The following is a 54,276-nucleotide window of genomic DNA, read 5'->3' as shown; positions in this document are numbered from 1 at the left end:
TATATAGTCCAATAAGATAATTTTAATAAATACTGTTACAACAGGTTTATAACCATTGGAAGCATCATCCATCATTTTATTTTCTCATTCTCTGTAAACCCATTTGTGATATAATTCAGGAACGAGGTTCAATTGCAAAATTTGAGTTTAGCTCTTTTTTACATTTTATAGGTCCAGATTCAGAGCTTGTAATGGTATATTTATACAATACTGTTTGATAAAATTATGGGAATGAAATGCTGCTTTAAAAGTAGATAATCTTCTCTGGGTGAACTGTGCTTTGTTTATGCCAATTCATCGTAAATACACACCCTCTTAGGCCATATCCCCACCCAGCTATTAAGTATTTAAAGGGGGACACTCTGACCTTGTGCTAAACTGGTCTGGTTGGTCTTTAATAAACATATTCTATATCAAACCAAATAAAATGAAATTCAAGTTTTTTTCACATGCATTTGATACACCAAGTTTGAACAGTACAGTGAAAGGTAAAGTAGCTTAGCAGCAGGATTCAATTAATAAATAATAGCAGCAATGTAAGTGCAGATAATTTGTGTGCAGGTGGATAGCCACTGTTCTGTTTAGCACTGAACTGATGGACTGGGTTGTCCACACATCAGAATCAGAAAGAGTTTTGTTGCCAGGTAAATTTCACAACAAACGACAGTGACTTGCTCACTTTTGTGAAGACAAGGTAAACATTATAGCAAGGCATAATCACACACACCTGGATGAATGGCCGGTAAGTTAGGCAGCTCATTTTTAAACAAAGTTACCTGCTCACTTTTGTGAAGAAAATGTAAACATATTAGCTAGTCACAATTACACACACCTGGATGAATGACCGGTCAATCAGGTAGCTTATTATCAAACTTGTTCACTTTTGTGAAGAAAAGCTTGCTACCCAATGAACAGGACCAGGAAATGTTAGCTAACTGGTAAGTTAGTATCGTTACCTAGCTAGCTAACGTTAACAGTCACGTCAGTAGCTATAGCTAAATATAGCTAAGGAAAAGGACATTGACAACTTTCTGAAACTAAATTATCTGAAACTAGTAAGCAAACGTTAGACTTACCCATGTACAAGTAAATGTTTCACGGCAGACGGAATATCTCTGATTACATACAAAATCCTCTGTCTTTTGCATTTGGTCTTTTGACTTTGTTTAATACGCCGTGTGTTTTTGCTACCGTTCACACTCAAGCGATTTTCATTACAAGAATCTGTGAATTTCTCATTGTTTCAATCATAGATTCCATGGTTGTCCTTTGCTAGCGAGCCAGTGTTTTCCTTTTGACCAGTGGCATTGCAATAAAATGCCAAAATGTTGCCTGAAATGTTCTAATAGTATCCAAGTCAGGGATTTCTTTATCATCAACTGATTCATCTTCTGAGTCATGTCATCATTGTATCATCAGCTAAATTCAGGGCAGAGATGTGGCTCACAACTGAATTGACGCCATTGCAGTTTTCCGCTTTTGAAAAACCCCAGGTAACAATTCTACTGAGCAACTATGGGTGTAATGACAGAAACCAGTGATTCGGTAGACTTATCAGAACTCAGGATGTCAGCAATTCCAGCCCCTTCATTATCTCAGCCAATCATGTCTAGCAGGAAAAGTCCTGTATTTTCCTAGTTAAACAAGGGTTTGCGTTTTAAATTTTATTCGCATTTACACTTCGCATATTAGTGTTTTATTGTCACATTAAAGTTCACATCTTCAAGAAGGCATTTCTGCAAAAAATATTAAATGTCCCAGAACATTTTCTTCTTACAAATGGTTCTCCTGAAAAGTAGTGAAATGCGACATAAGCCAAGTTTCCTGAATTCTGTCACAATTTAGCATCTGAATAGATTATAAAGGTATGCATAGGACATTTACATTGATATTTTTCAGCAGACACTACAGATGTCACTATGTTTTTGGCCTCAACTTGGTTGTGTGTGTTAGACTCATAGAGCAGGGCAGTACTACAGAACAAAACGTGTTGAAATGTGTGGAGAACAGGGGTGAAACTTAGTTCATGAAGTCACTACAGAAAGAAAAATGGTAAATATTCCTAAATATTCACTACAACATTAAAGTGTAACACCTGACAGGTTCGTAGTGGTCTGGAGTGTTCCTGGGTGGGAAGGCCTCTAGGCTGTAGTATAAAACACATTTATAAACTTTCTGTAGTCTGAAAATATTCTGTAAACAATATTACCAGTCAGTAACTAATTAAACTCTTTCTTTGTAAATGTCTGATGATAAAATGCTCTTTAAGGCTGCAGTGCACAAGTTCACATGTCTGTAAAAGTGTTGCTTATTGTTGTGGCTGTGAACAACAATGAAAGCTTGAGACACAACAGACTGACACCAAAGAGACATCCTGCTGTAAACCACAACAGGACTGAAAGGCCAACATGGCCAGTCCTAAGGGTTGATGACAACGTCTTGTTCTCACAGTAGACCAAAGTGAACAGGTGCCAGTGAACAGTTTACAGTATATGTGGGTGGGTTTAACATGAAACAGTATTTACTAAAAATCATAATTGTTAAAAATCAGTGACTGAAAAGAATATTGCATATTACACAATAACACACAATAACATTGCAAACATGTTAAGATCACAAGAACACAGTGCTCACTGCGACTTAGTTCAGATTAACAGAGTCTCTTTGATGGACTGACTCATACTCACAGTATCTCCAAGACAAGCACACTGAAGGACTTGGATAACCAATGTCACTGCTGTGCGTCTTAACTGGAATGAAGCAAGAAAAAGCTGTCTCAGTCACATCATCCATCCTTGGTAATCATAGTAGTAGTGTATTTAGAGTCTCAACAGTAAAGAAAATGAACTTCCAGGATTTAGAGAGGACAACCAAGACTACACACAATCCAAACCTTTTTTCAAATTCTGTGTGAAATACTATGCGTTGGTATTGCTGGCTGTACAATGCTGGCCCCAATCCTCTGTAAAAAGAATGTAATCACTCCAGGTTCCAGTTTAGATGATTGAATGGTTTACAACTTATACATAAGAGTTAGTATTAAGAAGGATTAAGGGTGTGTGGTCTGAAATAATGGGAAAAACAAATCTAATGTTATTACAGTAGGCCAATGTTCAGATTTGACTATACATGTACATCTATTGGAATGGCATTACAACCTTACATAAACCACTAGAGTTTACAGAGACAGGAGACGTGCACACGATCCGGTTTCCCCACACATAACTAACTCCTACAACGGATTTGTAATAACGGAATATAACAACGATAACAACTGAAATTATATATTCGTTAGACTGAGCTGATGGTGACTTAAACACTTTCCACGGACTAACCCGTGCATACCTAGCACGTTAATCACGTATTTGTCTGGTGACTTGAAGCTAGCAAAGCTAGTGTCACTTAACCTTAGTAAACCGAAAATGGCTGTAGCTCATTCAAACAACCAAGTGAAGATATTTACTCTGGTTTACACAGATGTGGTAAGTATGTAATAAAGAAACAATGGTGCTTTTCTCTCTAAAATATATATCTAAAATTCTTGCTATTTAATTTAACATTGTGTAAAGTTTGAGTGTTGCTTGTTTTGTTAATTTAGGTCATGTCATGGTTATGGGGCAGGACACAAGGTGTAGAGATGTAGGAAGTCAAAATTCCTTTTATTTGTTCTTGAAAATCAACAAAAGGAAGCCATGCAGCACAAACAATGATCCCTACCAAGTGTGGACATACTTGAACTTAAATAGGATCCCCAGTTAGAGGCAAAGATAGGCATCTTCCTCTAATTGGAGACAAACAAAACCAGAACGTAGAAATGCTTACAGGCATCCCTTCTGTCAGACCCTGACTATCATACCTAGACCAATATAGAGATGGCTGGAGGCATCCCTTCTGTCAAGCCCTGACTATCATACCTAGACCAACATAGAGATGGCTAGAGGCATCCCTTCTATCAGACCCTGACTATCATCCCTACACCAATATTGAGATGACAATTGGCATCCCTTCTGTCAGGCTCTGACTGTCACCCCTAGACCAACATAAAGATGGCTGGAGGCATCTCTTCTGTCAGGCCCTGACTATCATCCCTACACCAACATAGAGATGCTAGAGGCATCCCTGTAGGCTGGACCTGACAGGTCAGTGGCTGAGACTTGACACAAATACTCTCTCTGACATACACAAATGGTTAACTATATATAGTGTGATGGAACGTCACTGGCAGGTACGGAACCAGCGGGGGTCCAACCAAAGGAAAAACAAAAGGGGCACCAGTCAGGAACAGGAATAGTTTCCAACTCTAGTTTCATAACCCTCCAGCACAGACCACGGCTGGCAAGCACTTACGAGCAAACACACCTGCAGCGGATTGAGGCTTGTTAGCCATGCTGTAAAAGAGGTGAGGAGAGAACAGTTAGGGGCTGGTAACCCTGGGGGTAATGTTTGTTGTTTCTTGTCCATTCTGCTAGATTTGACCGAGGAGACCGGTGTTACCAGCCCCAAACAACCTTCCGGGGAAAATCCAAAGACAGACTTGTGTCTCCTTTCTTCTCAGTTTTTTATTATGTCCGTAGATTTTGTTTCAAGCTTTCTGAAGAATGTTAAAGGGGCAACAGGCAGCCTAGTCGTTAAAGTATCTGACCAGTAACTGAAAGATTGAATCCCAGAGCAGGCAAGTTGAAAAATTATAATATAAAATATTTGAAAACAGCGTGTCCCAGAACAAGGCAGTTAACCCTACTGGCTTCCTGTTATGGTTCTGAATGAGAAAGTGTTATTTGTCAATTTAACTCAAAAAATCATTTTATAATAATAAAAAAGTTATTATGTAATAATGCAATTAAATTTTTTTTTATATTTTGTGTTTTTCTATATAAATGTTGATTATGGAACCAAAATATTGGAAATATGCAGTTAAAATGTGTAGAGGCATTACTATTTTTATTATAAAACCATTTCTTCAAAAAGGAACATAGACTGAGACCAGAATCCCTTTTAAAGAATATACGCTTACACATACCGTTTTGGTTGAGTAATTAAAAAGTATTTTCTAAACAAATGCCACACACTAGTCTTCGCACAGTGCAAAAAGTATACGGAAAAAACATGTATCTCTCCCACAGACAGACGTGACACCTCTGAACAGACTAATTATGTAATACTCTTGAGGTTTACATACAAGTCATGTACCACTATCAGAGCATGCCTGGCATACCACTCTGGACCATTACATACATCAGATACCCTGTTTTGAAAAAGTCACACTGTTTATCCCACAAATATGTGTATGTGGGTATAACAAAATGTACACCCTAATAATTGCATGTTACGTTTGCGCGGGTAAAACCAATTTATTTGCGGGTGTTCACTTTTGCAAACGTGCAATCATGTGCCTGGGGTTTCTGCAATGTCTTGACAATGTTGGTGGTTGTGGAACAAAACCAAAACTACTGCAGATTTAGTGTACACATGAAAAGCTACGGATATCTTCTTTTTTATATAGGCTACAACAATGTCAATACTCTTTTAGAAAAATATCTATTTATTTTTTAACAATGATTTTAAGCAATTAAAACAAGAACAAAACACAAATAACAGAATAGGTTAACACATGAATAAAAAGCCAGATTCTGGAAGATCTAGGGCTATTGGATTAATTGTAATGGCTTAATATCTGACAGACCTTTAGCATGTAATGCAGAGATGTGCCCCACTCTTATTGAATTAGAAAGCAATGGTTTAGAATCCTTCTCCAAAGGCCCTGTACATTACACATAACGTAAAATGCTAATTCTGTGACAACTGCGACCTCTGCTGGTTCACCTCCCCCTGCAGTGGGCGGGCCCCAGCGGTCGACGTCACCGGCCTTCTGACACCACCGTCTCATCATACATTTCACCTGTGTCTCGTTTAGTGCACCTGTTCCTCATCATCGCTGTTTCCCCCGGTATATATGTTCCCTCTGCTCCCCCTGTCTTTGTGTGTGATTGTCTCTACCTACTAAAGAGCTGTACGACGCTTCGTCACCTGTATATACTTATTTTGCATTGGTTCGTGAGGATACCATTAAAAAGATCCTTCCACCACGCCTTCTCCTGCTCCTCCTTGTCCAAACCCCGAAGCCGTGACAGAATCACACACCAAGACGACAAACAAGGATATGGAGCAACAAGGAGCCACAGGCGAGGCCGGTGTTGCGGAGGTGGTAAAAGTACATTCAACCTTGCTGGCCAGCCTAGGCGCCGCGATGGACACTGTGTTGAAAGCGGTGCAGCGCCTAGAGCTGAGCCAGTGGAACCCCGCAGCACCGGCCGTCTCTCCACCTCCCCAAGCCGCATCGCCCAGCATGGGAGCGATGCCCATTCCGCTGCCCAGGGCCTACGACGGGGCGGCGGACCGCTGCCAGGGTTTCCTGCTACAACTGGACATCGCGCTCCAGGCGATGCATCCTGCGCCGACCGAAGCCCAGAAGATCTCTTCACTCGTCTCCTGCCTGTCTGGGAAAGCCCTGGAGTGGGCCACCGCCGTTTGGAACATCGAGCAGCCCACCCAGGGCAGCTACGCCGAGTTCACCCGCCGCTTCCGAGTCGTGTTTGACCATCCTCACGAAGGGAGAGAGGCGGGTGAACGACTGTTCCACTTACGGCAGGAGACGAGATCGGCGCAGGAGTTCGCTCTGGAGTTCCGGACCCTGGCAGCGGGATCGGGGTGGAACGAGCGGGCTCAGATCGACCACTACCGGTGTAGCCTTCGCGAGGACGTCCGGAGGGAGCTGGCTTGTCGAGACGTGTCCCTCTCCTTTGACCAACTGGCGGACATGTCCATCCGTCTCGACAACCTGCTAGCTGCCCGAGGACGTCCCGGAAGAGGCCCGCCCGTTCCACCCTGCCAACCAGACGCCGCCGTCCCCATGGACCTGGGGACGGCTGCGCTGTCGGGCAGGTGTAGGGGAGGAGAGGTGCGGAGTGCCTCCAAGAGGAAACAAGGCCGTACAACCACGCCGCACCGCACCTCCCTCCCCGAGTCAAGAGGTGACAGGCAGGGCACTTCCGCATCACCCCAGGTAGCACATGCACATTCACCACTAACCTCTTCCCTCTCTATGTGCACTGTCCCTGTTAGGTTCCCCGGCTTTCCGCGGCTCTCCCGGTGTAAGGCGCTGGTAGACTCAGGCGCAGCCGGAAATTTCATGGATAAGTCTTTTGCCCTGCGGTCACGCATACCCCTCCAGGCCCTCGACACCCCCCTGCCCGTGAGAGCTCTAGACAGCCGGCCACTAGGGTCAGGTCTGGTCACGAGTTGCACTGTTCCCCTCCTCCTGGTTACCGACAACCGACACAGTGAAACCATATCCTTTCACATAATCGACTCACCCACATTCCCAATAGTTTTAGGTTTCCCCTGGTTATCCCTACACGACCCCGTCATCTCCTGGTCTAGTCGACGTCTGTCGGGGTGGTCGCGGAAGTGCCAGGGTAGGTGTTTGGGTGTTTCCGTTGGCTCGACCTCGGTGGAGAGTCCAGACAGTGCGCCCGCCGTGCCCATTCCCCCCGAATACAGGGACTTGGCTACGGTTTTCTCCAAAGCCAAGGCTGCTGTGTTGCCACCACACCGGCTGGGGGATTGTGCGATAGACCTCGTTGACGGAGCCGCACTCCCGAAGGGTCACGTGTATCCACTGTCTCGCACCGAAACGGAGACTATGAACGCCTACGTTACGGAAGCGTTGGAACAGGGATACATTAGGCCCTCCAAGTCACAGGTCTCCTCGAGTTTCTTTTTTGTGAAAAAGAAGGACGGTGGTTTGCGCCCGTGCATCGATTACCGGGCGCTGAACAAGATCACCATTCCGTTCCGCTACCCTCTCCCTTTGATCTCTGCGGAGGTGGAGAGGATGCACGGGGCCCGCTTTTTCACTAAATTAGACCTCAGGAGTGCCTATAACCTGGTGCGTATCCGGGAAGGAGACGAGTGGAAAACCGCTTTTAGTACCACATCTGGCCATTACGAGTATTTAGTGATGCCGTACGGGTTGATGAATGCTCCTTCAGTCTTCCAGTCCTTCGTCAACGACGTATTCCGGGACTTGTTGTGCGAAGGAGTGGTAGTGTATATTGATGACATCTTGATATTCACTGCCACCCGCGCCAAACATGTCTCGTTAGTGCGCAGAGTGCTGGCTCGACTGCTGGAGCATGACCTGTACGTGAAAGCCGAGAAGTGTCTGTTTTTCCAGTCGTCTGTGTCCTTCCTGGGATATCGCTTTTCCAGCACAGGTGTGGCTATGGAGGAGCCTCACATTGACGCCGTGCGTAATTGGCCGACCCCAACCACGGTCAAGGACGTGCAACGTTTCTTAGGCTTCTCTAATTACTACAGGAGGTTTATCCGGGGCTTTAGCCAGGTCGCGGCTCCGATCACCTCCCTTCTGAAGGGGGGGGCGACCCGGTTGAGGTGGACCGTGGACGCGGAGCGGGCGTTTGTGGAACTGAAACACCGTTTCACCACCGCTCCGGTCCTGGCCCATCCCGACCCGTCGCTCCAGTTCATCGTGGAGGTGGACGCGTCCGATTGTGGGCTCGGTGCCATCCTCTCCCAGCGGACGGGGTGTCGTAACACGCTCCGTCCCTGTGCCTTCTTCTCCCAGAAGCTCAGTGCGGCGGAGCGGAACTACGACATCGGTGATCGTGAGCTGCTGGCCGTGGTTCGAGCTCTGTCGGCGTGGAGGCACTGGTTAGAGGGGGCTAAACACCCTTTCCTCGTCTGGACTGACCACCGGAACCTGGAGTACATGCGGGCAGCGAGGAGGCTGACCCCTCGCCAGGCAAGGTGGGCTATGTTCTTCACCCGGTTTGTGTTTACTCTCACTTACAGGCCGGGGAGTAAGAACGTCGGGGCTGACGCGCTGTCCCGCCAGCATGACACGGAGGAGAGGCCTGTGGATGATGCTCCCGTGCTCCCGGAGTCATGCATCGTGGCACCGGTGGTATGGGAACTGGACGCGGACATCGCCCGAGCGCAGCGCGACGAGCCCTCTCCGCCCACATGCCCTGAGGGCCGTACGTATGTGCCGGCGTCTGTCCGCGACCGCCTCATCTACTGGGCGCATACATCTCCCTCCTCCGGTCATCCTGGCATCGGGCCAACAGTGCGCGCCCTGGCCGGTAAGTACTGGTGGCCCACTTTAGCCAAGGACGCGAGGGTATACGTCTCTTCCTGCTCGGTGTGCGCCCAGAGTAAGGCACCCCGGCACCTACCGGTGGGCAAGTTGCACCCCTTGCCCATTCCACAATGACCATGGTCCCACCTTTCTGTTGATTTTTTGACTGATCTCCCCCCTTCCCAGGGCCATACCACCATCCTGGTCGTTGTGGATCGGTTCTCGAAGTCCTGCCGCCTCTTGCCCCTGCCCGGCCTTCCTACTGCCCTACAGACCGCGGAGGCCCTGTTTACACACGTCTTCCGGCACTATGGGGTGCCCGAGGACATCGTGTCTGACCGGGGTCCCCAATTCACGTCTAGGGTGTGGAAGGCATTTATGCAGCACCTGGGGATCTCGGTCAGCCTGACCTCGGGCTACCATCCCCAGTCCAACGGGCAGGTGGAACGGGTCAACCAAGAAGTGGGTAGGTTCCTCCGGTCCTACTGCCAGGACCGGCCGGGGGAGTGGGCAGAGTTTCTGCCGTGGGCGGAATACGCACTGAATTCTCTGCACCACTCCTCCACGGGAGTGACGCCTTTCCAGTGCGTCCTGGGCTACCAGCCGGTCCTGGCGCCGTGGACGCCGAGCCAGACCGGTACCCCTGCGGTGGACGACTGGTTCCGGCGGGCAGCGGGCACATGGGAGGCAGTGCAATCCCGCCTCCGGCTCGCTGTCCGCCGTCAAAAGACCTCCGCAGACCGCCACCGCGGGGAGGCCCCGGTGTATCGGCCGGGCGACCGGGTCTGGCTCTCGTCCAGGGACCTGCCCCTCCGCCTGCCCTGCCGGAAGCTGGCCCCGCGGTTTGTGGGGCCTTTTAAAGTCCTGAGGAGAGTCAACGAGGTAACATATCGGTTACGCCTTCCCCCCGACTACCGTATTAACCCCTCGTTTCATGTGTCTCTCCTCAGGCCGGTGGTGGATGGTCCCCTCCAGGGGTGTGAGGTGCGGGAGGTGCCCCCTCCCCCTCTGGACATCGAGGGGGCCCCGGCGTACTCTGTCCGCTCCATCGTCGACTCGAGGCGCCGGGCGGGGGGCCTCCAGTACCTCGTGGAGTGGGAGGGGTACGGCCCGGAGGAGCGGAGCTGGGTTCCGGTGAAGGACGTCCTGGCTCCCGTCCTTGTCCGCGACTTCCATCAGCGTCGGCCGGACCGCCCTGCTCCGCGCCCCCCGGGTCGGCCCCGAGGCCGGCGTCGTCGCGCGGCTGGGGCCGCGCGTCAGGGGGGGGGTACTGTGACAACTGCGACCTCTGCTGGTTCACCTCCCCCTGCAGTGGGCGGGCCCCAGCGGTCGACGTCACCGGCCTTCTGACACCACCGTCTCATCATACATTTCACCTGTGTCTCGTTTAGTGCACCTGTTCCTCATCATCGCTGTTTCCCCCGGTATATATGTTCCCTCTGCTCCCCCTGTCTTTGTGTGTGATTGTCTCTACCTACTAAAGAGCTGTACGACGCTTCGTCACCTGTATATACTTATTTTGCATTGGTTCGTGAGGATACCATTAAAAAGATCCTTCCACCACGCCTTCTCCTGCTCCTCCTTGTCCAAACCCCGAAGCCGTGACAAATTCAGTTTTTGGCCAGCTATGTAAACTCTAACATTGATTGATTCCGCAAAGGTGTTTTTTCAAAAAACTGGTTATAGGCTATTCCTATTTGTTTTCTAATGCCTCAAAATATGAAAGTAATCCGATTATGTTACTGAGTTTGAGTAATCAAAAAGTTACGTTACTGATTACAAATGTGGACAGGGAAATGGTACAGTGGGGTATTTGATACAGTGCCGATTTTGCAGGTTTTCCTACTTACAAAGCATGTAGAGGTCTGTAATATTTATCATAGGTACACTTCAACTGTAAGAGACGGAATCTAAAACAAAAATCCAGAAAATCACAGACCTCTTTGACCTCTATGATCTTTAAATAATTACATTGCATTTTTGCATTACATAAGTATTTGATCACCTACCAACCAGTAAGAATTCCGGCTCTCACAGACCTGTTAGTTTTTCATTAAGAAGCCCTCCTGTTCTCCACTCATTACCTGTATTAACTACACCTGTTTGAACTCGTTACCTGTATAAAAGACACCTGTCCACAGCTGTGTATGGACATCAGGGATAAAATTGTAGACCTGCACACGGCTGGGATGGGCTACAGGACAATAGGTAAGAAACTTGGTGAGAAGGCAACAACAGTTGGCGCAATTATTAGAAAATGGAAGAAGTTCAAAATGACGGTCATTCTCCCTCGGTCTGGGGCTCCATGCAAGATCTCACCTCGTGGGGCATCAATGACAATGAGGAAGGTGAGGGATCAGCCCAGAACTACACAGCAGGACCTGGTCAATGACCTGATGAGAGCTGGTCTCAAAGAAAACCATTAGTAACACACTACGCCGTCATGGATTAAAATCCTGCTGCGCATGCAAGGTCCCCCTGCTCAAGCCAGCACATGTCCAGGCCCGTCTGAAGTTTGCCAATGACCATCTGGATGATCCAGAGGAGGAATGGGAGAAGGTCATGTGGTCTGATGAGACAAAAATATAGCTTTTTGGTCAAAACTCCACTTGCAGTGTTTGGAAGAAGAAGAAGGATGAGTACAACCCCTAGAACACCATCCCAACCATGAAGCATTGAGGGGGAAACATCATTCTTTGGGGATGCTTTTCTGCAAAGGGTACAGGACGACTGCACCGTATTGAGGGGAGGATGGATGCGGGCATGTATCGCGAGATCTTGGCCAACAACCTCCTTCCCTCAGTAAGAGCATTGAAGATGGGTCGTGGCTGGGTCTTCCAGCCTGACAATGACCCGAAACACACAGCCAGGGCAACTAAAGAGTGGCTCCGTAAGAAGCATCTCATGGTCCTGGAGTGGCCTAGCCAGTCTCCAGATCTGAACCCAATAGAAAATCTTTGGAGGGAGCTGAAAGTCTGTATTGCCCAGCAACAGCCCTGAAACCTGAAGGATCTTGAGAAGGTCTGTATGGAGGAGTGGGGTCAAAATCCCTGCTGCAGTGCGTGCAAACCTGGTCAAGATCTACAGGAAACATATGATCTCTGTAATTGCAAACAAAGGTTTCTGTACCATATATTAAGTTCTGCTTTTTTGATGTATCAAATGCTTATGTCATGCAATAAAATGAAAATTAATTACTTAAAAATCATACAATGTGATTTTCTGGATTTTTGTTTTAGATTCTGTCACTCACAGTTGAAGTGTACCTATGATAAATATGTGTTCTACATGCTTTGTAAGTAGGAAAACCTGCAAAATTGGCATGTACAAATACTTCTCCCCACTGTATATGACAGCCGGCATCACATAAAAATCACCATGTCATTGTTTTCATCTACAAAGAGCACCAAGTCAATATGTTTTAGTTTACAAATAGTACAATGTCATTATGTTTTCGTTTACAAAAGCACCATGTCAATATGTTTTAGTTTACGAAAAGCACCATGTCATTATGTTTTCATCTACAGAAAGCACCATTTCATTTCATTATGTTTTCATCTACACAAAGCACCATGTCAATATGTTTTCGTTTACAAATAGCACAATGTCATTGTGTTCATTTACAGAAAGCACCATTTCATTATGTTTTCGTTTACAAAAGCACAATGTCATTATGTTTTCGTTTACAGAAAGCACCATGCCAATATGTTTTTGTTTACAAATAGTACGATGTCATTATGTGTTCGTTAACAGAAAGCACCATTTCATTATGTTTTCATTTACAAAAGCACCATGTCAATATGTTTTCGTTTTCAAATAGTACGATGTCATTATGTGTTCGTTTACAGAAAGCACCATTTCATTATCTTTTTGTCTACAGAAAGCACCATGTCAATATGTTTTCGTTTACAAAAAGCACCATGTCAATATGTTTTCGCTTACAGAAAGCACCATAGATGGTCAAGAAAATGTACACAATACATTTTATTACCCAGAAAATTGGGTTCATCTTAATTTGAAAAATGTATGTTTTTGTGGATGATTTAGATTGCTTGCAGTAATTAAAACAATAGATTTTCATTATAGCCTTCTAATTACAAACTCATTTATACCAGGGAAAGCATGTAAATGTAACTCACTACCAGTTAGAATGAAAGCGGACACACTGCGAACCCGGCTTGATTTTGAGAACCGCTGGTCTAATGGTCCAGTACTTGACGTCTCCTGTAGGACACCCAGGATGATTACAAAATAAAGTCTGGTGAAAATTACAATGAAGAAATGATGGGAACCTGTCCGAGAACAGTCTGAGTCAAGTGAAAAAGGACATGTTTGGCCACCTCTCTGTCCCCTTGTGACTTGTCCATATTCAAGCTTAACATTGTTGTCATCCATCGTCCACCAAGTGCCTTTGGAGACCTCAGCAATGATCTTAATGCCTTGATAGGCTCATTTCCTGAAGATGGTTCAGCACTCACATTACTGCTTCATCACAAACTCCCAACTTTTGTTTTCTACAAATGTATTTCTATAGTACCTCTTTCTTTCCACTCCTTTCCTATATTGACCTCATACTTTCCTGGACTTTTACTGTCATGACTAAAACCCTCTGTCAACTAACATTACTGTGGTGGAACTGAATTTGTATCCGTTTTAAAGATGATTCCAAGGTGTCAAATTAATGTAACGGATGAATGGATGAAAGATGCATGTAGAGAGGCTGGGAAAAGCAAGAGATTGTTTCCAAAACCCAGTCTTAGTTTATATCCTCAAAATAAAGTCCTGGGTGTTGAATAGCCTAAGATAGAATCACAGGACTAGTCTAGAAGATTTGTCCCCCGTATCAACTAGCGACACATTTTAATCTATGCTTGCTGGTGCCATATTATAAAAAGTAGCCTAATTAATGGGTCAAGTTAGGATCATTTAGGCATGACCTTTGGTCCTGAATCAAGACCAAAAGAGACACTTCTGTAACCATTTAACATACCCACGATACAGCATCCCATAATACATTGATTATAAATATCAATGACTCTACAAAGTAATGAAGTATAATTTAACATAAATATAGATTTAAAATGTTTCAGTTCCTTCCAACGCAACATCATTCTTTGTCTCCTGCTACCACCTCTTAGACCCTGCTAATGTTGCTTTCACATCCCATCACTCTCACTGTTCCCTCTCCTGGTATAAAAACAAGGATGACCTCTATTTTTGGCCTAGAGGACGATACTTCATATCATAGTTGAAACGTGAGGTCAAGTTAACTAATAGTTTGTTTTCAGTTTTTCCTTCCTTTTATCCAAATATGCCAACATATGCTTCTTCATATAAAGAGTGATTTACTACTTATAAAATGGGAATTGTGAAAAACATGTCAAAGAAATTCTTGACACCATTGAAACACCTTGCTAAAAGAGGCCAAAATCAGTTCCTGTAACATGAGGCATGTGAAAACCTCACATCACATGAATGAGATAACATTAAACTCCACAACATTATCAATGTGTTTGGAGGACAAAGAAGAGAACAGGTCAGTCTAGAAATGGTATATGACAAACCACCACTTCCTCCATGTTGGTTCTGTGTTCCAGACCTGTTCTCACTGTTCAGATTCAGAGCAACACAAGAGACTGTCTGAATCATGGCCCTGTGAATAATTGACGAACATTGTTGATTTAGTCTCAAAATTACTGATTTAGCCTCAAAATTACCAAAATGAACTACATTAAATCAACTTTTATACTCCTTCATATTTAAAGGAAATTATTTCCGTTACATCATTTCTATCATGCTACTTATTTCCATTTACTAGATGACTCCTGTGAAAGCAACAGGATGTGGTCTTTAAAAATGTGGTTTGAGTGGTTGGGGTTCAGAAGGAGGGTTTGGTGGTGGGGTTTGAAATCTTGTTCCTACACATTCCATAAAACGTGCATTACTTGTAACATAGACCCATAGGCCCTGGTCAGTAATAGTGGACTCTACATCTTGTGATATGGAGCCTGTTTACTAAGTGTGATGGATGCTCTGGAGAGATGCTTCACTCTGCAGTAAACCAGTCCCAGATTACTTTTATATTCTGCATAATATCTTATGTCTGACTATTTCAAATTAGGTAGCTCAACCCACTAGTCTGTTGTAGCTAATGCTTAAATGATATGGTTGTTTTCCAAAACAGTAGTATTCCACCCTGTATCAACCTGCAGCCTTTATATCTGGAGCTTAATATTGTGGGTCCAGGTGGGTTACTGCATAGAAGAGCAGATGCTGCTGTTGTGGGGTCAGATGTCCAGTAGATGAGTAACCACAGAGTCAGGACAATAATGTCCAGTAGATAAGTAACCATAGAGTCAGGACAAGAGGGCATCACTGCATGAAAAGGCTTTGATCTTTAGACCAGCAACATATTCAGATATACCAAAACTCTGTCAACAAAAAAACATGCACAGGCCTTAGGAAAACAAGTAACTACTGAACGCAAAAAATCAAACTGTCAAGGTGACAAACTAAACCGATACACATTTCAGGAAATATGATGTGTCGACTCAGAAATATGTTTAGTTATTGTAGTGATGTAATGCCAGCTTGATTTGGTGTTCAGTGGAAACCTCTAAACACACCTCGTTGTGTGACGTGTGTTTTCTCAGGTACTCTTCTCAACACCAAGCTGAAATGATGTATCAGATGAGGGCAAACGTAGACAGCTGCACCATACAACCGTAGTCTGCACACTTAAAAGAGCAGTTGGGCAAATATGTTAATTCCCCTTTCATGAAAACACATCAATGCACTATTGAAGTACTTTTGCACTTAACTGTTCATGTGGATTCAAACACAGTCCTATGATTAGTCATCAGTACAGTGTGGATATTAACAGCAGATAGTGGTGGACACGTCCTAGAAGACCATCGAGTCCTAGACGTACATCACTGCACATTACGCATTTAAAGAAATTATAAACCTGTCGGTTAAGACAACAACAGTACAAAACTATGGGAAATCATCTGACTCCTCCCACATTGTGCACAGTTCAACTCTCTGAAGCCTGTGGTAATCTGGTGTTGGTTAATGTCTGGTATTTATAAAATGAAGGTGAGGATGAAAGGAGATGTGAAACTTGATTGGTTTGAAGAGGTGTGGTTTACACACACGGTGAGAGACAAACGTATAAGATAGACAACATACAAACCATGTCCTTTTATTGCATTGTACTGTAAATTTGTTCCAAAAGTTTGTTGCATTTTGCATTCAAAATCATATGTAATGTCATTTACAAAAATGTTGTAGGCATTGTTGTTTAATTTCTTATTTGAATTCAGAAGGTAATAACATACTGATGGTCACCTCAGCAGGCCATATATGTCATGTAGTTATATATGAAGAAAATGTGGCCAATGTGGCTTAGAAGTTCCAAGAGTGCCCCTTATTTGTTTGATGAGTAATAAAAAATGAGGACAGAACCCAGCAACATCAATAATCAATGTCAACATAAAAACATTTTACATTATCTAGTGGAAGTGTAAACAACATCAGAATACATATCCATCATGTTCAGCTGACTTTTTTTATTTCTTGGCGTCTTCTGACTAAAATTCTTTGCTGCATAGTTAAGATCTTTGTCCTCATCCACATCCTGTAGTGTAGAAATAACATCACAAAAACACAAACTTAATAAGGCTATCAAAGTATTGTTATCTGAAGTGTCCACGACCTGTTAAATGTGTCAGTCTCTATTACCTTGATATTTTGGCTCTGCAGAATCTCATTATCTAAATAGGAATATAATTATTTAGATCAGTACACAAACGGCTCAAATTCAAACATGTATTATTATTGTTATTTTTTGCAATGCCCCTAAGTGTGTGTGTTTCCTCTCTATTTGAACAAAAATTAGATACATCTTACTTAATTATGGAGCTTGCCTACGGAGTAGCAATGGAAACTGCTACTTCTTACCTTCTGGCTATTTAAACCATACATCCCCACTGATTTCTCTTAACTCTACAACCTCTGGCCTCTTTGTCATCCAACCCCTAACAAAGGGCAACTCCTGACCAGCCTAGTCAAACCTCTTCCTCGTCCTGCACCCCATGGGGAAACCAGCATTCTGTTGAAGCAACTTCAGAAACCCAAACTTTTTAAAGACTATCTAACTGGGTCTTGTTGAAAATGCTTCTACCTGTTTTTGTTTCTCGTCGGATCTTGAGAACCAGGATGATAATGACTATCAGGAGTACAACAGTCACACCACCCAGGATCACAACCAATGGGAACAAGTCCATAGATCCATTACACTCTCCAAGACTGGTAGTTTCATTACACACTCCAACAAGACTGGTAGTTCCATTACGCTGTCCTATCAAATGAAATATTATGACATTACTGTTTATTTATAAGTGTTGTCATCTTCATTGAATGAAATAACAAACTCACTTTTCTTTACTTCTTTTTCCTCAATTATGTTGGACCCTGGAACTTAGAGATCGGTAATGCAATTATAATTTAAAAACTTTAAGAAAAGCCAAGGTCAGCATTTACTTGTTTTAGTTTTTTGCATTAAATATTACTGACTGAAGCAGTGTTTGAAACCACAGTTACAGCTTGTACTCCAAATAAAACAAGACACTGTTCTTCAGTTAACACATCGATTAAAGTTACATGAGTTCCTGATTTAATTCAACAAATGATTTGGGAGTAAAATATATCGTACATTCCATATATATATATATCGAAAGCCATTCTCTTACCTTGAACATTTAAACATTTTGCACTGACAAATACCATGTGCTTAGTATTTGAGAAAAATCCACAGAAATACAAGCCACTGTCAGCTATTTCCACCTTTGTGATGTTAAGGAAGATGGTGGTGGTGTTGCTGTACATTTCAAAATGTCTATTTTCTAAGTAATAGCTAACTGTTGATGGATGAGAGCTGTACATAGTCGAGATACACACAGGCTCTGATCTGTTGACTTGTTTAAACCAGGCTACATGTCCCACAACCGTTGAAATATTGGAGCACAGCAAGGTGACGGACTCCCCCCTAAGTACCACCATAGTCTGAGACTGGAAAAACAAAACAGGGAACAAACCTGAAACACAGTGAACAAAGTCAGATTCACAAATATAACAGTTGATTTAATACATTATTTCAGAAATCAACAAGTGCTGGACTGAACATTCGGCTGAGGTACACTCTGTCCATAACTTCAGATTTTATCTTCAGATTCTAATACAACCAATCTTATACCCTGTGTAATGTTTAGAAGTAAGTTAACTTACTCAATCCAAAGAGCAGTAGAGGTGGTAGTGAGGTTCTCGCCATGCTTTGAGAAGAACTATTCTTCTGTCTGGTTTTCAGAGAACGCCTCAATTCACTCTGAGACCACTATGAGATCAAAGGGGATTTCATTGGAAGGGGGCGTTGTTATTGTTGATATATTTAGATAGCAGAAATAGCATTACTTTTATTTAAAAAGTTTTAATATAAGGGCTATACAAATGTGGACAGGAGTGAGTGATGCTTTATATAAATGAATACAAAACCTCCACTGACACTACTTTTAGATTACTACAACATTCTTAGTTGGGTTTTGGTTTGTCTTCCCTGAGGTTCTAAGGACAGTTACAACCTGTTACCTCAGAAGCACAATACTAGTCTCACATTATTCCATGGAACGTTGTCTTACAGTAGTGTGGTGGAACCTCTTGTATATCTATGAGACGTTGTTTTGAGTTAACTGAGCAGGTATGAATGTATTCTAAGCAATTCTCTCAATCTGACATTTTAGAACTAAATTCAATGCTGCTTTGAAAGCCTGTGTGGAGGGCAGGTTGAAACTGACGTGCGTCATATAGACAGGATGTACATAACATTTGCTTAATGTTGGGCAGATTTTGAAGCACATTTCAATCATAGAAGACCAAAGTCACTTCCACAGTGCCATCACAAAGTATTCAGGCATCTTCACATTCTCCACATTTTGTTGCGTGAGACACAGAATTTATAATTAACCACATATGTACCAAGTGAAAACACATTATTTGAAATAATAAAACTGATAGGACATGATTTAGAAAGGCACACAAATGTCCATTTAAGGTCCAACACATTACAATGTAAGACTTCATGGGTTGATTTTCAAGCTTTGACGTCCAAACTATCCCTGAACCTCCAAGCAGGCATGTGCACAGGTAAGGCTCAACCTGTGCAGAGCACATGCCTCTTTGCTATCCAGAGCCCTTTCCAGTTGACATGTGCCCATCTGCCTTGGAGACATGCGTCACTCACTCTGATGGACATGCGTCGTACGTTTTCTCACACTCTTCCACTCACTCCGACACATCGTCCGTCCATGTTAGCCGTATTACAGCTGACTTCCTCGATTTAGATGCCAAAATTATTTGCATGAGAACAGCGAGGCAAAACACAACAGGAAAGTAATTCAGTAACATTAAACGACAATAAAGCACAACAGCATTTTATGATCGGAACATTCACCATTTTAGTAGGAAATCAGGTATTGCTTTCGTAGTTGTGATGCTTAATGAAGTCTTATGATTGGAGATGAAGATGATGATGGATCTACAGACTTCTTCCCATTGGTTGTGATCCTGGTTGGTGTTTGTCTGTTCAATTGTCTTTCATCCTCATTCTGTTCTTCAAGATCAGCCGAGACACAAACAGACCAAACTCAGGTATGGATAATGTGATGAATGTGTATATGATAATAAGTGGACTGTGAACAGCATTTACATATGTAGGGTTTTCTCCTGATATTGACACTGTATATTAAGAATAGTTTGGTCATAAATAATTGTACGCTAGAAGTAAATAATCGGTTATCTCCTCTCCCCTCTGTTTATCACATTCATTTCTTGACTCAATGACCACCACAAAATTAACCGGTACTTTGTTTTCCGACATTTTCTTGAAAATACAAGGAAACCAAAAACGGTACATTTGAATAGTATGTACATCCGCTTAGTATAGTATGTAATAGTGTTTCCAAATCTACAGGACCCAGATCCTGGTCCACTTCATTTTGTCACCCTGAATTTCACCTCCAAGAAGATGCAGAGGAGGGAGATGGAGCTGAACACCCATGTAGTGTATGCAAGGAATAAGACAAGGTGGTCGGGTGGAATAGGGGGAAATTGATACCAAATTATGTTTATCATATTCTACCGCATATTTGAAAGATTTTAATCAAAATGGACTTAGACGTTGTATTTTTCACCCCTTGATATCTCTTCTCTTATTATGCACTGATCTTAGCCCCCATTGTTAGGAGCAGCTAGTCACCTTATAAAGAGAAAATGATTGGTGTCTGAGTTAGAGGAGGAGGAACATATCACTTCCTGTAGTTTGAAAAGAAGGAAGGTGCACCTCAGTGTTGAGTGAGACCTGAGGAGGTGAACATCACTAGGCTTCTCAAAAACTAACAGTGGGGGTTGAAATGGCCCTCATGACATCCACATTATTCTCTGTCTCTCTCATTATGTTTTGGCATATTTTCAGTCCACTTTCCGGCATTGAGTATGGTTGTTGTAGCATTTAAATGTTTAACTTCTTTTCACCTCATCAAAGTAAGTGTAAATGATAGTCATTTGAGGGTCAGTTGACAAGGTGGGGATGTGAGACTGAGACGGGGACCAACAGTAACTTTCCACTGTGGTAGAAGTCACGCTACTCTGTCTTACTACATTAGATGAGCAACCTGTACTACAGGAAGACAAGCCTTCAGTTCTCACCACAAGACTCAAAACCACCCACATTCTGCATATATCTCTCATTTGTTTATCGTTTATTTAATCTGGATAAAGAAAATCGGACCCATGACCCTCTATTAGATAATGAAAATATGTCAATACAAAAAAGAGAAAAGAATGTCCGCTTGTCTAATCCATTTAGCAAAGTGTAGGTTCTTTATGTCAACAGTCACAGAGAATGATTTACCACATTTAATCTAAGCTCACATTTATTTTATGTGTATTTGTGATTTGGTCTTGTTTACCCAGCATTGGACTACTGCATTGTATCATGCTGATCACTGAAAATGACATGAAGACTTTTTAAAAATTGATAAGGTTGTGATGTTTTCCGCCTCTTGGTATTTCCTGTTTTCTTTTCACACTTATCACAGACCCCTATTTTAAGCAGCAGCTAATCACCATATAAGGAGAATATGATTGGGGTCTGAGGCAGAGGGGGAGGGACAATTGAGGAAATCATCACATCCTGTAGTGTGAGTAGCAGGAAGTAGCAGCTCAGTGTTGAGTGGACCTGCTGGAGTGAACATCACTGGTCCTCTCATTAACTGACACACTGGGATATCAAACTGCAATCATAGCATCTCTCTTTCCTAACCCAGGGTGACCACATTTTTAAACACCCAAACGGGGACCCTCGTGTAACCGCACGTTAATGCACGCGCACATGTATGAGCTTATGCACGCCTGTTGGTCATCATGTATGCTTGTGGTTGGTGGAGCGGGGGGTGCTTTTAGCTTTAATGAGAATTGTTGCTTTTCTACGCAGTTCTATGCAGTTGTTTGTTTGGCTCTGACTCGTATGTGGAAACACTAGAGTACTATTATTAGCCTATTATTATTTTTATTCTGGTGAACACCGGGACAATTTGCTAGTGAATGTGGGAAACCGGGACATTTTATTGTTTTACAGATATTTGTCAGGATGGCTAACCGAGACATATGGTCACCCTATTCTAACCCAACTCTCCATTTCTCTCTCTCTTTCTCTCTCGCTCTCTGTTTATGCTTCTCAGTTTGACTCGTCATGTCGTGCATCGCATTCTCTATTTAAGCCTTGTGTTATGTTGACATTTTGGTTACACTCATTATGTTAGGGGGTCAAATTGACCCTAGGTGTTAAATCACTACCCAGTACTCACTATGGATATTTTAGGCCCAAACAAATGTGTTTAACCTCCATAATCAACTCATTACTCATATAACTTATAACATTTACTAGTTTTATTTTATTATATAGTCCATTTAGAACACATTTACCTTATGATGAAGACTTGTTTAATCCCAAAAATAGAAATGGATCTCTGTTTGCTATGATGGACAAAATTGACCAATACTTTTTAAAGTTCTAGACAATATTCTGTTTAATAATGTTTAGATAAGATGGAGTCTGATTGAGCAGAGCTATCATCTCTGCACAATGAGCCATGACAATGTTCACAGAGGCTAGGTATCTGGGAAGGCTCTCACACCACGTGCTGTTTGTCTCACACACAACGTTCTTGTTTCACAGTTATCAAAGTGAACTACTCTGCTGAATATGTGAAATCGCTCAAGTTTCATGGATGCACGAAATATAAACCTATCAGCTATAACAATATGACCACCTGCCAAATATTGTGTAGGTCCCCCTTTTACCACCAAAACAGCCCTGACCCATCAAGGCATGGACTCCACTAGACCTCTAAAGGTACCATGAACTCATTGTTGTGTTCCTCAAACCACTCCTGAACAATTTTTGCTTTGTGGCAGGGCGGAGTATCCTGCTGAAAAAGGCCAATGCAATCAGGGAATACCGTTACCATGAAAGGGTGCACATGGTCTGTAACAATGCTCAGGTAGGTGGTACGTGTCAAAGTAACATCCACATGAATGGCAGGACCCAAGGTTTCTCAGCAGAACATTGCCCAAAGCATCACACTGCCTCCGCTGGCTTGACTCCTTCCCATAGTGCATCCTGGTGCCATGTGTTCTCCAGGTAAGCGACGCACACGCACCCGGCCATCCACGTGATGTAAAAGGAAATGTGATTCATCAGACCAGGCCACCTTCTTCCACTGCTCCTTGGTCCAGTTCTGATGCATATGTGCCCATTCTAGGCGCTACGCAGCCCCATACGCAACAAACTGCAATGCACTGTGTGTTCTCACACTTTTCTCTCAGTAGCAGCATTAACTTTGTCAGCAATTTGAGCTACAGTAACTTGTCTGTTGGATCGGGCCACACAGGCCAGCCTTCACACCCCAAATGTATCAATGAAGGTTGACAGCCCATGACCCTGTCGCCGGTTCACCGCTTTTCCTTCCTTGGATGATTTTTGATAGGTACCGACCACTGCAGACCAGGAACAGCAGTTTTTGTGATGCTCTGACCCAGTCGTCTGGCCAATACATCCCACCCACTGACAGGTCCCATGATAATGACATTATCAATATTATTCACCTCACCTGTCAGTGGTCATAATGTTATGGCTGATCGGTGTATCAGTGTTATTCACTTCACCTGTCAGTGGTCATAATGTTATGGCTGATCGGTGTATCAGTGTTATTCACTTCACCTGTCAGTGGTCATAATGTTATGGCTGATCGGTGTATCAGTGTTATTCACTTCACCTGTCAGTGGTCATAATGTTATGGCTGATCGGTGTATCAGTGTTATTCACTTCACCTGTCAGTGGTCATAATGTTATGGCTGATCGGTGTATCAGTGTTATTCACTTCACCTGTCAGTGGTCATAATGTTATGGCTGATCGGTGTATCAGTGTTATTCATATCACCTGTCAGTGGTCATAATGTTATGGCTGATCGGTGTATCAATGTTATTCACTTCACCTGCCAGTGGTCATAATGTTATGGCTGATCGGTGTATCAGTGTTATTTACTTCACCTGTCAGTGGTCATAATGTTATGGCTGATCGGTGTATCAGTGTTATTCACTTCACCTGTCAGTGGTCATAATGTTATGGCTGATCGGTGTATCAGTGTTATTCACTTCACCTGTCAGTGGTCATAATGTTATGGCTGATCGGTGTATCAGTGTTATTCACTTCACCTGTCAGTGGTCATAATGTTATGGCTGATCGGTGTATCGTTCTCTGTCTTTGTATCCCACAATCTAGCTGCTGATTCATTTTTTGACTTGTAGTCTGCAATGTTAAATATGGACAGGGTCCTTTTCAAACCCTATAAGTTATCACACCTCAGAATAGTCTGGGTCCTCCCCACACTACACAATAAAGCCTTTCCCACAAAAAAAGTTTAGTTACAGTAATAACAAAGACAATTATAGCTTATGTTTGTGAAAGGTGAGGGGTGATTTAACTTTTATTGTGTGACATATTTTACTACATCGATCTCAGCACATTTCCGTAACACATTTCAACTGTTTCATCTGCACGACTCATCTAGTAAGCAATTGAGTCTGTGAGAAGCGGACATTACCCTTACCCAGATCTAAGCCCGCAAAACACATGTAAAATGGGAAAGGGTCTGAATACTGTCAGAATGCATGCAATGTAAAATTGATTAAACAAATTACCCCACAGTGACAAGACTATGTCTAGGCCACTCAAGGACATTCACATTGTCCCAAAGCCAAATCAGTTTCAGTGTTATATTGTATTTTTGCACTGTTGTCCTAAAAGATGAATCTCCTACCCAGTCTGAGGTCCTGAGAGAAGACTCCATGAAGACTCTATTCTCCCTGCCAAGTGAGGATTAATGACTGTTCCCGTCACAACAGTTGTGTTTTTTATATTAAGTATAACATGTGCTATAAACATTTCATGGAACTAAAAGTATTTACCTGGTTAAACATGTCAAAAAGCAATATAGGTTTTTGACATGAAAAGAGACAAGAAAAGAGTGCAAGAATGTATTGTTTATTGTGTTAAAACCAGTACTACAGCGATATGGGTTTCTTCATGATTAGAAATGTTACTGAATAATTATTTTAATCTATCACTCTAACATAATTATAATTGCAGTTTCAAATTTTTTGGGATCGCAAATAAAGTACAATATGTATTTAAGGTACTAAAATCAGTTTTATTACAGATAGTTTTTCTTGTTATCTCATTCCTGCTGCAGGTACCTGACCTCAGAGTACACTGCATCTCTTCTGACGGTCTTGTCTTTTACTCGTCTGGCGGAGGAGCTTTTCTTGGGATTGAATCTCACTGCTGCATAGTTTAATACATCACTGTTCTGGCTCTGAGGGGGTGGAGACATAACAAAATGCATAATAATTAAATTATTTCATTTAGGATGTTTCTATTTTCCAATAACAGACATTCTTATAAGGGAATTGAACATACAACCCTGGTGTTGCTAGAACTTTATCAACTAAGCTCTGAAGGATCCCAATCAGAAGATCAAAATGCTACAAAATCTAGAACAAAGAGCAATTACTTCCAAGAAATAAAATAACTCATTAATAACAAAATTACAGTGAATACATCTATCATATATCTACATATATCTGTATGGAATGTTGACAAATGTACCTGATTCCCCTGCAATGCTGGGTCACACGTCTTCCCTTAAAAGAGTTTAAAACAGATGAAGAATATTAATATTTAGGTGAAAATCTATTTTTCTGTAAATGTGTAGTTATTTGACATTTCATAATGGACATTTGAAATAACTTTTATATTAGATACATAAAAAATTAGACATGATTGCAAATACCTCTGTGATCTCCTCTCCGAGTGTTGCATAACATCCAGAGGAGCAGAACTGTCACCATAGTCAGAAAAATGTTGGACAGTATCAAGACAAGAACAGTAGGACTCAGATCAAAAGGATAGTCATGTCCTGGGACTGTGAAATGTATCAGTAATTTATTGTAAGTGACCCAGTTATATAAGGACAATATAGGATAGGAGCTCACACTGAGGTAAAGGATGTAGTAATTATTCTGATGAATTATAAAACAAATTACCTTGAACATCCAGCTTAGTCCCATTTCCAAACAGTATCTCTCCACATGAGGCCACAGCACAGTAGTAAGTCCCAGTATCAGAGAGGCTGAGGTTCCTCTTGGGGAGGTTGTAGACACAGCTCTGTGTAGGAGACCCAGACTCAGGGCTCTTCATACACTGACCACTCCTGTCTCCATTGGTATAAATTATTCCTGGATGGGATTCTCCTGAGTCAAGTCTGAACCAATAGACACTGTGTTCTCCTTCACAGGTCCCAGTGTTTATTGTACAGTTCAGAGTCACAGAGTCTCCTGGCTGGACTGATTTCGATTCAGGCTGTCGTACAAAACCAGTGTTTTTGGACTCAGAACCTGACATAAGGTTTAAAATTTACTGAAATATTTCTAAATTTGTTGAAATGTCATGATGCAGTTATCATTAACACATTACATATTCAAAATGTAGTGAGAAAATTGATCATAGTTGCAGATAATTTCAAGTGATTTTTGTACCTTTAACAATAAGAATGGCTCCGTCTAGAAAATTAAAGTCATTGATATGAGAACGTCCACAGTAGTACGATGCTGAATCTGAGAGCTGTGTGTCTGAGATGTTTAGGTGATACATTCCTTGTCCACATAGCACTGAAAAGCGAGAGTTCTTTTTGAATTCATTGTGGAACGCTGGATTCTCTTTATATGCATAGAAGTTTGATAATATTTTAGGTTTATCTCCCAAGGTTTGCTTGTACCACATGAAGTTCAGTCCCAAATTGTCTCGGAAACACTGTAAAGTCACTGTGTCTCCTATGTTGGCTGAAACAAGGCGCATGGCTGAAGATTGAGCTGCAGCTAGAATTTAAACAAACACATGAAACATTACATCACCTACATACCCATTTAAGAAAAGTGTCTATTACGTATCTGGTTTTCAATTAATGTAGATAATCCACCCTATAAGCATAGAAATATAAAATGTGGACTTACCAATCTCTATCAGAAGTGGAAATGTCAGAATAAGTGCAAGGAACATCTTTTAAGTTGTCACCCTCTTAACGACTTATGTCTTGAATGGAAACACTTGAATGTAAATGGCAAAACTTTTTAATGGGGTTACTGGTGATTGGCTGAACTCTATGCATTATTTTTGGAAACACCTGATTAAGCCCACAATGGTCTTTATAAGGAAATGAGAATCACTTCCTTAATGTTCAACTCAAAACCAAGAACCAATGATAGAACTTTACAGTCACTGGTCACATTGAATCTCTTATATAGTCCAATAAGATAATTTTAATAAATACTGTTACAATAGGTTTATAACCATTGGAAGCATCATCCATCATTTTATTTTCTCATTCTCTGTAAACCCATTTGTGATATAATTCAGGAACGAGGTTCAATAGCAAAATTTGAGTTTAGCTCTTTTCTACATTTTATAAAGGTCCAGATTCAGAGCTTGTAATGTTATATTTATACAATACTGTTTGATAAAATTATGGGAATGATATGCTGCTTTTCCTCAGTCGGAAAAGGGTGGCTTGCCCACTTCAGGTTGGTGGAGAGTGCCTGCCTCAAGTGGAGGAGTTTAAGTACCTAGGGGTCTTGTTCACGAGTGAGGGAAGGATGGAACGGGAGATTGACAGACGGATCGGTGCAGCTTCTGCAGTAATGCAGTCGATGTATCGGTCTGTCGTGGTGAAGAAAGAGCTGAGCCGCAAGGCGAAGCTCTCGATTTACCAGTCAATCTACGTTCCTACTCTCACCTATGGTCATGAGCTTTGGGTCATGACCGAAAGGACAAGATCCCGGATACAGGCGGCCGAAATGAGCTTTCTCCGCAGGGTGGCCGGGCGATCCCTTAGAGATAGGGTGAGAAGCTCGGTCACCCGGGAGGAGCTCAGAGTAGAGCCGCTGCTCCTCCACATCGAGAGGGGTCAGCTGAGGTGGCTTGGGCATCTTTTTTGTATGCCTCCGGAACGCCTTCCTGGGAAGGTGTTCCGGTCCCGTCCCACCGGGAGGAGACCCCGGGGAAGACCTAGGACACGCTGGAGGGACTATGTCTCCCGGCTGGCCTGGGAACGCCTCGGTGTCCCCCCGGAAGAGCTGGAGGAAGTGTCTGGGGAGAGGGAAGTCTGGGCATCCCTGCTTAGACTGCTGCCCCCGCGACCCGGCCCCGGATAAGCGGAAGAAGATGGTATGGTATGGTATGGGATATGCTGCTTTAAAAGTAGATAATCTTCTCTGGGAGAACTGGGCTTTGTTTATGCCAATTCATCGTAAATACACACCCTCTTAGGCCATATCCCCACCCAGCTATTAAATATTCAAAGGGGGACACACTGACCTTGTGCTAAACTGGTCTGGTTGGTCTTTAATAAACATATTCTATATCAAACCAAATAAAATTAAATTAAAGTTTTTTCACATGCATTTGATACACCAAGTTTGAACAGTACAGTGAAAGGTAAAGTAGCTTAGCAGCAGGATTCAATGAATAAATAATAGCAGCAATGTAAGTGCAAATAATTTGTGTGCAGGTGGATAGCCACTGTTCTGTTTAGCAGTGAACTGATGGACTGGGTTGTCCACACATCAGAATCTGAAAGAGTTTTGTTGCCAGGTAAATTTCACAACAAACAACAGTGACTTGCTCACTTTTGTGAAGAAAATGTAAACATATTAGCTAGTCACAATTACACACACCTGGATGAATGACCGGTCAATCAGGTAGCTTATTATCAAACTTGTTCACTTTTGTGAAGAAAAGCTTGCTACCCAATGAGCAGGACCAGGAAATGTTAGCTAACTGGTAAGTTAGCATCATTACCTAGCTAGCTAACGTTAACAGTCACATCAGTAGCTATAGCTAAATATTGTAGCGACCCTGTGTTCATTTAAAGTTCTAAGTTGGTCAGTTATGCTTCATTAGGGGGCGGGGCCTGACAGTTAGGTGGGGCTGGTTTACCTGGTGGGACGTCCCGCAGTGAGGAGGGCATCTCTGGGGGACTTGGGGACAGCAGGGGCGGGTCCAGGGGTCTCAGGCCATAGCTTATATAAGGTGGGGTTTTGGGAAGCTCTCTCTCTCTCGTGGCTCCACTCCTGTGTGTGATAGAGGACCATGACAGGTGTACTTGTCTTAGCTAGCTACAGATCTAAGAGAGTATGTAAAGAACCTGTGTGTTAACAGGTATTGTTGGGCGTAGACAGTGGCCACACAGCTGTCTTGTTAGGGTTAATAAATTCTACCTGGCATTCTTTACCTCTGACTCCGGCTCCTGATTTAGCATCCCGACCAGGGGTGTTACACTGGTGTCAGAAGCGCTTTCGAACTGCTGCCTCGGTCGGAGGGCTAGTTTAGTCGTCAACTCGGATAACGTATCGCGTCGCGTGAGGGAAGATGCTGGGCGCGAGACCTAAGATAAAGAAAGAGCAGGCCGAGGTCAGAATCGACATAGGGGATTGCAGGGCTCCGGGCACATCGTGGTGCTCCGCAGGTGACACCGAACTGAGGGGGAGAGAGAACGTCTTCGTCGGTGCTTTACCCGCCAAGCTGGATCTGACGCAACTACAGGGCGCCGCTCCGGACATAAAGGACCCAATGCCGACGTCACGGCGCGACGATCAGCATTACTATGGCAATGTCAACAAAGATGGCGCGGCGCAGTACCCGGTGGCTAACTGTAGCGTGAAGACACCTAAGTTCTCTGGTGATGCCGACTTTGAAGCTTTCATGGCCCAATTCGAACTTTTAGCAGACTCGGTTGGCTGGAAGGAGGAGCAGAGAGCACTGCAGTTAGCGATGTGCCTATCCGGAGAAGCAGTTGCTTGCCTGATATTGCTTAGCCCGGATCAAAGACGTGATTATGGGGCGCTAGTCGGGGCACTTACTCTGAGATACGGTCGTGACAGACATCCTGAACTCATTCTTCCGGCACTGGGCCGTAGAGTAAGGTTCCGGCACTGGCCCCTTAGCCTGCTGGGGGTGTGGCCAGCCAGGTCATTTGCTCCGTGACTGCCCTTCAGCTACCAAGTCCCAGGGAAACGGGAAGGGGTTCGTACAGAGGGGGCGGTACGGACCATAGACACGCCCCCACATACCAGGCAGCTACAGGGCACTCAAGGGAAAGGGAGGGGAAATTCAAATAGAATTGTTGTGGTGGGGCGCACGACGGCTGGCGACTTCTGTCACATACCAGTTGCGGTGGAGGGGACAGCGTGTACAGCCTTGGTGGACACTGGGTCCACTGTGACGATTGTGCGGCCGGACATTGTTCCTGAGTGGGTGGCTTGGGAACCAACTGCTGTGCAACTGCGAACTGTTACCGGTGAGACTGCTCCTATGTTAGGAAAAAAACTGATGTCACTGACTGTGGGGGGTAAGACAGTAAAACACCTAGTGTGGGTAGCTAGTGTGCAGGACCCCTGTATCCTGGGCTTAGACTTCCTCAGAGACATTGGCTGCCAGTTAGATCTAGGCACAGGCACCATGCGTTTTGGGGGTGGGCCTGATGTCAAAATGTCCACACCCGGGGTTCTGTTTAGTGGAAAGGGCTGCCGTTCGGCATCCCCTAAGAAGCCGGAAAAAGGGGTGGAAACTCATTTAGACAACGCCACACACGTCCATCAGCTGCCCCCAGATAGCCCCAGTGTCTCACCTCGGGACAACACCGAGACGTCACCAACCACGCCATCATCTCTGCCCCCACCCCTACAGGCCGTAGGGGGGGTTGACACCTCTCTTGCAGCGGTGGAGGAGGTCTGTCGGAGGAACAACAAGGACCTCAACTCAGAACAAGGGGAGCAGCTGAGACAACTCTTAACCGAGTTCAAGGACAGTTTTGCGTGGAGTGAACAGGATGTGGGCTGTACTCATCTAGTGCAACATGAGATCAACACAGGCGACGCTCAACCGGTGAAGATTCGACCACGTCGCATAGCACTGGCAAGACAGGAAGCAGCGGACAGAGCCGTGGAGGAGATGGAGCAGGCCGACTTCATTGAGCCGTCCAACAGCCCGTGGTCAGCTCCAGTGGTGATGGTACCTAAGAAAGGGGGGAAACTAAGATTCTGTGTCGACTACAGGGGTTTGAATGCAGTGACGCGGAAGGACTCTTACCCAATTCCACGTGTAGACGAGTGCCTCGACCTGGTGAGGGGGTCCTCCTGGTTTTCCTCCCTCGATCTGCGCAGCGGATACTGGCAGGTACCTCTCGCTCCGGAAGCGCGGGCCAAAACCGCGTTTTCTACTCACCGTGGCCACTGGCAGTTCAAGGTGTTGTGTTTTGGGCTGTGCAATGCACCTGCCACATTTGAACGCCTCATGGACCGTGTGCTGTCAGACGTCCCCAGCCAACAGTGTCTGGTGTATCTAGATGACATCCTCGCCCATGGGATCTCCTTTGAAGAGGCACTGGGGGCACTGAGGAGAGTGCTGGAGAGGGTGACGGCGGCAGGTCTGAAACTGCACCCGGAGAAATGCCACTTCATGCGTCGAGAGGTCACGTTCCTCGGGCATCGCGTTGGGGAGAAGGGCATCAGCACCATGCCTGACAAAGTGGAGGCTGTCAGAGACTGGCCTGTCCCAACAACAAAGCAGCAGGTCAAGAGCTTCCTGGGACTGGCCTCCTACTACCGCAGGTTCGTGAGGGGGTTCTCCAACATCGCTTCCCCCATCACGGGCCTGCTGGGTAAGGACAGAGAATTTAGTTGGACCAAGGAATGCCAACAAGCGTTTGACTCCCTGAAATGTGCCCTGATCGAAGCCCCCGTCCTTGCTGCCCCTGACCCATCACAGCCGTTTGTACTCGACACCGATGCTAGCAACGTAGGCTTGGGAGCGGTGTTGGCACAGCCTGGTCCAGAAGGAGAGAAAGTGGTGTCATACTTCAGCAGGACCTTCAGTAAGGAAGAACGGCGCTACTGTGTGACACGGCGAGAGCTGTTGGCTGTAGTAGCAGCCATGCGCCACTTCAAATACTATCTATGTGGCATACCTTTCGTTGTGCGCACTGACCACGCTGCTCTCCAGTGGCTGCTGTCCTTTAAGGAGCCCGAGGGGCAGATCGCGCGCTGGCTGGAGGAGCTGCAGTCGTTCAACTTCCGGGTGGAGCACCGGGCCGGTGCTCGCCATGCCAACGCCGACGCACTGTCCCGCCGTCCCTGTGCAGAAGAGGGCTGCGGCTACTGTGAGAAGAGGGTGGCCAGAGAGAGAGAGCTGTGTGAGTAGGAGGGTGCAGTGGCTACGGTGAGCCAGCTGGGGTTTCCGGTGTGCAGAGAGACTCACCTGGTCGACGTCAGTGTGTGGAGGGAGAAACAGGAGGAGGACAGGGAGCTGGCACCGGTGCTACAGTGGGTCCGCGAGGGCCAACGACCGCCGAGAGAGGAGGTGGCACCCCTCTCACCAACAACAAAGAGACTGTGGGCTGGTTTTAACACTTTGAGGCTGGCGGAGGGGGTCCTACAGAGGGGATGGAAGACTCCAGCAACGGGAGAAGTCATCTGGCAGGTAGTGGTTCCAAAAGCTTTGCAGCAGACCGTGTTAGGCCAATTACATGGGGGCCTAGGCTCTGGGCACTTTGGGGCGACCAAGACGCTTAGACGACTTAGGAAAGGGTTTTACTGGGGGCGACATAGACGGGACGTAGAGGACTATTGCAGACAGTGTGACAGCTGTGCAGCAAGGAAGGGCCCACCAGGGCAGTCACATGCCCAACTGCAACAGTTCCCTGTGGGGTCACCTTTGGAAAGGGTGGGGGTTGATGTAGTGGGCCCCTTCCCAGTTTCAGACAAGGGAAATAGGTGGGTGTTGACTGCAATGGACTATTTTACAAAATGGCCTGAAGCATATGCCCTTCCTGACCAAGAGGCTGAGACGGTTGTTGACGCGCTGCTGGGGGGTTTCATCAGCCGGTTTGGGGTACCTGAGGCAATCCACAGCGACCAGGGGAGGAACTTTGAGTCAAGGGTGTTCACCGAAATGTGCCAGCGACTGGGTGTGGAAAAGACCCGCACCACCCCTCTTCATCCTCAGAGTGACGGTCTGGTGGAGAGATTCAACCGCACCTTAGCTCAGCAGTTATTGGGACACTCACCTTCCCCTGGTCCTCATGGCTTGTCGGTCGGCTGTCCAGGACTCCACCGGCTGCTCACCAGCTCTTCTCATGCTGGGTAGGGAACTCCGCACCCCAGCTGAAATGGTGTTCGGTCACCCTCCAGAGGGAACACCAGTGCTGGCTGGCCTAGACTATGCCCGGAGACTACAGGACCGGCTCGAGTCTGCCCACACCTTCGCCAGAGAGCAGCTACTGAACGCGGGCGCACGACAGAAGCGACACTATGATCTGCGTGCGAGGGGGCGGCACTTCGAGGCGGGTGAACTGGTGTGGCTGCACAATCCAGCAAGGAAGAAGGGGCGATGCCCTAAACTGGACAGTGCCTGGCTAGGCCCCTGCCAGATCTTAGAGCGCGTCGGAGAAGTGGTGTACCGGATCCAAACGCCACCAAGGGGGCGCAAGGTGGTGGTGCACAGGGACAGACTGGCCCCTTACAGGGGCAGACAGACGATGGGGGACGAACAAAGGGACAGTGGGGCCGGCCAGGGGGCGGGGCTTTCAGAGGAGGTTTCCCTGGAGACAGGGACTGAACCACCAGCTGAGTCAGGAGGGGAAGAGACACTTGGTGGGGAGAACAAGTCGAGGCCTCGGAGAGAGAGGAGACCTCCAGGTCGCCTGAGTGACTTTGTTTGTGCCCTCGGGGTCGAGGGCTTGTAAAGGGGGGAGCTGTGTAGCGACCCTGTGTTCATTTAAAGTTCTAAGTTGGTCAGTTATGCTTCATTAGGGGGCGGGGCCTGACAGTTAGGTGGGGCTGGTTTACCTGGTGGGACGTCCCGCAGTGAGGAGGGCCTCTCTGGGGGACTTGGGGACAGCAGGGGCGGGTCCAGGGGTCTCAGGCCATAGCTTATATAAGGTGGGGTTTTGGGAAGCTCTCTCTCTCTCGTGGCTCCACTCCTGTGTGTGATAGAGGACCGTGACAGGTGTACTTGTCTTAGCTAGCTACAGACCTAAGAGAGTTTGTAAAGAACCTGTGTGTTAACAGGTATTGTTGGGCGTAGACAGTGGCCACACAGCTGTCTTGTTAGGGTTAATAAATTCTACCTGGCATTCTTTACCTCTGACTCCGGCTCCTGATTTAGCATCCCGACCAGGGGTGTTACAATATATAGCAAGGAAAAGGACATTGACAACTTTCTGAAACTAAATTATCTGAAACTAGTTAGCAAACGTTAGACTTACCCATGTACATGTAAATGTTTCACGGCAGACGGAATATCTCTGATTACATACAAAATCCTCTGTCTTTTGGATTTGGTCTTTAGACTTTGTTTAATACGCTGTGTGTTTTTGCTACCGTTCACACTCAAGCGATTTTCATTACAAGAATCTGTGAATTTTTCATTGTTTCAATCATAGATTCCATGGTTGTCCTTTGCTAGCGAGCCAGTGTTTTCCTTTTGACCAGTGGCATTGCAATAAAATGCCAAAATGTTGCCTGAAATTTTCTAATAGTATCCAAGTCAGGGATTTCTTTATCATCAACTGATTCATCTTCTGAGTCATGTCATCATTGTAACATCAGCTAAATTCAGGGCAGAGATGTGGCTCACAACTGAATTGACGCCATTGCAGTTTTCCGCTTTTGAAAAACCCCAGGTAACAATTCTACTGAGCAACTATGGGTGTAATGACAGAAACCAGTGATTCGGTAGACCTATCAGAACTCAGGATGTCAGCAATTCCAGCCCCTTCATTATCTCAGCCAATCATGTCTAGCAGGAAAAGTCCTGTATTTTCCTAGCTAAACAAGGGTTTGCATTTTAAATTTTATTCGCATTTACACTTCGCATACTAGTGTTTTATTGTCACATTAAAGTTCACATCTTCAAGAAGGCATTTCTGCAAAAAATATTAAATGTCCCAGAACATTTTCTTCTTACAAATGGTTCTCCTGAAAAGTAGTGAAATGTGACATAAGCCAAGTTTCCTGAATTCTGTCACAATTTAGCACCTGAATAGATTATAAAGGTATGCATAGGACATTTACATTGATATTTTTCAGCAGACACTACAGATGTCACTATGTTTTTGGCCTCAACTTGGTTGTGTGTGTTAGACTCATAGAGCAGGGCAGTACTACAGAACAAAACGTGTTGAAATGTGTGGAGAACAGGGGTGAAACTTAGTTCATGAAGTCACTACAGAAAGAAAAATGGTAAATATTCCTAAATATTCACTACAACATTAAAGTGTAACACCTGACAGGTTCGTAGTGGTCTGGAGTGTTCCTGGGTGGGAAGGCCTCTAGGCTGTAGTATAAAACACATTTATAAACCTTCTGCAGTCTGAAAATATGCTGTAAACAATATTACCAGTCAGTAACTAATTAAACTCTTTCTTTGTAAATGTCTGATGATAAAATGCTCTTTAAGGCTGCAGTGCACAAGTTCACATGTCTGTAAAAGTGTTGCTTATTGTTGTGGCTGTGAACAACAATGAAAGCTTGAGACACAACAGACTGACACCAAAGAGACATCCTGCTGTAAACCACAACAGGACTGAAAGGCCAACATGGCCAGTCCTAAGGGTTGATGACAACGTCTTGTTCTCACAGTAGACCAAAGTGAACAGGTGCCAGTGAACAGTTTACAGTATATGTGGGTGGGTTTAACATGAAACAGTATTTACTAAAATTCATAATTGTTAAAAATCAGTGACTGAAAAGAATATTGCATATTACACAATAACACACAAAAACATTGCAAACATTAAGATCACAAGAACACAGTGCTCACTGCGACTTAGTTCAGATTAACAGAGTCTCTTTGATGGACTGACTCTGTCACAGTATCTCCAAAACAAGCACACTGAAGGACTTGGATAACCAATGTCACTGGTGTGTGTCTTAACTGGAATGAAGCAAGAAAAAGCTGTCTCAGTCACATCATCCATCCTTGGTAATCATAGTAGTAGTGTATTTAGAGTCTCAACAATAAAGAAAATGAACTTCCAGGATTTAGAGAGGACAACCAAGACTACACACAATCCAAACCTTTTTCAAAGTCTGTGTGAAATACTATGCGTTGGTATTGCTGGCTGTACCATGCTGGCCCCAATCCTCTGTAAAAAGAATGTAATCACTCCAGGTTCCAGTATAGATGATTGAATGGTTTACAACTTGTACATGAGAGTTAGTATTAAGAAGGATTAAGGGTGTGTGGTCTGAAATAATGGGAAAAACAAATCTAATGTTATTACAGTAGGCCAATGTTCAGATTTGACTATACATGTAGATCTATTGGAATGGCATTACAACTTTACATAAACCACTAGAGTTTACAGAGACAGGAGACGTGCATACGATCCGGTTTCCCCACTCATAACTAACTCCTACAACGGATTTGTAATAACGGAATATAACAACAATAACAACTGAAATTATATATTCGTTAGACTGAGCTGATGGTGACTTAAACACTTTCCACGGACTAACCCGTGCATACCTAGCACGTTAATCACATATTTGTCTGGTGACTTGAAGCTAGCAAAGCTAGTGTCACTTAACCTTAGTAAACTGAAAATAAAAACACTTTTTGAACATCAACCGAGTCCCGGGAACATGACATTAGTGTTGCGTCATCTACATGATTTGTGCTTGTCCTAAAATGATGACGTGACACCGGTTCGGCACAAGCAGGGGATTTTTCACAGTCTGTCTGGTTTTGTCTGACTGAAAACCTAAAACGAATGTTGATAGGTACACCAAAGGAGGTACAAGTTTAGGCTTACTTAGCTCATTCAAACAACCAAGTGAAGATATTTACTCTGGTTTACACAGATGTGGTAAGTATGTAATAATGAAACAATGGCGCTTTTCTCTCTAAAATATTCATCTAAAATTCTTGCTATTTAATTTAACATTGTGTAAAGTTTGAGTCTTGCTTGTTTTGTTCATTTGGGTCATGTCATGGTTATGGGGCAGGACACAAGGTGTAGAGATGTAGGAAGTCAAAATTCCTTTTATTTGTTCTTGAAAATCAACAAAAGGAAGCCATGCAGCACAAACAATGATCCCTACCAAGTGTGGACATACTTGAACTTAAATAGGATCCCCAGTTAGAAGCAAAGATAGGCATCTTCCTCTAATTGGAGACAAACAAAACCAGAACGTAGAAATGCTTACAGGCATCCCTTCTGTCAGACCCTGACTATCATACCTAGACCAATATAGAGATGGCTGGAGGCATCCCTTCTGTCAAGCCCTGACTATCATACCTAGACCAACATAGAGATGGCTAGAGGCATCCCTTCTATCAGACCCTGACTATCATCCCTACACCAATATTGAGATGACAATTGGCATCCCTTCTGTCAGGCTCTGACTGTCACCCCTAGACCAACATAAAGATGGCTGGAGGCATCTCTTCTGTCAGGCCCTGACTATCATCCCTACACCAACATAGAGATGCTAGAGGCATCCCTGTAGGCTGGACCTGACAGGTCAGTGGCTGAGACTTGACACAAATACTCTCTCTGACATACACAAATGGTTAACTATATGAAGTGTGATGGAACGTCACTGGCAGGTACGGAACCAGCGTGGGTCCAACCAAAGGAAAAACAAAAGGGGCACCAGTCAGGAACAGGAATAGTTTCCAACTCTAGTTTCATAACCCTCCAGCACAGACCACGGCTGGCAAGCACTTACGAGCAAACACACCTGCAGCGGATTGAGGCTTGTTAGCCATGCTGTAAAAGAGGTGAGGAGAGAACAGTTGGGGGCTGGTAACCCTGGGGGTAATTTGTTGTTTCTTGTCCATTCTGCTAGATTTGACCGAGGAGACCGGTGTTACCAGCCCCAAACTGGTAACCTTCCGGGGAAAATCCAAAGACAGACCTGTGTCTCCTTTCTTCTCAGTTTTTTATTATGTCCGTAGATTTTGTTTCAAGCTTTCTGAAGGATGTTAAAGTGGCAACAGGCAGCCTAGTAGTTAAAGTATCAGACCAGTAACTGAAAGATTGAATCCCAGAGCAGGCAAGTTGAAAAATTATAATATAAAATATTTGAAAACAGCGTGTCTGTCATGGTGCGGTGAGCAGCAGCGCCACCGTGCCATATTTCCACAAGTTCCCATATTCTCACGAACACATCCCGGACTGTCACATGTTTCCCATCTTCCACACCAGGTCCCAATCTAGCTCGTTTGTATGTGTATATATGTTTCCCCTCTGCTCCCCACATTGTGGATCATTGTTGCTGTCGCTGTCATTGTTGCTGTTTGTGCATTTAATCGGTGAGTGTTATTGAATGTACTGTTTGAATGTTAATTGTTAAGACGCATGTTGCGCACTTTTATTTCATTCAGTCATTAGTATTGTTTTTCCGTTCGTGTTTGGTTTGTTTGTTGTTTTAATAAATCCCACGAACGAGAGTACTGCCTGCGCCTGGTTCCCTCCAACACTACACCTTGACAAGTTGTTACAGAATGATCCACCAAACCTGGAACCAGCAGGCAGTCCCTCCAGAGAGGGTATATACCTGGAGGGGCGATTGGGGGTCTGACTCCCTCTCCTCAGATGACGACGAAGCGGTCTATGAGAGAGTGGAGGAGGATCCCCTTGGGGAGCAGTGCTGGGGGTTGCCCCAAGACGGGTTCGGGGTGCCGCTGTGGGGCATGGACCAGTATGGAGTGGTCAAGCCCCTCACCAAAGAGCAAGGGGAGCTGGTGAAGGGTCTCCTGCAGGACATGCAGGAAGCAGGAAGGGCAGGCGAGGCCGGAGGAAGAAGAGGGCGAGGTGCCCAATGCTTGGTCCGAGGTCCCCCCAGGAAAATTTTAGGGGGGGGCTGAGTGGGTGCCCGGGGGAAGTCCCGACGGCGCCCCCTCTATGTCCGGTGCCTCCTCGACCCCGTGCAGGCTGGCCAGGCTGTAGGCTGGCAATTAGGCGCACACCGCTTCCTGCTCCGCGGCCTTCCGCCGCCCCTGTCCCTGCGCCACGGCGCCGATTGCCCACTGCTGCTTTGGAGCAGCAGCCAGCGCCTCCTACCTGCCAGCAGCGGCAGTCAGCGCCCCCTGCTGCATTGGAGCAGCAGCCAGCGCCTCCTACCTGCCAGCAGCGGCAGTCAGCGCCCCCTGCTGCATTGGAGCAGCAGCCAGCGCCTCCTTCCTGCCAGTGGCAGCAGCCTGCACCGCCTGAGGCCGAGGAGGAGTGGCCTGCACCGCCTGAGGCCGAGGAGGAGTGGCCTGCACCGCCTGAGGCCGAGGAGGAGTGGCCTGCACCGCCTGAGGCCGAGGAGGAGTGGCCTGCACCGCCTGAGGCCGAGGAGGAGTGGCCTGCACCGCCTGAGGCCGAGGAGGAGTGGCCTGCACCGCCTGAGGCCGAGGAGGAGTGGCCTGCACCGCCTGAGCTTGCCGGGGTTTGGCTGCCACCGCCCTCTCCTGTCCCGGCCGCCCCGGCGCCTCCTTCGGCTCTTCCGGCTACCGACCCTCCTTCGGCTCTTCCGGCTACCGACCCTCCTTCGGCTCTTCCGGCTACCGACCCTCCTTCGGCTCTTCCGGCCACCGACCCTCCTTCGGCTCTTCCGGCCACCGACCCTCCTTCGGCTCTTCCGGCCACCGACCCTCCTTCGGCTCTTCCGGCCACCGACCCTCCTTCGGCTCTTCCGGCCACCGACCCTCCGTCGGCTCTCCCGGCCTCTGACCCTCCGCCGGCCACCGACCCTCCGTCGGCTCTCCCGGCTCCTGACCCTCCGCCGGCTCCTGATCTTCGGCCGGTTCTGCCTCCCCGGCCTGTCCCGACGGCTCCGCCACCCTGGTTAGTCTCGGCTGTTCCGCCCCCTCGGCGGGTTTGTGCCGATGGGGGTACTGTGCTGCCCCGCCCCCCCTCCCTTGGGCTGGGGTTCGTCTTGGCCCGTCCGGTGGCCGGGCCTTTGGGGGGGGGGTACTGTCATGGTGCGGTGAGCAGCAGCGCCACCGTGCCATATTTCCACAAGTTCCCATATTCTCACGAACACGTCCCGGACTGTCACATGTTTCCATCTTCCACACCAGGTCCCAATCTAGCTCGTTTGTATGTGTATATATGTTTCCCCTCTGCTCCCCACATTGTGGATCATTGTTGCTGTCGCTGTCATTGTTGCTGTTTGTGCATTTAATCGGTGAGTGTTATTGAATGTACTGTTTGAATGTTAATTGTTAAGACGCATGTTGCGCACTTTTATTTCATTCAGTCATTAGTATTGTTTTTCCGTTCGTGTTTGGTTTGTTTGTTGTTTTAATAAATCCCACGAACGAGAGTACTGCCTGCGCCTGGTTCCCTCCAACACTACACCTTGACAAGTTGTTACAGTGTCCCAGAACAAGGCAGTTAACCCTACTGGCTTCCTGTTATGGTTCTGAATGAGAGTGTTATTTGTCAATTTAACTCAAAAAATAATTTTATAATAAAAAAGTTATTATGTAATAATGCAATTAAACATTTTTTTATATTTTGTGTTTTTCTATATAAATGTTGATTATGGAACCAAAATATTGGAAATATGCAGTTAAAATGTGTAGAGGCATTACTATTTTTATTATAAAACCGTTATTTCAAAAAGGAAAACAGACTGAGACCAAAATCCCTTTTAAAGAATATACGCTTACCCATACAGTTTTGGTTGAGTAATTAAAAAGTATTTTCTAAACAAATGCCACGCACTAGTCTTCGCACAGTGCAAAAAGTATACGGAACAAACATGTATCTCTCCCACAGACATACGTGACACCTCTGAACAGACTAATCATGTAATACTCTTGAGGTTTACATACAAGTCATGTACCACTATCAGAGCATGCCTGGCATACCACTCTGGACCATTACATACATCAGATACCCTGTTTTGAAAAAGTCACACTGTTTATCCCACAAATATGTGTATGTGGGTATAACAAAATGTACACCCTAATAATTGCATGTTACGTTTGCGCGGGTAAAACCAATTTATTTGCGGGTGTTCACTTTTGCAAACGTGCAATCATGTGCCTGGGGTTTCTGCAATGTCTTGACAATGTTGGTGGTTGTGGAACAAAACCAAAACTACTGCAGATTTAGTGTACACACGAAAAGCTACGGATATCTTCATTTTTATATAGGCTACAACAATGTCAATACTCTTTTAGAAAAATATCTATTTATTTTTTAACAATGATTTTAAGCAATTAAAACAAGAACAAAACACAATTAACAGAATAGGTTAACACATAAATAAAAAGCCAGATTCTGGAAGATCTAGGGCTATTGGATTAATTGTAATGGCTTAATATTTGACAGACCTTTAGCGTGTAATGCAGAGATGTGCCCCAATCTTATTGAATTAGAAAGCAATGGTTTAGAATCCTTCTCCAAAGGCCCTGTACATTACACATAACGTAAAATGCAAATTCAGCTTTTGGCCAGCTATGTAAACTCTAACATTGATTAATTCCGCAAAGGTGTTTTTTCCAAAAACTGGTTATAGGCTATTCCTATTTGTTTTCTAATGCCTCAAAATATGAAAGTAAAACGCCTCGGTGTCCCCCCGGAAGAGCTAGAGGAAGTGTCTGGGGATTGGGAAGTCTGGGCATCCCTGCTTAGACTGCTGCCCCCGCGACCCGGCCCCGGATAAGCGGAAGAAGATGGTATGGTATGGTATCCGATTATGTTACTGAGTTTGAGTAATCAAAAAGTTACGTTACTGATTACAAATGTGGACAGGGAAATGGTACAGTGGGGTATTTGATACAGTGCCGATTTTGCAGGTTTTCCTACTTACAAAGCATGTAGAGGTCTGTAATATTTATCATAGGTACACTTCAACTGTAAGAGACGGAATCTAAAACAAAAATCCAGAAAATCACAGACCTCTTTGACCTCTATGATCTTTAAATAATTGCATTGCATTTTTGCATTACATAAGTATTTGATCACCTACCAACCAGTAAGAATTCCGGCTCTCACAGACTTGTTAGTTTTTCATTAAGAAGCCCTCCTGTTCTCCACTCATTACCTGTATTAACTGCACCTGTTTGAACTCGTTACCTGTTTAAAAGACACCTGTCCACAGCTGTGTATGGACATCAGGGATAAAATTGTAGACCTGCACACGGCTGGGATGGGCTACAGGACAATAGGTAAGCAGCTTGGTGAGAAGGCAACAACAGTTGGCGCAATTATTAGAAAATGGAAGAAGTTCAAAATGACGGTCATTCTCCCTCGGTCTGGGGCTCCATGCAAGATCTCACCTCGTGGGGCATCAATGATCATGAGGAAGGTGAGGGATCAGCCCAGAACTACACAGCAGGACCTGGTCAATGACCTGATGAGAGCTGGTCTCAAAGAAAACCATTAGTAACACACTACGCCGTCATGGATTAAAATCCTGCTGCGCATGCAAGGTCCCCCTGCTCAAGCCAGCACATGTCCAGGCCCGTCTGAAGTTTGCCAATGACCATCTGGATGATCCAGAGGAGGAATGGGAGAAGGTCATGTGGTCTGATGAGACAAAAATATAGCTTTTTGGTCAAAACTCTACTTGCAGAGTTTGGAGGAAGAAGAAGGATGAGTACAACCCAAGAACACCATCCCAACCGTGAAGCATTGAGGGGGAAACATCATTCTTTGGGGATGCTTTTCTGCAAAGGGGACAGGACGACTGCACCGTATTGAGGGGAGGATGGATGGGGGCATGTGTCGCGAGATCTTGGCCAACAACCTCCTTCCCTCAGTAAGAGCATTGAAGATGGGTCGTGGCTGGGTCTTCCAGCCTGACAATGACCCGAAACACACAGCCAGGGCAACTAAAGAGTGGCTCCGTAAGAAGCATCTCATGGTCCTGGAGTGGCCTAGCCAGTCTCCAGACCTGAACCCAAAAGAAAATCTTTGGAGGGAGCTGAAAGTCTGTATTGCCCAGCAACAGCCCTGAAACCTGAAGGATCTTGAGAAGGTCTGTATGGAGGAGTGGGGTCAAAATCCCTGCTGCAGTGTGTGCAAACCTGGTAAAGATTTACAGGAAACATATGATCTCTGTAATTGCAAACAAAGGTTTCTGTACCAAATATTAAGTTCTGCTTTTTTGATGTATCAAATGCTTATGTCATGCAATAAAATGCAAATTAATGACTTAGAAATCATACAATGTGATTTTCAGGATTTTTGTTTTAGATTCTGTCACTCACAGTTGGAGTGTACCTATGATAAATATGCGTTCTACATGCTTTGTAAGTAGGAAAACCTGCAAAATTGGCATTTACAAATACTTCTCCCCACTGTATATGACAGCCGGCATCACATAAAAATTACCATGTCATTGTTTTTTATCTACAAAAAGCACCATGTCAATATGTTTTAGTTTACAAATAGTACAATGTCATTATGTTTTCGTTTACAAAAGCACCATGTCAATATGTTTTCGTTTACAGAAAGCACCATGTCATTATGTTTTCATCTACAGAAAGCACCATTTCATTTCATTATGTTTTCATCTACAGAAAGCACCATGTCAATATGTTTTCGTTTACAGAAAGCACCATGTCAATATGTTTTCGTTTACAAATAGCACGATGTCATTATGTGTTCGTTTACAGAAAGCACCATTTCATTATGTTTTAGTTTACAAAAGCACAATGTCATTATGTTTTTCGTTAACAGAAAGCACCATGCCAAAATGTTTTTGTTTACAAATAGTACAATGTCATTATGTGTTCGTTTACAGAAAGCACCATTTCATTATGTTTTCATTTACAAAAGCACCATGTCAATATGTTTTCGTTTACAAATAGTACGATGTCATTATGTGTTTGTTTACAGAAAGCACCATTTCATTATCTTTTTGTCTACAGAAAGCACCATGTCAATATGTTTTCGTTTACAAAAAGCACCATGTCAATATGTTTTCGCTTACAGAAAGCACCATAGATGGTCAAGAAAATGTACACAATAAAATTGGGTTCATCTTAATTTGAAAAATGTATGTTTTTGTGGATGATTTTGATTGCTTGCAGTAATTAAAACAATAGATTTTCATTATAGCCTTCTAATTACAAACTAATTTTATACCAGGGAAAGCATGTAAATGTAATTCACTACCAGTTAGAATGAAAGCGGACACACTGCGAACCCGGCTTGATTTTGAGAACCGCTGGTCTAATGGTCCAGTACTTGACGTCTCCTGTAGGACACCCAGGATGATTACAAAATAAAGTCTGGTGAAAATTACAATGAAGAAATGATGGGAACCTGTCTGAGAACAGTCTGAGTCAAGTGAAAAAGGACATGTTTGGCCAACTCTCTGTCCCCTTGTGACTTGTCCATATTCAAGCTTAACATTGTTGTCATCCATCCACCAAGTGCCTTTGGAGACCTCAGCAATGATCTTAATGCCTTGATAGGCTCATTTCCTGAAGATGGTTCAGCACTCGTATTACTGCTTCATCACAAACTCCCAACTTTTGTTTTCTACAAATGTATTTCTATAGTACCTCTTTCTTTCCACTCCTTTCCTATATTGACCTCATACTTTCCTGGACTCTTATTGTCATGACAAAAACCCTCTGTCAACTTACATTACTGTGGTGGAACTGAATTTGTATCCATTTTATAGATGATTCCAAGGTGTCAAATTAATGTAACGGATGAATGGATGAACGATGCATGTAGAGAGGCTGGGAAAAGCAAGAGATTGTTTCCACAACCCAGTCTTAGTTTATATCCTCAAAATAAAGTACTGGGTGTTGAATAGCCTAAGATAGGATCACAGGACTAGTCTAGAAGATTAGTCCCCCTTATCAACTAGCGACACATTTCAATCTATGCTTGCTGGTGCCATATTATAAAAAGTAGCCTAATTCATGGGTCAAGTTAGGATCATTTAGGCATGACCTTTGGTCCTGAATCAAGACCAAAAGAGACACATCTGTAACCATTTAACATACCCATTATACAGCATCCCATAATACATAGATTATAAATATCAATGACTCTACAAAGTAATTAAGTATCATTTAGCATAAATATAGAATTAAAATTGTTCAGTTCCTTCCAACGCAACATCATTCTTTGTCTCCTGCTACCACCTCTTAGACCCTGCTAATGTTGCTTTCACATCCCATCACTCTCACTGTTCCCTCTCCTGGTATAAAAACAAGGATGACCTCTATTTTTGGCCTAGAGGACGATACTTCATATCATAGTTAAAACGTGATTTCCCTTAGGTCAAGTTAACTAATAGTTTTTTTCTGTTTTTCCTTCCTTTTATCCAAATATGCCAACATATGCTTCTTCATATAAAGAGTGATTTACTACTTATAAAATGGGAATCGTGAAAAATATGTCAAAGAAATTCTTGACACCATTGAAACACCCTGCTAAAAACTCCTGCTGAGAGAAGGAGAACCTGACAGAGCAAAGAGAGGACACAGATTGATGCTCAGCTAACTTTATCAAAGTTTAGAGAGAGCCTACATTATTTTAGTCAGCTGCATAGTATCTGGAAGTATTGTATGTGAGGGAGCATTAGTGGCTCACAGTCAGAAGGCCTTTATGTTGAAGAGCAAATAAAATCTGCTGGGGTGGATGTTTTGCAACATTCACTGTGAGTGATTATGTTACAAGAGGCCAAAATCAGTTCCTGTAACATGAGGCATATGAAAACCTCACATCACATGAATGAGATAACATTAAACTCCACAACATTATCAATGTGTTTAGAGGACAAAGAAGAGAACAGGTCAGTCTTGAAATGGTATATGACAAACCACCACTTCCTCCATGTTGGTTCTGTGTTCCAGACCTGTTCTCACTGTTCAGATTCAGAGCAACACAAGAGACTGTCTGAATCATGGCCCTGTGAATAATTGACGAACATTGTTGATTTAGTCTCAAAATTATCAAAATGAACTGCATTAAATCTACTTTTATACTACTTCATATTTAAAGAACATATTTTCTGTTATATCATTTCTGTCATGCTACTTATTTCCATTTACTAGATGACTCCTGTGAAAGCAACAGGTTGTGGTCTTTAAAAATGTTGATTTGAGTGGTGGGGGTTCAGAAGGAGGGTTTGGTGGTGGGGGTTGAGATCTTGTTCCTACACATTCCATAAAACGTTCATTACTTGTGACATAGACCCATAGGGCTTGGTCAACTCTGTCCCTGGTCAGTAATAGTGGACTCTACAGCACAATAATGTCCAGTAGATGAGTAAGCACAGAGACAAGACAATAATGTCCAGTAGATGAGTAACCACAGAGTCAGGACAATGACAATTCAAAAAAAGGCATTTATAATTTTTACCTTATTGACTTTTTACCAGAAAACCACATTCCCCTTCAGAGAAACGTCCTGTGTGATGAAAAGGGAGGAGTGAGCCAACTTGAAGCTGGGGATGATTTGTTGACCATGATTTTATGTGTGCCAGATGGGAAAGTCAGAATGTCCCATCTAAAAGAGGGCCACTTTAGTGACCACAGGGAGTCAATGTTGTCCCATCTAAAAGAGGTCAACTTTAGTGACCCAGTGAGTCAATTTTGTCCCATCTAAAAGAGGGCAACTTTAATGACCAAAGGGAGTCAATTATGTCCCATCTCAAAGAGGGCCCTTGCCAATATACAGTACGCTTCTCACTCCTCTGGGACTTTGGGATTTGATCTTCAGACCAGAAAAATATTCAGATATACCAAAACTCTGTCAACAAAAAACCATGCACAGGCCTTAGGAAAACAAGTAACTACTGAACGCAACAAATCAAACTGTCAAGGAGACAAACTAAACCGATACACATTTCAGGAAATATGATGTGTCGACTCAGAAATATGTTTAGTTATTGTAGTGATGTAATGCCAGCTTGATTTGGTGTTCAGTGGAAACCTCTAAACACACCTCGTTGTGTGACGTGTGTTTTCTCAGGTACTCTTCTCAACACCAAGCTGAAATGATGTATCAGATGAGGGCAAACGTAGACAGCTGCACCATACAACCGTAGTCTGCACACTTAAAAGAGCAGTTGGGGAAATATGTTAATTCCCCTTTCATGAAAACACATCAATGCACTATTGAAGTACTTTTGCACTTAACTGTTCATGTGGATTCAAACACAGTCCTATGATTAGTCATCAGTACAGTGTGGTTATTAACAGCAGATAGTGGTGGACACGTCCTAGAAGACCATCGAGTCCTAGACGTACATCACTGCACATTACGCATTTAAAGAAATTATAAACCTGTCGGTTAAGACAACAACAGTACAAAACTATGGGAAATCATCTGACTCCTCCCACATTGTGCACAGTTCTACTCTAAGAAGCCTGTGGTAATCTGGTGTTGGTTTAGGTCTGGTATTTATAGAATGAAGATGAGGATGAAAGGAGATGTGAGACTTGATTGGTTTGAAGATGTGTGGTTTACACACAGAGTGAGAGACAAACATACAAACCGTGTCTTTTTATTGCATGTACTTTAAATTTGTTCCAAAAGTTTTTTGCATTTTGCATTCAAAATCATATGTAATGTCATTTACAAAAATGTTCTTGGCATCGTTGTTTAATTTCTTATTTGAATTCAGAAGGTAATAACATACTGATGGTCACCTCAGCAGGCCATATATGTCATATATGAAGAAAATGTGACCAATATGTCTTAGAAGTTCCAAGAGTGCCCCTTATTTGTTTGATGAGTAATAAAATAGGAGGACAGAGCCCAGCAACATCAACAATCAATGTTACATTGATTTGTGACCAAAAACAACAACAATCAATGTCAACATAAAAACATTTTACATTATCTAGTGGAATCCAAATCCTTCTCCATCATGTTCAGCTGATTTCTTGGCGTCTTCTGACTAAAATTCAGTGCTGCATAGTTAAGATCTGTGTCCTCATCCACATCCTGTAGTGTAGAAATAGCATCACAAAAACTAATTTAATAAGGCTATCAAAGTATTGTTATCTGAAGTGTCCACGATCTGTTAATTGTGTCAGTTTCTATTACCTGGTTATTTTGGCTCTGCAGTTGAGTCTCATTATCTAAATAGGAATATAATTATTTGGATCAGTACACAAATGGCTCAAATTCAAACATGTATCATTATTGTTATTTTTTGCCATGCCCCTAAGTGTGTTTCCTCTCTATTGGAACATAAATTAGGTACATCTTACTTAATTATGGAGCTTGCCTACGGAGTAGCAATGGAAACTGCTACCTCCTACCTTCTGGCTATTTAAACCCTACATCCCCACCGATATCTCTTGACTCTACAACCTCTGGCCTCTTTGTCATCCCACCCCTAACAGAGGGCAACTCCTGACCAGCCTAGTCAAACCTCTTCCTGGTCCTGCACCCCATAAGGAAACCAGCTTTCTGTTGAAGCAACTTCTGAAACCCACATTTTTTATAGACTATCTAATTGGGTCTGGTTTTAAATGCTTCTACCTGTTTTTGTGTCTCGTCGGATCTTGAGGACCAGAATGATAATGACTATCAGGAGTACAGCAGTCACACCACACAGGCTCACAACCATTGGCAACAAGTCCATAGATCCACCACCCACTCCAAGACTGTTAGTTGCATTACGCTGTCCTATCAAATGAAATATTATGACATTACTTTGTATTTATATATGATGTCATCTTCATTGAATGAAATAAGAAACTCACAATTTTTAACAGACTCTTCTATTTCCTTACTTATGTTGGACCCTGGAACTTAAAGATCAGTAATGCAATTATAATTTCTGAGACTAAGAAAAGCCAAGGTCAGCATTTGTTTGTTTCAGTTTTTTGAAACCGTTTGAAACCACAGTTACAGCTTGCACTCAAAATAAATTGTTTGGTTAACACATCGATTATAGTTAAATTAATTCCTGATTTAATTCAACAAAAGCTTTGTGAGCAAAATATATGTTGCCTCAATATATGGAAAATTCTCTTACCATTATCATATGAAATTGTTGTTTCATTGAAAAATGCCATGTGCTTAGTATTTGTTTAGAATCCACAGAAAAACAGGCCGCTGTCAGCTATTTCCACTTATGTGATGTTAAGCAAGATGGTGGTGATGTTGCTGTACATTTAAAAGTTTCTATTTTTTAAGTCACAATCAACTGATGAATTGAAGCCTTACATAACCGAGATACACACAGGCTCTGATCTGTTGACTTGATTAAACCAGGCTACATGTACCACAACTGAGCACAGCAAGGTGATGGACTCCCCCTTAAGTACCACCATAGTCTGAGACTGGAACACCAAAACAGGGACCTAAAACACAGAGAACAAAGTCAGATTCACAAATATAACAGTTGATTTTATACAACATTTCAGAAATTAACAAGTGCTGGACTGAACATTCGGCTGAAGTACACTCTGTCCTTATCTTCATATTCTAGGACTTGTGATACAACCAATCTTATACCCTGTGTAATGGGTAGAAGTAAGTTAACTTACTCAATCCAAAGAGCAGTAGAGGTATGTGTGTGGTATGCTTTGAGATTATCTATTCTTCTGTCTGGTTGTCAGAGAACGCTTCAACTCTGAGATCACTATGAGATCAAAGGGGATTTCATTGGAAGGGGGCGTTGTTATTGTTGATATATTTAGAAAGCAGAAAAAAAAACTATTTTTGTATTAAATGTTATTGCAAGAACAATACAACAATACAAATGTGGACAGGGGTGAGTGATGTATTACAGAATAAATAATTAATTACATGCAGGTGCTGGTCATAAAATTTGAATATCATAAAAAAGTTGATTTATTTCAGTAATTCCATTCAAAAAGTGAAACTTGTATAATGTATACATTCATTCCACACAGACTTTTTCTTTTAATTTTGAGGATTATTACTGACAACTAATGAAAATCCCAAATTTAGTATCTCAGAAAATTAGAATATTACTTAAGACCAATACAAAAAAAGGATTTTTTGAAATGTTGGCCAACTGAAAAGTATGAACATGAAAAGTATGAGCATGTACAGCACGCAATACTTAGTTGGGGCTCCTTTTGCCTGAATTGGCATGGAGTCGATCAGTCTGTGGCACTGCTCAGGTGTTATGAGAGCCCAGGTTGCTCTGATAGTGGCCTTCTGCTCTTCTGCATTGTTGGGTCTGGCGTATCGCATCTTCCTCTTCACAATACCCCCGTAGGGTTAAGGTTAGGCAAGTTTGCTGGCCAATTAAGAACAGGGATACCATGGTCCTTAAACCAGGTACTGGTAGCTTTTGTGTGCAGGTGCCAAGTCCTGTTGGAAAATGAAACTTGCATCTCCATGTGCTCTAAAACTTCCTGGTAGATGGCTGCGTTGACCTTGGACCTCAGAAAACACAGTGGGCCAACACCAGCAGATGACATGGCACCCCAAACCATCACTGAATGTGGAAACTTTACACGGGACTTCAAGCAACGTGGAATCTGTGCCTCTCCTCTCTTCCTCCAGACTCTGGGACCTTGATTTCCAAAGGAAATGCAAAATGTACTTTCATCAGAGAGCATAACTTTGGACCACTCAGCAGCAGTCCAGTCCTTTTTGTCTTTAGCCCAGGCGAGACGCTAGACACAAGGAATGCGACAGCTGAAACCCATGTCTTGCATATGTCTGTGTGTGGTGGTTCTTGAAGCACTGACTCCAGCTGCAGTCCACTCTTTGTGAATCTCCCCCACATTTTTAAATGGGTTTTGTTTCACAATCCTCTCCAGGGTGCGGTTATCCCTATTGCTTGTATACTTTTTTCTACCACATATTTTCCTTCCCTTCGCCTCTCTATTAATGTGCTTAGACACAGAGCTCTGTGAACTGCCAGCCTCTTTAGCAATGACCTTTTGTGTCTTGCCCTCCTTGTGCAAGATGCCAATGGTCGTCTTTTGGACAGCTGTCAAGTCAGCAGTCTTCCCCATGATTGTTTTAGCCTGCAGAACTAGACTGAGAGACCATTTAAAGGCCTTTGCAGGTGTTTTGAGTTAATTAGCTGATTAGAGTGCGGCACCAGGTGTCTTCAATATTGAACCTATTCACAATATTCAAATTTTCTGAGATACTGAATATGGGGTTTTCATTAGTTGTCAGTTATAATCATCTAAATTCAAAGAAAAAACACTTGCAATAAATCAGTCTGTGTGAAATGAGTGTATACATTATACAAGTTTCCCGTTTTGAATGGAATTACTGAAATTAATCAACTTTTTTATGATATTCAAATTTTATGACCAGCACCTGTCATGAGACAATGCACTATAGCACATAAACTGAAAACACATTATTTAAAATTTGAAAACTGATAGGACATGATTTAGAAAGGCACATGCATGTCTATTTATGGTCCAACACTTTACAATGTTTGACTTCATGGCTTTTATTTTTTTGCTTTGACAAACTATCCATGAACCTCCAAGCAGGCATGTGCACAAGTAAGGCTCAACCTATGCAGAGCACATGCCTCTTTGCTATCTAGAGCCCTTTCCAGTTGACATGTGCCCATCTGCCTTGGAGACATGCGTCACTCACTCTGATGGACATGCGTCGTACGTTTTCTCACACTCTTCCACTCACTCTGACACATCGTCCGTCCATGTTAGCCGAAAAACTCTGGCCACTTTTTCAGGTTCAGCACAAGCCCCTCGGATGGCATTTGCACGGTACTGCCTCCAAGATTGAACGGTGTCAAGGCATAGATCTGGAGGATCTAAAGCATTAACAGTTCCCAGGAGCACAGCGGGCAGAGCAGAGATGGACAACCATTTGTGCAGCACTAGATCAACTCGGCCCTGATGGTTTGGGCCGTAGACGGAACCACTCCTGAGTAAAATAATAATAACATGCAGCAATATTTCCAGATCCCTATTAGGACATCTGGAATGTATAGAACAGACAAGTCTTCCCATATTCCCTAAGAGAAAGGGCAGTGTACAAACAGATTTAGTTATTAAATTAGAAGCCTGTCAGCCGCAGTAATCATCCTGTTGTACAACAATATCCTTACCATTTCAGGAAATGTAGGCTGGTTCAAACAAGTCAGTGATTCACAGCCTCTGTGCATTGTGTCTATGTACTACATGGAGCCATACGCCACATCATAACCTGCTTACCTCCCCAATATGTGATTAAGGCCCTGCTTCATCACAATACTTCCCAGTGGACCCGGGACAGTGGATGTTGATGTATGTCATCAAAAAACATCCAGTGTCATTCTGGTTCTGATCACACTGTTTGCTCAACTGGGTAGTTTTGGAATGCATACTACAGCTTACTACCTCGATTTAGCTCTCAAGATAACAAAATGATTTGCATGAGAACAGCGAGGCAAAACACAACAGGAAAGTAATTCAGTAACATTAAACGACAATAAAGCACAACAGCATGTTATGATCTAAACATTCACCACATCAGTAGTAAATCAGGTATTGTTTCCATAGTTCTGTTGCTAAATGAAGTCTTATGATAAGAGATGAAGATGATGATACAAGCAAATCAAAAACTGTACATTTGAATAGAATGTAATAGTTTCCAAATCTACAGGACCTAGATCCTGGTCCACTTCATTTTGTCACCCTGAATTTCACCTCGAAAAAGATCCAGAGGAGGGAGATGGAGCTGAACACCCATGTAGTGTATGGAAGGAGTAAGACAAGGTGGTTGGGTGGAAGAGGGGGAAATTGGTACATATTTATTTGTATCATTTTCTACTGCATATTTGAAAAGACAAAACACTTGCAATATTTTAATAAAAATGGACTTAGATGTGATATTTTTCTCCCCTTGGTATTTCTTCTCTTGTTATGCACTGATCTTAGCCCCCATTGTGAGGAGCAGCAAGTAACCTTGTAAAGAGAATAGGATTGGTGTGCAGGTCAGGCCGCAGGCTGTTAGCCAGCCTGCTAGCATAGTGGATTATGTCGATAGCATAGCCAAAGTAGTTAGTACAGCTTTACCTATTGCCACTGTGACTCGTTCCAGGCTGAGATAAGTTAAACAAGGTAGTGCTAACAAAAACATCCTTATTAAGATAAAGCCTTCCTCCACCTCGGTCACAAATAAAAATGAATGTATCACCTCGCATCTCAAAATCGGACTCCCCATCCTCTCCAGGGTGCGCCACTGGGATGCCCTCCCTCCAATGCCTTTTGTGGGAAGAGTCATTGGCTTTTTGTTGTCTCTCTGTTGCGCACTTGTGCAATTGGGCTGTACTCTGCTGGCAATACTCTGCCCTCATTCAGGGTGGTTGCGGTTGGTGGGTGTCCCTTTGGTTGATGCCTGGCAATGTGGGTGGATTGATTTCCTGCCTGTTGGGCCCTGTCCAGGGCCTCCCCCGGGTAGGGCCACAGTGTCGCTGTCTCAGTCCCAAGGTCTTACGCTGCTATACTATTGTGCTGGGGGATTGGGTCAGTTCTCCTTCCTCACTAAGTTCTCCTTCTCCACTATAAATCGTTGTTGATATGAGGAACGCATTGTCCGAATTTTCCTAGTCTCCTCCCGTTTTAAACTTTAGGAGGACATGAGGCCCTGATCCACACCTGCGGAGTACCTGGTTTGGGGGGCCCGTTGCTGTCCCTGTCCTGGTCATACTTCTGACCTTGTCTACATTTAAATGGACTCTGGATTTAGCCCACATGCATTTATTAATTATTCCAATTGGACTCTTAATATCTCACCCGGCACAGTGAGAAGAGGCTCTGAGCCTGGGTCCTCTCTAGGTTTCTTCCTAAAGTTCAGCCTTCTTAGAGAGTTGTTCCTAGCCACTGAAATTGAACACTACTGTTGTTTGCTCCTTGGGGTATAAGGCCGGGTGTTTCTGTAAAAGCACTTTGTGACAACTGCTGTTGCAAAAGGGTTTAAAAATTAAATTTGATTGATTTATTGATTGTCTGAGTTAGAGGAGGAGGAGCACATCACTTCCTGTAGTTTGAAAAGCAGGAAGGAAATCCCTCAGTGTTGAGTGAGACCTGAGGAGGTGAACATCACTGCGCTTCTCATAAACTAACAGTGGGGGTTGAAATGGCCCTCATGACATCTATCTCTTTTCATTCTCCCTCCATTTTTCTCTGTGTATCTCATTACATTTTGGCATATTTTCAGTCCACTTGCCAGGGTTGAGTATGGATGTTAACGTTTTTGCCCCTCATCAAAGTAAGGGTAAATGATAGTCATTTGAGGGGCATTTGACAAGGCGGGGATGTGAGACTAAGACGAGGACCAACAGTAACTTTCCACTGTGGTAAAAGTCACGCTACTCTGTCTTACTACATTAGATGAGCAACCTGTTCTACAGGAAGACCAGCCTTCAGTTCTCATCACAACACTCAGTGCATCAAAACCACCCACAATCTGCATCGATCTCTAATTTGTTTATCATTAAT

General features: G+C 43.8%; 3 long non-coding RNA genes and 2 pseudogenes across 3 annotated transcripts; all 5 read right to left on the bottom strand.

The window, feature by feature from the left end:
• LOC106024061 overlaps positions 1-1,080 on the bottom strand; it is a 3,210-nt pseudogene extending 2,130 nt beyond the window's left edge.
• A 23,932-nt stretch (positions 1,081-25,012) lies between these two features.
• On the bottom strand, positions 25,013-27,202 carry LOC117593982 (annotated as a pseudogene).
• A 1,558-nt stretch (positions 27,203-28,760) lies between these two features.
• Positions 28,761-29,639, bottom strand: LOC117593907. Its single transcript, XR_004575356.1, has 3 exons — positions 29,405-29,639; positions 29,123-29,275; positions 28,761-28,961 (listed from the first exon to the last, which is right to left on the bottom strand). It is a non-coding gene; the product is annotated as an uncharacterized LOC117593907 (long non-coding RNA).
• A 3,877-nt stretch (positions 29,640-33,516) lies between these two features.
• On the bottom strand, positions 33,517-34,074 carry LOC117593906. The gene is made up of 3 exons (XR_004575355.1): positions 34,030-34,074; positions 33,735-33,868; positions 33,517-33,653 (listed from the first exon to the last, which is right to left on the bottom strand). It is a non-coding gene; the product is annotated as an uncharacterized LOC117593906 (long non-coding RNA).
• A 13,238-nt stretch (positions 34,075-47,312) lies between these two features.
• LOC109615046 lies at positions 47,313-49,492 on the bottom strand. The gene is made up of 5 exons (XR_002196069.2): positions 49,372-49,492; positions 48,858-49,185; positions 48,359-48,505; positions 47,918-47,952; positions 47,313-47,815 (listed from the first exon to the last, which is right to left on the bottom strand). It is a non-coding gene; the product is annotated as an uncharacterized LOC109615046 (long non-coding RNA).
• Between the last annotated feature and the right edge of the window lie 4,784 nt (positions 49,493-54,276).

Source organism: Esox lucius, chromosome 24 (genome assembly GCF_011004845.1).
Source record: "Esox lucius isolate fEsoLuc1 chromosome 24, fEsoLuc1.pri, whole genome shotgun sequence".
Taxonomy (NCBI): domain Eukaryota; kingdom Metazoa; phylum Chordata; class Actinopteri; order Esociformes; family Esocidae; genus Esox; species Esox lucius.
The sequence above is the reverse complement of the archived record's forward strand: the minus strand, read 5'-3'. Positions and strand labels throughout refer to the sequence as shown.